The sequence below is a fragment of the Panicum virgatum genome, chromosome 3N (genome assembly GCF_016808335.1).
Source record: "Panicum virgatum strain AP13 chromosome 3N, P.virgatum_v5, whole genome shotgun sequence".
NCBI lineage: Eukaryota > Viridiplantae > Streptophyta > Magnoliopsida > Poales > Poaceae > Panicum > Panicum virgatum.
The window spans coordinates 37,610,034-37,670,981 of NC_053147.1; the positions used below are offsets into that span (position 1 = coordinate 37,610,034).

The 60,948-nt window shown below is 49.4% G+C and overlaps 3 protein-coding genes across 3 annotated transcripts; all 3 read left to right on the top strand.

The window, feature by feature from the left end:
* The first annotated feature begins 35,619 nt into the window (after positions 1-35,619).
* Positions 35,620-39,254, top strand: LOC120665886 (ruBisCO large subunit-binding protein subunit alpha, chloroplastic-like). Its single transcript, XM_039945602.1, has 7 exons — positions 35,620-35,779; positions 36,020-36,173; positions 36,646-36,767; positions 36,868-37,075; positions 37,203-37,348; positions 37,457-37,763; positions 38,490-39,254. Exons 1-7 carry the CDS (start codon positions 35,726-35,728, stop codon positions 38,924-38,926), a joined length of 1,428 nt encoding a protein of 475 aa, XP_039801536.1. The 5' UTR covers positions 35,620-35,725; the 3' UTR covers positions 38,927-39,254.
* A 6,865-nt stretch (positions 39,255-46,119) lies between these two features.
* LOC120665888 (ruBisCO large subunit-binding protein subunit alpha, chloroplastic-like) lies at positions 46,120-49,759 on the top strand. The gene is made up of 7 exons (XM_039945604.1): positions 46,120-46,279; positions 46,520-46,673; positions 47,146-47,267; positions 47,368-47,575; positions 47,703-47,848; positions 47,957-48,263; positions 48,990-49,759. Exons 1-7 carry the CDS (start codon positions 46,226-46,228, stop codon positions 49,424-49,426), a joined length of 1,428 nt encoding a protein of 475 aa, XP_039801538.1. The 5' UTR covers positions 46,120-46,225; the 3' UTR covers positions 49,427-49,759.
* A 6,862-nt stretch (positions 49,760-56,621) lies between these two features.
* Positions 56,622-60,730, top strand: LOC120665887 (ruBisCO large subunit-binding protein subunit alpha, chloroplastic-like). The gene is made up of 8 exons (XM_039945603.1): positions 56,622-56,780; positions 57,021-57,174; positions 57,647-57,768; positions 57,869-58,076; positions 58,204-58,349; positions 58,458-58,764; positions 59,491-59,942; positions 60,220-60,730. Exons 1-8 carry the CDS (start codon positions 56,727-56,729, stop codon positions 60,508-60,510), a joined length of 1,734 nt encoding a protein of 577 aa, XP_039801537.1. The 5' UTR covers positions 56,622-56,726; the 3' UTR covers positions 60,511-60,730.
* The last annotated feature ends 218 nt before the right edge of the window (positions 60,731-60,948 follow it).

Consider the following 60,948-nt stretch of genomic DNA (forward strand, 5'->3'; position numbering starts at 1 on the left):
TTTCGCTCGGAAACTGGGGGGCATGTGTTCATGCCGTTTTTTGGCACGCGTCAAAAAAGATACTGAAGGATGGAGATGACGGTTTAAGGAATGGCGATGGCACACAAAGGAAGGGGATCGGTCATGATTTGGTACCAATCGGATGTCTCAGCGGTTGATGGACAGATCTGATCTGAGGTGGTCTCAGTTTGAAAGGCAGTATTTTAGTTTATTAGAGTAGTTTCTTAAAGATTGTGTTTTGTCGTAATCGGCTAGGACTTTGTTAGCGTGGGGTATAAATATGAGGCCCTGGCCATTGTAGAAGATTGATACACATCCACCAAACAAAACTTTACTCTGGTTGCAGGTTACTTTTCCGTCGGCGACTTCGCCATCTTTTTCTTTTTCGTGAGTTCTTTCGAGCTGATCAAGGACGTCTCACATTCGAGCGACATGATTTGCTGGTAAGTTTTTGTTTACCGAGTAAATCTGAGATTTAGCTTCTGGGCGCATCGCTGTGACTTCGTTCAGATCTATTCAACAGTTATCGAATTTATCTAAACTTTGATCTCGGGCGCATCGCAGTTTTCTCGTTTAGATCTATTCATAATTTACCCGGCTTAGCAATTTGTTTGATCGGCTGTAAGCTCTCTGGTTATCACGATAAACCTTGTAAGGCTGATTAGATCAGTTATAAGCTTAGCTTTGTTCAGATCCATACATTCATGGGTTTGCGCATTGTTATCTGGCACGTGTCGGTTTTAGATCTAGCCGTCTAGTTGCATATCGGTATCGGCAGCTCTTTGCCAATTCCCTGTAGATAGCTTTTAATACACGCTTTTTATACCCGATCTGCTGTCGTTTTCTGTATCGGCAGAGCCTTGTCGATACGTTGCGTGAGAGTTATTCGGAAATCTAGCCGATACACTCTCGTATTTGATGGTTTGTTGTTTTCTTGTCAATTTACAGGTCAAATTGACTGGCACGCCTTGGCTTGAATCAAGTGCAGCCCGAGCTTGGCGTATGGGGCTCTCGGGCTTTGGTGTGTGATCGTTTCGCGTCAACACTCGTCACCGCTCCTTTACTTTGGATTTCGCTAAGACTCTCACCTCACACTCTACCTATTCTACTAAAGATGGACGACATCTTGCTTGGGACTCTCCTCCTCTCCAAATGGTGTGTCTTGAATGAGGAGTGGAGGCTCCCTTTTATAGTGCTTCCAAGACAGTTATTCTGAAGTCGCCTACACTTCACGCAAGTAGGTCGGCATCATAACTTCCAAGTGAAGGCTGGACTCATGGCGTGACAAAGTCTGGCCGGCCGGCCTAGGATTACGCCATCTGTCCACCGGCTTCGAGTGGATGCTCCTGATGCTCTCTGAAGGTTGGTACTTCTGGCGGTTTGCTCAACCGACATTTCTTGGGCCGGGCGGCCTGGTTCTGGTGGCTTCTCGGCCCTTCGTTGCACTGGCATGCTCCTCAATGGTTGGAGATCACTCCTGGATGGGTAATAATCTTGTACTCTGATCATGGCCCAGGATTCCTATGTTTTGCTTAGGGTTCAAGCCTTCCGGTTCCAACTCTTGCATTTTGGGAAGTTACCCATTGGAATGGCCTGGATTTTCCCTCTAGATGACTCTGGTAAAGTTTTATGCCTAAATTTTATAGTAGGTATGCTGGTTGGCCAGACTCGGACCTTCCGATCCAAACTGTGTCTATTTTGGCTCAATTCTGGATATGTTGTTACTGAGATCGAATATGCACCAAAACTTGTGGAACTCATTAGATATAATGGTTATGGCATGATTATGACCTATGTTTCATGAAATTAGGCGGAGCGTTGGTGGAGAAAATCACTGATATCGACCGCCAACACACCCCCACAGCCAGACTTTGCTCGCCCTGAGCAATAAGGTCAAAAAAGAGCGAAGACTGGTTTCATGAACTCAAAGAATGCATAAGATTTATTTCTAAGCTTTTCTCATACCTTGCATTTCGGGTGGCTAACACCTTCACCTTCGAATATTGATCCGCAGAACAACTCGATGGAGAACATGATTCACTTCCTTTTCTCTGTAATTCGAGGTTTTGCAAGATTTTCAAAACAGGAGGCATGCTCTCATCTCTTTCAACTCACTCTTAGTCTCTCATTTTGTGTTTGAACCTCACTAAGGTCTTTAGAGAAAACCTCTCCTTCATTTTAACAGGCTTTTGTGTGGCTCAAGGTAGGGATAAACTTGCATATCTTCCTCATTTATTTTACGAGATCAAAGATCTTGCCTTTGAGTGATCATGCCATCTTTAGAACTTGGTCATGTGCATGTGTGTGTGAGGGATGAATGTTATTCTGAGTGGTGTTTGACCTTGGCTTCTCCATCTTTCCCCTTTGTCCTTTTTTTTGCTCGAGTAAGATTGTAGGCTCACTCACTTTTGTCTCTTTTTCTTTTCAGGGGGATGGAGAGCTTCTGGTGAATCACATCTAATGGACTTTATTGATGAATGTGCACAGTGGATGACCAAAGTACTCAATGATCATGACATTTCTTGAAAGGCAACGATGTTTGATCAGCCTCAAAATGTCAAAAGATAGCTATGTGGGTAACAATTCTATTCATGTATGGCTCTGGATAGGACTTGTACAGTTGAAAGTGAATGAGAGTTGCCACATTTTATCTTTTTAAAGAAAACTCCAAGACTTCGAATTAGAAAGAACATGCCTCTCATTTCATTATATCATGAGGGTCAATAAACAAAAGTTCAAGTGATTCTATTATGTAAGTTCCAAAGGTAACAAGTACTTGCATAAGAAATAAAACTTAGGCAACTTTGGAAGTCATTTGTGAATTCATCTCTTCCAAGAATTTCATTCAATTTTTAATTTTATTTCATTTAGAACTAATTTGAACGAAAACGTAGGAAGGAAAAGAAAGATGGGATCACAAACCTCTGTGATGAGTTGTCATGTCGATGTTTTCATTAGGCACGGGTCTAGGTTAGGCACGTCTCTGTGTTGTTCATGATGTTCATCTACGCACTTGATGAAAATATTATAATGGGGGCATTGGTTGGCACACAAATGTGTACCAACCAACTCAAGCACGATAATGGAGCATTTATTTGATTTTATTTTAGTTTTTTTCAAACATTACTGGGCGCCGCTGAAACAAAACTTGAGAAATAAATTTCACTACTAGAAAAAAACCCCTGTAGATACGCTTTAATTTTAGGATAGCTACGCTTTATTTCGTCCTTAGCGGAGTGTAGATATGTTTAGTGAAACATATTTGGAGTGTCTCCGCATGTTCCATGTTAAGATTTGTAGAGATGATTTTCTAAATGTGTGTACCCATGGACCATGTCAAGATACTAACTTTACAAGTGCTTTATTAAAACGTCTCAATACCAGTTTAAAAACGTATCTAGCTTGTAAGTTTGAAACACTTATTGAAACATATCAACAATCGTGTCTAATAGTGGAACCACACAAAATTTAGGCATGCTTTCAATAGCATAGCAATGCAAGCGTAGCTACCATATGATTTTGTTGTAGTGTTTGCATCCATTATCCTATACTAGGGTATGGCAAGTTTAAGGTCTGGCGATGACCATAGACGGGGGCTCTAGCTCGGATAACTCGTAGACGTCTATTTCTTTGAGTTCTGGTAGTTCAGACTCGAGGAATATTTTCAATGATTGAAGATATTCCCGTCATTGTCCTAGAGGATTCACTAGACAAGGCCCATTCCACTTACTTCTAAGCTTACCACGACCAAACAAAAGAAGGTGGGAATTAAAGAGTAGTACCTTATTTCCCAATTTGAAATGCTTGATCTTGATCCGCTTATCATGTCACCTTTTCATCCGCTCCTTGTAGAGCTTGGAGTTGTGGTAGGCCTTCTTACTCCATTCGTCCAATTCAGCCTATTGGATGTGCCTTTTAGTCCCGGCTAATTGGAGATCCATTTTCCACCTCTTAATAGCCCCGTGGGATCTGAACTCAAGGTCAACTGGTATATGGCAAGCTTTGCCATAGATCAGCTGGTACGGTGTTAGTCCTATTAGCGTCCTGATGGTTGTTCAATATGCCCAGAGTGCCTCAGGTATCTTGCTATTCCATCCTTTCCCCATGGCATTCACTATCTTCTGCAGATTGTTTATGATCTTCTTGTTATTTGTTTCTTCCTGGCCATTGGTCTAGGGATGGTATGGAGTAGCAGCCCGATGGTTTTAATCTCAACTCGCTGAGACACTTCTTGTAGGTCTTGTCTTGTGAAGTGTGAGACTTCACCACCAAACACGACTCTTGAAAATTCAAAGCAAGGAAATGTGATTTCCCGAATCATCTTCTTTGAATTCTTCGAGTTAGCCTCAACACAAGAAGTGCTTCATCCATTTGGACAAATAGTCCATGGCCTCCAAGATGTACTTAAGTTGCTCTGACATAGGGAAAGACTCACGAAGTGAACTCCCCATATGTCGATTTCTTCCAACTGAAGGTTACTCTTCAATGGCGTAGCATCTGGCATCTTGGGCACCGCATAGATTCTTTAGCGTCTCAAAACTCAGTTGGCTAGAATTGTACATTCTGGCAAACCTAAGCATGGATATGGAATACTTGTAGTATCATCCTTGTAGTAAGGAGTAGCAAGCTCAAGAATCTTGCGGGTCTCACATAGCGGGATGTAGCGGTGGAGTAAACCAATAGCACGGACTTCCAATAGATATGGGTTCTCCGAAGGGTGGTATTTGATGAGGTGAATATAGCTTCTTCTTGTCTTCGTCTGGAGATATATATCCAGTCTCCATATAATTCACTTAGTTCTAATACCTTGGACTGGATATAGTGACCTCCAAAAGAGTAACATCTCTCAAGAAGTCAATAAGTTACTCGAGTCCTTGAGAGATGAGCAGCCACACAATTCTCTGCTCCTTCCTTATCTCTGATTTCTAGATTGATTTTTTCCAGGAGCAGAATCCAACGGATGAGTCGTGGCTTAGCTTCCTTCTTGATCAAGGAGTGCTTTAGTGTAGCATGATCCGTGTACACTATCACCTTAGCACCAACCAAGAAGGAGCTGAACATAAGGCAAATACCAATGCCAGAAGTTCCTTCTCTGTTGTTTCATAACTGAGATCCGGTCAATGTCTTACTTGCAAAGGATTTGGCATAATGCTGATTATCCTTGCATTGACCTGGCACTGCTCTGACGGCGTAATCATTTGCATCGCCTGTGGTCTCGAAAGAAAATTTCCAATTGGGAGGGTGTATCATGAGTGAAGAAACGAGTGCCCCATGGCACTCAATGTCCGAGGACAATCTTTTCTCTGACCATAAAGTGACATTTGTTGATGTAAACACGGCACGATGTTCTGAGGGATAGGAGTAAATTCGATTAGTGGAGCTTCTAATCAGACACGATTCGAAGTCCTGCAACCGTTACACCATTGCTCCATTGGTTATCAACCAAGCACAACTTGATTGACCTCACCGAGAAGGCTTTTCCTGCAAGCGAATCGAAGAACACAAGCAAGAAAGTAGAAATATGCAATCTGAAATTACAAATATAGATGAAGCATGGATAAATATGGGGTTCAAGAACTCAATTTCAAAGGTCTAATTGACACAGTGGATGAGATCAAGAACGGGGGCCCTGGATCGCTGTAAAAGAACTTGTCGCCACAGTTACAACGAATCAATCTCAGTTTCACAAGGAAAATTAGAACTAAACAAAACCCAAGTCTAAATGGCAGCAGCTACTGAGTTTATGGGAGAAACCAGGGCGACCTAGGGTTGGGGCGATCAGGGGGGCGCCCACAACATGGTCTTAAGGTCCGACACGATACACGGGGCATTGGCCCAAAAGAGGTGGCGCAGCACCCTAACAGATTCTGGACGTTGAGTTGTTTCATGAATTTCTGTCGACTCCGAATCGCTATGGACCTGAATCTGGTGGAGTTGGAAAGGTTATGAAATTATCTTTCCAACTATATAAAGATCTCCTCAAACAGACTCCATATGTGGCCGTGGCGTCGTTTTTGGTGCAGACTGTTTCTGAAATCCGAGAAGAAAACGAAGTCCAAGTTGTAGACGATTTGGACTTCAACGTGTACGTATCCGATGTAGCGATGTCCTCATCATCCTCCCCTTCTTGAATTGGAGTCATCCTCAACTCCATCCCATTATCAATCTCCTGCAAAAGGTTAGTGACAGCAGGATGCATTGTGCAAGACATAGGAGCATTTGGAAAAGATACATATCAACAAAGCATAGTATAGCAAGGTGCATCATGATTGTCACAAAGCTCAGCAGTAGCAGATGTAGTAGCAATATAAACTCCTTATTTCAATTTAATTCCATGTGTTTTAGCATTAGAAGATTCATTGCTAGTAGGTGTATCTTTAACATTTTCAGCAAGCTCTTTAAAATGTTTCCTAATATCAGCTGGCGATAAAGGAAGCAGAGTAATTTTTTTGTCCTTATGCATGAAAGTATATGTATTAGTTCTACCATGGTGTGCAGCATCAGTATCAAATTCCCATGGTCGTCCTAACAACAGTGAAGATGATTGCATAGGTACAACATCAAAATAAGCATAGTCGCGATAAGAACCAACAGAAAAGTGTATGCGTGCTGATTTAGTTACCTTAGTCTTACCACAATAGTTGAACCATTCCAGGTGGTAGGGGTGAGGGATAGAACGAGTGGTCAAGCCAAGCTTCTTGACCAAATCTAAACTCACCAAGTTGCTGCAACTTCCGCTATCAATTATGGTGAGAACACGGCAATCCCGAACAATGAGAAACATGTGGAACAAATTCTTGTGTTGGAGCTTCTCCTCATCCTCATGTTCTGCTTTAGAACTCAACATATGTTCCACACGAAGACTAGGAAGATCCACCATTGTAGCTATGGAATCAATGGTTTCACCCTCATTTTCCTCCAAATCTGCAACAATATTAGCTGCAAGAACCAAATCATCCTCAACATCACTAGCACTTACATATCCATTACCATCAGGTGCAGCGATGAAACCACGAGCACTTGGACAATCCTTCATGACATGTCCCATTCCCTTGCAGCGGTGGCACACGATGTTTGCAGATCTACTCGAAGAACCCTTTTCCAAAGTAGTATGCTTCTTGTGTTGTTGGGTCTGCACAGTAGACACATTACTTACCTCAGAAGTGGGCTCAGGAGCTGGTGGTGTTGCTGGTGGCTTAGCAACTGGCGTCTTGGGCTTCTCAACATCAGAACGCTGCTGAAACGATCTCCCAGTGTTGGACCTGAAAGAAAGTTGTTCTTGGCGGCATCCCTGTACTTCCCGTTCTGCCTTAAGAGCAAGATGATACAATTGGGAAAAACGAGTCCATTCTTTGTAATCGAGAATATTTTGGATATCGCGGTTTAAACCACCAAAGAATCTAGCACTAGTTTCATCATCATCCTCACGAATACCACAATGTGCTAGACCAATAAGCAATTCCTGATAATATTCCACTACTCCCTTATCACCTTGTTTTAAAGTTTGCAATTTTGAATGTAAATCATGTTGGTAATAAGGAGGAACAAAATGAGGCTTCATGCGTTGTTTTAAAACATGCCAAGTTTGAGGCTCGGCAGCAGCATTACCAGCATTGCAAAGATCATTCCACCAAAACAGAGCAAAGCTAGTAAATTCACTAGTAGCAAGTCTAACTCTATGCTCAGCAGGAACTAAATGAGAATTAAATTTTTGTTCAACAGCAAGTTACCAATCTAAATAAGCCTTAGGATCAGCAGTGCCAGCAAAAGGAATCATGGTAAATTTGGCTTTAGCAAAAGGATCATTATTACCACGATTTTGATTACCTCCCATACCTTGACGATTGCGCTGAAGACGGTCCGCAGCACCAGCATCAGCATCAAGGTCGGCATCCTCATCCTCGTCGTCGTCGTCCCTGTTGACGGTCCTTAAGTCAGAAATAAAACTGTCAATTCCTGCATCTTTTCATAACTTTCAAAAAAAATAAGAGAGAAATAGCTCATGAAAGGAGTACATATATCAACCACAAAAATTCTACACACTTGCATATCTTGATCAAGGTTTATGACTTGTTTCTCCTGAAGGATTCCATCTTTGACTTAGCAACACAAGAGGAATAGGTATGCCTTCAACTTTTTCTACCATGAGCTCCACATAAGCCTTTCTAAAGGTAAGAGAAAGAGAATGCATTAATTTGCCTTGGTAAGGAATTCAAAAGGCAAAAAGAGAGATCCGAGAGTACAAACTGAGGAGCTAAGCTATGTTTTGATTTTGAAAAAACAAATCATAAAACCTAAGTATCTAAAGCTCGGGAGACTAAGGAACCTGAAGTTTAAACCGTTCCAAGTTTCAATTATCAAGATAAGCATGGTAGACACTTAAAAAGTTCACAAGTCTGGGAGAAAACTCGGAATGACTTGTATGTAGGTTTCTTCAAAGGAGTTGCATCCACCTTAGTCTTCGCCTCTTTACTCGAGGACGAGCAAAGGTTAAGTGTGGGGGTGTTGTTGACGGTCCTTAAGTCAGAAATAAAACCGTCAACTCCTGCATCTTTTCATAACTTTCAAACACCAAAAGTAGTTATAGGACTTATTTCTAATCATTTCCATGAGTTTTGGTGATTCTTGGATTGCAGACACCCATACCCGGAATAGAACAAAAACAGACAAAAGACGCAACACAATTGCACAGAATATCCAAATGCGGCATCATACCAACAAAGAGGGCCCACAAACCAGACCAAACGAACCAACCAAGCCCCAGCACCGACCATCTGATATCGGACCCACCAGGCAGTGCACCAGAGAAAGGCGGTGGCCAGAGGTGGCACAGGGGGGGTCGGCCGACCCCACCTGGAAGGCTCTCCTGCTGAGTTTTGGCGGGAAGGCTGATCTTATCCTTTAGAAGGTGGTTGTCAATGTTCCCATATTTGTTGAAGGCGGGAACCGACCTTTGGAGCTATAAAAGGGGCCTCCACACACCCTCTCAAGGAGACACCATTCCATTCACATTCTTCATTCATTCCACAAGGACAAGGAGTAGTAGTAGGACTCCACTTGTATCATTAGAGTAGAGGGAGTGCGCGAGGTGGAGGATCGGGGAAGAGCTGGACGTGTCGGTCTCTCTTCGTCTTGTACTTCGACGGGTACGAATCACTTGAGTAAGTATCCGGACTTCATCTTCTATTAAGTTCTTGGTTCAGTATTCTTAAGTTATTCATTTGTTTACGGGTTCATCGTCCGTTCTCGAAACGGTTGCTTTGGTAGATGGCCCCTGATAAAGACGGGTAACCCTGCGCAACGCTAGAGTAAGTAGTCGAAGGCTTAAGCGTGGTGCTTAGGTCCTAGATTACCTTTGTTTGCCTCGTGCTCCACAGTATTGTGGGTAGACCGCAGGTGGTGACAGCCCTGTCGGTCCACTACGAGCTGCTTCGTGATTAGTGCACTCCCCCCCTATTCGAGTACGGCGTAGAGCCACATGCCGGAGGTCCCTAACAGTACCTGGGTCAGACCGGTGCCCGAAGTAATCAAGTGATGAGCCTCAGTTTACCTTGCCTTGATCCTTAACCTTAGATAAATCACACTACCCGAAGCTCTCCTACTTCTTGTTCTCCTAGGTTAATCTAGCTAGAAGGTCGTTACACCTCTATTCCCTGTGAAATATCGATACCCTGAATACTCTCCGGGTGAAGTGCTACAACGGTATCTTTCGTGCGCTTGCGGATTATTCTGTATTTGTTAGGAAATACCAATAGTCCCCATAAGGTTGGCGTCAGTGTCGCCGTGGAGGGGGACATTGTTCAACATGTTCAACCCGGGTGACCAGGCCGTTGATAGTGCGCATCAGCTCATCAAACTTCTCGCCGATGTAGGTGCGCTGGTCATCAATAAGTCTCTGAAGTTCATTCTTTGACACACACTCATTGAAGTCTGTAGGTGACTCTCCTCCTATCCCTGACATGGTTAGCAGATAGCAAAAGACAACACCAAGGTATTATCCCTATCAACTAAAAGCTACTAGGTGGTGGTGACAGTGGAGTACAAAAATCTCAAACGGCTTACCACCGTCTTGCAAGTGTTCTTTACCAAAGCCAAACAGTACAGTGCAATCTGTTGTCGAGCTGGGTGTAACAGTTGCAAGATGAACTTGTGCTGATCAGAAGAATATGTGTAGCTTGGACAGGCACAATATGGTAGCAAGGCATTAGTAATAAACGCAACAGAGTAGCAAAGTTCAATAAGTAACCAAGGCAAAGGTCACAATTACTGGCTAAGATATGTCCCTAGGCATAGCACAACAATTTGGAATAAAAAATGACAGATAAAGCTCAAAGAACAAGCAAAACAGCACTTGCGCGATTGTTTTTAATCTTTTTGCCGATTTCCCTCCAGGACTAGTAGGGAGCAAGATTTCTTATTTTCTCAACTAATTTTTTATATTTTTCTCTGAACAAGGATCACAAGAGATGGAATTGAAAAAAATTTCACCTTAAATAGAGGTGGGATGTGGCCTACACAAAATCAGGAACATTTCTTAAAAACTGGAAAACAACTTCGGAGCCTCAAAACTCTATGTTTGTGAATTTTTTTGGAATTTCTGAGATTGGCCATAAATGGTGGAATTTTTTTTGTATGTGCAAAATTTCATCACCTTTCTGCTGTAAAAAATTGAGTCAAAACGGAGCACCGAGTGAAAAGTTATGCACGTTTTACCGAAGGTAACTCAAGTTATGGTTTTGAGAGTGCACAACTTGGCAGATCGGGTGACGGCAGCTAGGGCAAAGCTTCCTATTCTACAACACAGAACCACGGCTAGGCAAAGCTTCTCAGCAAGCTAACAACCTAGGGCAAAGCATCCTTGGTCTATGCAGCAAGGGTATCGCTAGATGAAATCAAGAAGGGCTGCGATGCAAGGCGAAAACACAAGGCGGCTTGCAACCTATCTAGGGCTTGCGCGGTGACAGTTCACACAAGGTAGCTAGCGAGGGCAAGTCTAGTAGCATGAGGGATCGACTTGTTGTTTAGGTAAATGTGGATGGGACGGCGGCGGAAACAAAAACAGCGACGGGCGGTTGACTACGACTACGAACACACTAAACCAGCAACAAGACTCGACCACGAACACAAACTCAACTAAGCGAAACTGAAACAAAAATTGCAGAGGCTAAAACAAGTTATAGGACAGCGGAAAGTGTAAAAATTTTTGGGCTTTTTGTGGACTGTAGCTAAAGGAGCAAGATGAATCTAAAGGGGAAACACGAAATTATACCTCACGGTAAACCTGAATCCTGATACCACTTGATGTAGACACGGCCCGATCTTCCGAGTGGTAGGGGTAAATTCGATTGGTGGAGTATGTAACATTGGCTATCCGGCTTCTAATCAGACACAATTCGAAGTCCCGTAACCATTACACCACTGCTCCGTTGGTTATCAACCAAGCACAACTTGATTGACCGTGCCGAGAAGGCTTTTCCTGCAAGCGAATCGAAGAACACAAGGAAGAAAGTAGAAACACGCAATCTAAAATTGCAAATATAGATGAAGAAAGGATAAATATGGGGTTCAAGAACTCAATTCCAAAGGACTAATTGACACGGTGGAGGAGATCAAGAATGGGGGCCCTGGATCACTGTAAAAGAACTTGTCGCCATAGTTACAACGAATCAATCTCAGTTTCACAAGAAAAACTAGAACTAAACAAAACCCAAGTCTAAACGGTGGCGGCTACTGAGTTTATGGGAGAAACCAGGGCGACCTAGGGTTGGAGTGACCAGGGGGGTGCCCACAACATGGGCTTAAGGCCCGACACGATACACGGGCCACTGGCCCAAAAGAGGTGGCGCAGCACCCTGACAAATTCTGGATGTTAAATTGTTTCATGAATTGCTGTTGACTCCGAACAGTTATGGACCTGAATCTGGTGGCGTTGGAAAGGTTATGGAATTATATTTCCAACCATATAAAGATCTCCTCAAACGGACTCCATATGTGGCCGTGGCGTCATTTTTTGGTGCAGACTGTTTTTGGAATCCGAGAAGGAAACGAAGCCCAAGTTGTAGACGATTCGGACTTCAACGTGTACGTATCTGATGCAGCGATGTCCCCATCACTTATCCCAATTAAGGTCAAGGTGTGTTTCTTGGAAACTTTGAGGTCTTTATCTGAATTCTGAAGGTATTCATTAAAGTTCTTGCCAGAGACTGAGAAATCATCCATGAAACCCTTCATGGTGCTCTCAATTTGGTCAGAGAAAGTCGTCATCTTACACCTCTGAAGTAAAGCTGGTGCGTTGCAAAGACCAACGACATTCACCAGAAGGCGAACGTGCCGTAGGGACAGGTGAAGGTAGTCATACTCTGGTTATCCGAATGAATAGGAAACCAGAGTATCCATCAAGGTAATGGAAGAATGAGTGCTTAGCCAACCGTTCAAGCACCTTGTCAAAGAGGGGGTGAGGAAAGTGATCTTTTGTAACACCCGGTTTATAAAAGAACATAAATCGAGCAATCATATACGTGCCAGGATCAAGTCACACGTATATACAACAGAATGAACAGTATATCATAGCACATATCACGTAAAAAGACATAATAAAGCGAGTACGAATGTTATTTATTACAATAATGACAAAAATGTCTGATACAGCGGAAGCGAAGTACAAATTACGAATAAAGCTCTCCGAAGCTGAAGCAGGGCGCCACAGGGACGTCGACTGGGAGACGAAGCACCTAGAAGTCCTCGTAGTCCTAGTAGCGCTGGACGAACTCCCTCGTGTTGACAGGAACTGAGCAGCAGTAGCGTAGCCAAGAGGAAAAAGTAGAGAAGAGGCAAGGGTGAGTACACAACTTGTACTCAACAAGTATAACACAAACTATGAGGCTCTAGGCTGGCTGACTCAACTGCATTAGCTTTTAAGTGTTGGCAAAATTTTATTAAAGCTATTTACTACGAGTTGATGAATTACCATTAACCCAGTTACATAGTAATTAATCAGGATTAATTAAGAAACTACTGGGAACCAAACCGAAACCAAGCCACCAAGGTAACCCCGAGAAGCACCTCCCTCGTCGGAAGGAGATAACTTCACTAATCAAAAGGAGGATCTGGGCCGCTCATAACCGTGAGCACGGCTAGTATACCAGTTTTACACTCTGCAGAGGTTGCACATCTTTACCCACAAGTCGTGAGCTACGCCAGTTGTTCATCACACTTCCTTAGGTGAGATGGCCAGCGACTCACTACGAGGCCTTTACAAAGAATCTCGTTGGTAAGGCGTAACCGCGAGAGTTAGGTCGGCGACGATGGGGCCCACCTCACGGGGGTACAAGCATAGGTACGCAAACCAAGCACAGACCAGCCGGAGGAGCAGGGACCATTGAAGCTTACTACTCTTGCCCCGCAGGTAAGTTACTCCAAACCAAAAAGATCTAATTATTACGCCAAGTCTATCCCATTCTAGCCTTGTGGTAGCACTGTTGTCCCAGGTTGTCGCTCTATGAACCGGTCCTTATGGAGAGTGGCCAACCAAGCACTAAGCACCGTGCTGGCCCCCTAAACCATGTTTCTACAAAAACAACTTTTAACGAGACGTGAGCCACTCATCCACACAGAGGGCCACTCTCAGAATTAAGTTCAAGTAAACCATTAATCAATTTAATTAAAAAGGACCAAAGTGTGTTATAGCGCAGCCACCTAGCACAACTAACCAAAATGCAACCCAAAGGTATATTTAAAGGATATAAACTGGCTAGGAAATCCTTAAAGGCATACAGTATTAAAATGCAGTATGAAAATGTATTTAAAAGTGATGGGTTGTTCATGTTATACTTGCCTTCCTCGTACTGCTCTGGCTGCTGCTCAAACTGCTCCGAAGACGGCTGCTCCGGGTACTGGTACTGGGGCTCCTCAGATGGATCAACGTCTACTCACGAACACATGGCCAAAACAATGCACGAAAATAAGCATACAAACAAACATTAACAAAAACTAAGAAATAGTACATCAATACATAAAAACAGCACACTAAACTACTCTAATACTGTTCTACGCATTACAACGATCGCGTGGATATAAAGAACGCTAAAAACGGAGCTAAAACGCATATTCTAGGCTAAAAACTAGTTCTAGGGGCTTATTTGTAAGAAAACTGAAGTTCCAGGGGGCTTTCTGCTAAAACCAGGGACTGAAACGTAATTAAACATTAGTTCCAGGGTCTAGCGTGCAAAAACGCCAAGGGTGGACGGCGGGTTCAAATCTGGTAAAACTCAGGGGGGTCCGTGAATAAAACAGGGCCAAACTGCAAATAAGTTTTCAATGGAGGTGGACTGCGGGTTAAATACTCAGAACCCGGGGGGGGCTCTTTAGCAAAAGGCACCGGCCGAACCGGTATCCAGGGATCCAGGCCGTTGGATCTCGATCGGGTGGCTCAGAAAGGCTCGGGCTTGGATCTAATCTGGCGCGTTGATTCGGGATCGGGCGGCCACGGGCGGTTGGGGTGCGGGCAGCGGCGGGTTCTCGCCGGAGCTCTGCTCCCGCGGCGGCGCTCTGCTGCAGAGTCGCCGGAGATGGCGGCCTTGGCGTTCCAGGGCTCGAAATCGAGCAGGCTTGGGTCGGGGAGGATCTACGCGTCATGCGTGATCCACCCGTGGCCTTTACTGGGCTCGGGGTGGTCTGTGGCGGAGGGTGCACCGACGACGGCGGGTCAGCGCGGCGGAGGCTCGCCGGCGCGAGTGCTCTAGGCGATGCCAGGGGCTACGGGCTACGGCAAAAGGCGCAAAAAGGCTTGGGATGGCCTGAGGGTGCTTACCGAGGGCCAAAAACGGCCGGAGTTGCAGCCAGGGGCGGTCGGCGATGAGTACCGGCGGCGTGGTCAGGGCGGAGCTCGCGGACAGGGCGGCGTGGGGGTCTTCCGGCTTCGGGATCCTGCGGTTCGGTTCGGGATGCTCCTGCGGGGATGCTAGAGGGGTCAGGATGGCCGGAGGGGCGACGACGGCGAGCAATTGCTCGAAAAATCAAGGAACTCACCGGCGGCGGTCCGGCGTGATTCCGGCACGGTCGTGGCTCGAATCGGGGCAAGCGAGCTCGGAGTGAACCCTGGGATCAGGGCGGATCTCTGGTGGGGCTTGGCAGGAGCGGTGGCGCGGCAGGGCGTTGTGGCCGTGGCAGCGCCGGCGTGTGGTGCGGCGGAGCAAGGCGCGGCGGAGCAGAGCGGCGTGAGGGTGGCGGCTAGGGTTGGAGGGAGCAGGGGGGTCGCGAGGCGCTATTTATAAGGCGGCGGGGCACCTAGGCGTGCGTGCCCGGGAAGGGAGGCGCGGCGGAAATCTCGGCGAGGTTAGCGGCTTGGCCGTTCCGACGGCGCGTCGCGGAAGGGAAACAGCTGACCGCTGGGGCCGGCCTGGCAGCGGCTCGCGGGGGATGCGGGCGAAACACAGGCGCGGGCGGGTGGAGGCTGACGTGTGGGGCCGTGCTGGCAGCGAGGGGAGGAGCGTGCACGCAGTGCTGAGCGCGCGGGGCTGGGCTGCGGCAGTGGGCCATGCGGGGCAGGCCGCGCAGGGAGGGAAAAGAGGAGTGAGCTGGGCCCGCGGGGTTGGGCCGGGGCGCTGGGATGGACCGAGGCTGGGCCCAGGTCGCGGGTCGGGCTGCTGGACCGGGCCAGGCTGGCTGGGCTGAGTGCTGGGGTGGTTTGGGCTGGGTTTGGGTTGAGTTTGGGTCCGGTTGGGTTTGGTTGTGGGTTTGGGTTTTGCCTTTTCTATTTCTAAACTTTTCTCCTACTAACTCAAACAAGGTTTGAATTCAAATACAAATTTGAATTCAACCACACTCAAACAATTAAAGTTATGCACCAGCATGAATGCAACACAAAAATTTAAACCTATGATAAATTTTAATTACTTAAGGAACAAAAATTAGATTAAATGCCAACTAAACACAATAAACCTTAGAAATTTAAATAAAGCCAATTAAATTTATTATTAAATGCTGAAATTAAAATTAGGGTGTTACATCTTTTTGGGTAGTCTTGGTGACTATCGATACACATCCTTGATGACTTCCCTCTAGGGTATGAGCGCTCTATTCTCAGAGGTGATTGCTCCCTGCTTTGGGGCCACTTAAACTAGGCTGACCAAAACATTGTCTTACACGGGATAGATGACTCCCACGTGCAGTAGTTTCAATATCTCTTAGTTCACTACCTTCCTCATCACATTGTTCAGTCATCACTGGTGCCTTTAGGATGACTTATGGTCTGGTTCCATAAATATGCGATGGGTGCACAAGTTGGGGCTGACCCCTTTCAAGTCCTGGAGAGAATACCTGATGATGGACCAGTACTTCTCTAGGACTGCAATGAGCTGTCAAGTCTCACTCTCTGTCAGCTTGTCGCTGATGAAGACTGGCTTGCTACTGTTGTTGTTGGAGGAAGGCGTGCTTCAGCTAGGATGCAGCGATTTCAGCTCAAGAAGAAGATGTTGCAGTTTTTCTTCTTCGTTGAGCCTGACGTGGCCGCCCGGATTTGTTTCATAGGTGAAGTGAATGGCATCTTCTTTAGAGATTGATTATGCTCATTGCCCTCTCCACTGGGTCTTGCTCCGGTCTAGTCTTTTACAATTGTATTGCCTGAACGGACTAAACTGACCGGGATCTTCTCTTTGTCAACCTCGAGCAGTGAAGAATAGCTCGGTATCCATTGGGGTTGACAAGTGGCTCTATTGGCTGACCAATCAAGAGAACTTATCACCTTCAGAGATATTGAAGATGTGGAAATCCAGAAAGATCCTATTACGCCACATCTTCAGGGACATAACATGGGAAATCTCCTTACTCTCCATCATCTGGCCGTCGATCCACTTCAGGTGCTTACGAAAGAAGGACACGAGTTCCATCGGATCGTAGAAGTTCTCTTGCGGTGCAGCGTCCCCAATAGGGCAAAGGAGTTTTCAGGAATTGAATTCCACTCCCTTTAACCATTTCTTTCTAATGATCACAGTAAGACCCTCAATCTGTGATGTAGCAACTAGAATGAATGCCTCGAATCTTGGGCATATGCACTTATGCTCCTTCGACATGTTCAAAACATGGCCGAGGTCATGATGAGCATCAGCATATCATCAATGAGTGGCTCATGATCTGTGGACTTGATTGGTTCAGTAATTTTCTACTATGTGTGGTGGAGGTGAGAGGATGCAGCTGAAAGGATGTGAATTTGTCAATTCTTTTAGGATGATCAGTTGGTTTGGGTGGAAAAAGGGATCTGAATAGCAATGAAGTGTTGCATTAGCATCTTCCGAAATACGGTGAGGTGCCGCGGAATTTGCCATTAGCAAAGTTTTTTCCCATGCTGTTCCAAGTGGCGAAGTACGACCACTTTGGTAATGGGGAAGAAGAATAAGAAAAACTCATCCTTCAACTTGATCCAAACTCCTTTGACTCTTCCTGCCGTCTGGTTGTACCAAATTTTCACTTCACCCGTCAGAAAGAACGGGGAGAGCTTCCACCGTAAGGTGTTTTGGTTCATACTAGGTATGGTAGAATTCCAGCAGGTGAGGATAGAGATTCTTATTCTTTCTCCTAGAGAAGGACGATGCGCGAACCATGGCTGCGAGACTAGGACTGGTCTCGTAACCATCAGATAAGGGGGGTGGTAGGATGGTGGAGGTTCCAAATACTCGCGGGATGGAACTGCTAGATAACTAGGAGTAGAACTCCATGTGGATGTGCGGAAAGGTGTACAGCTGAACGAATTCTAAACTAGTGTTGCTATCGTTCCCCGACAACGGCGCCAGAAAGCTTGTTGGCACTCCTTAGCCTAAACGAATTACTCCGCAAGCGCACAGAGACTGATGTAGCTTTCACCTTAGAGTATTCCAGGGTATTGAATCCACGGGGAACGATAAAACACGACTAGACACACCAGGGGAAGAGAGGTAAGTGGGCAGAGGGTCTAATGTCGGTTAGCCAGCTCATTGCCTAGAAGACTTGCAACTAAACTATCTTGATCTGCTTGGGTGGCCTAAGAGAAGGACTCAGACTGGGGTGTGAAGGGAGTCCAACGTCCGTCGGCAACAACTGCTATAAAAGCACCCGAACATGGTGGACTACAAAGGTCAAATAGGGCTGTCACCACCTGCCGCCTACCACTGCGGTACCGTGAGTGTTGGGTATTTTAACGATGCGAATTAGATCCGCAAGCGCACAGATACCGTCGTAGCTTTCACCCGTGAGTATTCAAGGGTATCGTATCCACAGGGAATGTGTGTGCACTAACTCCTAACTCAGTCGGCCCAAGGACACACCAAGATTAAGTGGCAAGGCTGGAGAGGATTCCTGCGGTAGCACTAAAGATGAGTTAAAGGTCGATCTCTTGGGAAAGACTCTCTTCGGGCACCGGCTTACCCCTGAAATTGTCAGGAGACTCCGGCCAATGGCTCTACGCTATATCCAAACGTGGAGGGGTACTAAGGACCAACAGGGCTGTCACCACCTGCGGCCTACCTCACAGACCGTGGGATATAAGGCAAATGAAGGTAACCCTTAGCCTAGACACCATATCTACACTACTGATTATTACTACTGTAGTATAACTACGTCTGATATCCTGTAGCAAACTACAGTACTCCGTATAAATACAGAGCGACAAACCCGCAAGTAAGAGAATTGATCTCACCCATACAAAAGTACTATGCAATACAAGAATCATAAATACTAACTTACTCATACAAGAGGAAGCCAGCATCCGTAGAGGTACAATGTCGTGGTGCTGCAGACCACAGCCGGGTGGCGGAAGGCACCCGCCCTAGCCCAGAGCGTGTGTACTCGGGGGCTAGCTAGTCCTAGTTCGATCTCCCTCAATAACACGATGAACACAGCGGGATTAGAGTGGTTCGGGCCGCCGGAGCGTAATACCCTACGTCCACTGTGTGTTGTATTGCCTTCCCTCGAGAGAGAGAGTTCGCGAGAGCTTGTGTGTCCGGAGAGCTTGTAGTGCGCAGCGAGCGCCTCCCTTTTATATCTCAAGGGAGGCGCGTACATGGCTGTTGGGTCCCCGACAGGTGGGCCCAACGATGTAGTATAAAATAATGTATTGTTCATACATTATGGCATCGCAGGCAAAGGAGATCTCTCTCCTGGAATCCCTTGCCTGCTCCTGGAGTCCCTCGTTCATCATGTCCAGGCGCTGTCTTGTTGGGATGATACCAGACGTAGCTAGTGGCGTCGCCTGCCACGTAGCTGAACGGGCTGTGTAGCTTGCGGCGTAGGCGGCATGATGGAAAAGTGTCGTGCCGTCGTATCCATTTAATGCGGCGGACGTGCTCTGCGCGGGTGTGGCACAGGCGGCTGCACTGTGTACCTTGGTAATACGCGGTGCACAGTGAGGCCTGACAAAAGCTGTCCCGCGTGCCGCGGCGACAGAGCACACCTCAACCATCCGCATTAAATGCGGTGGGTGGGCGAGCCTCCTAGCGGAAGACTTGCGCACGAGCCCGGGCCCGTGCCTTCGGGACACGTGGCGGCTCCGGACCCCCACGCGGTAAGGGGGGTCCGGATGGAAGCAGGAGGCCCGGACCCGTACGGGGAGTCCGAGGCCTCGGCTGTAAGCTCGGAGCTTCCATTTCTTTGAGACACATGGCGTCTCCGGAGCCATCCCCAGGCGAGGAACGGGTCCGAGGCCGTTGGCCTGGTGATGAAAGAGCCTGACCCGTGGGGCCTGGCTACTCCATCCTTTGCGCGCAGTTACGGATAACTACGCGGGTCCTGCCTTGCCGTAGTAAGAGTGGGTATCCCTGCTACAGGGTACCGACAGTGGCCCCCGGGCCCACCTTGGGGGAGGTACGAACCCGCAGGTGGGGCCACTACTGCGATTTGGCTCTGCATAGCTTGAAGCTTCTTACTGCAGGGGTCTTGACTGGCTTTGACCATCCATCGGGTTGTTTGCTGCCTCATCACATCGCAACAGCTTACTGACTCATGGCCCCCACGCACAGTGGTTCACCTAGTCACACGCGCGACGCTCGGCATTATTGCGGCCGGAGTAAACGGATCATTTACCACCGACGCAGTTCCCGAAAAGCCCGGCCACGCCAGCGCCTAATACGCGCACGTCAGCTCAACTTTCGCCTCGCTTCGCGCGTGGGCGACGGTTCAGATCCCGTCTTTTCGCACCTTTGTAGGTTACTTGCTCTCCCCGACAGGTGGGCCTGGGCCCCCATGTCATGGACTGGGCGGTTAACACCAGGTGCGGGCGTCGCTTGGGTTCCGGCGACGGTTCCGGGGTGCGCCGGTTGAGTCAGGCTTTATAATGGGGCGAACCGCATACCGCAGTTACTTTCCCGCATTTGCCTTCTTCCTTCCAACCTTTGCACCCCTTTCTCCCCCACGCAGGCTGCTCCTCACCTCCACAGAGAGATGGCATCCCTTGTTCATCCCCGCCGCTTCCAAACCGAGGAAGAGTTGAACACGGTGCGCCGCCTGCTTGGGTGGAGTGCACAGGAGACCGACTGGGGGGTCCGAGCAGGCTCGGTTCCCCTTGGCAACCTCCGCGCCGGGGAGTTTGTGCTATTCACCTCGCACATCTCCACCGGCGTGGGACTGCCGATTTCTTCGTTCCTGTTGTTGCTGCTGGAAGACTTCGGCCTCCAACTTCAGCACCTAACGCCCCACTCCCTCCTCCTGACCTCCATCTTTGTGCATTTGTGCGAGATGTTCGTGGGAGTGTGGCCCTGCGTCATCCTCTTCTGCTACTTCTTCATCTTGGTGAGGTCCGGAAGGAGCAAGGACGAAGTGGGGGGGGTACTACTTCCAGATAAGGAGTGACCTGCCGACTCCTTACATTCCCGGCCTTACTGGCGGGAAGTGAGAGGAGTGGCGCAGGGATTGGGTGATCGCCACCACCGAAGCCAACGAGCGTCTCGCCCTGCCGACCAAGGGGCCCGCCACCGACCGTGGATCCTGGAGGGCCAAGCCGTCCCTGCAGCCAGAATTCGACTCCGTGCTGGGCAAGATCAGGTCGCTGGCGGAGTGTGGCCTCACCTCGTGGCACGTGCTCGGAGACTTTCTGAAGCGCCGGATCGCCCCCCTGAACCAGCGCCCGCGCCCCGCTTGGAGCTTCACCGGCCTCAACGACTGCAGCAGGACCCACCGCGGGGAGGGGAGCGACCTGACCCAGGAAGCCTTGGAAGTCCTGGTGCGGGCCGTGATGGGAGACGCCTTCATCCTGGAGGACCTGATCCTCCCTCAGGGTATTGTCCCCCTCTGCGAGGACCCCGCGAGGGTGGCGGTGCTGGCTACCCTGCCAACTCTTGACGACGGGGGGCTGGCCCCATGCCAGACCGGGGGCGATCCGAACTGTGGGCTCCGGATCCATGGCGCATCAGGGGATCAAGCTACAAAGAGCACCACGGGGTCCGGCGCAACCACGAAGGGAAAGCAGGCCATGGCCAGTACCGCCGCTACAGCCGGTTCCAGCCGGATACAGAGCAGCTCCGGTGCATCGTCGGGGGATGCAGGCCGGCGCAGGCTACTCAGGGGCAACGGGACCCTGGTCTCGGAGCCCACCACGAAGCATCAGAGGACCTCTGAGGGCGCGGGCCAGGGTAGCTCCCGGGCCGCCGGCCCTCGCGGGTCCTCCGGGACGACTGCGCCGCCACCATCGCCGCCGAGAGATTCCTCCCGCCGGCAGCAACAGCAGCAGCAGCAGCCGCAGGAGCAGCTGCAGCGGGCGCGAGAGCGGCAATAGCAGCAACAGGTGCAACCCCGGGTTGCGCCCGCGCCGCAGCCACGGGAACAGCAGCAGCATCAGGAGCAAGCCTGGGTTGCGCCTGCATCACAGCTGCGGGAGCAGCAGTAGCAGCAGAGGCCGGGCCTCCGAGGATGCTGGGTACCCGGCACCTCTAGGTTAGTGTTATTCTGCTCTCTTCCCCTATGCCAGGTGCTCTGCTTTTTGCTGAAGGTTTCTCCGCTTGTTGCCAGGGCTCCTCGCCTAAGCAGTTTTTCTACCATCGCCGGCTCGTCGGCTGGTGCCCAGGCGGCTACGGCCTTGGCGGCGACAGCAGCGGCGACGGCGGGTGCGAAATCCTCAGGTACAACGACCTCTGCCAGCCCGGTGATGCGCGATGTGATGCTGACAGGCGCGTCATTACCAGACTCAGCAGCACACAACGCTGCGGCGGTGGGGGCACCTGTAGCGGGCGCAGCAGACGCAGCAGCGGCGGGGGCGCCGGTGCTAGGTGCAGCTGCTCCCGACGCAGTGATGGCGGAGGCGCCGGCGCTGGGGGCATCCGCTCCCGATGTGGCGGCGGTAGAGGCGCCGGTGTGGGGCGCTGCCGCACCCGATGCTGCGGCGGCTGAGATGCCGGCTCTAGGCACTGCCGCCCCCGACACTGCAGTGGCAGAGGCGCCGGTGCTGGGCGCAGCCGCTCCCGACGCGGCCGCGGCGGAGGCGCCGGTGTTGGGCGCAGCCGCACCCAACGCATCGGCGGCGGAGGCGCCGGTGCTGGGCGCAGCCGCTCCCGACGCGGCCACGGCGGAGGTGCCGGTGACAAGTGCTGCAGCGGGAGCCCCCACCTCCAGCTTCGGTCCTATTGTAGAGGAGGAGTTGGAGGTGGTCTTTGGTAGGCGGCTTCTGCAGCTCCAACTCCCGGAGGATGTAGTAACTCCCCTTCCCCATGTGCTATTTCAGGTTCGGCGGTCGATCAAGGAGGCAACCTCCTCCGCTGAGGCGGCCTTCCGGCGGGAGTGGTCTGCTCTGGAGAGCGAGCACCAGCGCCTCTACGACTGGCACACCCGCCTGGAAGCGCACACGAAGGTTGAAGCCTCCCGCGCTGCGGAAGCCCGGTCGAAGCTCAAGGCGGACCAAGAGGCCTACCGGGCCAACCTTAAGAAGGTGTTTGACCGGGAGTTCGCAGTGTCGAACCGAGAGAAAACCCTGGCGCAGCGGGAGAAGGATTTCGCCCTGGAGGTTGTTGGCTTCGCGGCTCAGCGGTCCGACCTCGAGACTTGCCTCGCGGCCCAGCAGACCGAGCTGGAGACTCGCAGCCAGGGTCTCGAGGTCCGGAGGCAGGAGCTCGACGTCTTCTCTGTGACTCTGCAGGGATTGCGCGATTAACTACAGGAGAGAGCAGGCAAGCTGACGGTTTTCGAGGCGGAGATGGAGGAGGACCGGAAGTCCCTCTATAAGCGGGAGGCCCATGCCACCGGCATAGAGAAGGAACTCGGGCGTCAGCGGGACTCCCTCAAGAAGCTGAAAGACTGGTTGGAGAAGAGGAAGGCCGAGCTCGAGGAGAAGTCCCGCGAGCTCGAGGAGAGGTCCCGCAAGCTCGAGGAGAGGTCCCGCGAGGTGGAGGTGGCCAAGGCGGCTCTGGACACCCGGGTGCAAAAGGCGGTACAGGAGGCGGTCCGGAAGCACCAGGAGGACCAGCGCGTGGGGGCCCAGCAGATTGCCGACTGGGCAGCCGAAGCGAGCCTAGCACTGGTGCCATTTGGAATGAGCCCAATCCAGGTGGCGGAGCCACCAGCTTCGATAGCCGACGCCCTCCCAGTGCTGAGTTCTGCTTCGGATAGACTCCGTCGTCTGGAGCCGGTCCTTGCTGGTCAGCTCAAAGCCGAGGGTCGCGAGCTGATCCGAATGGTGGCGGAGCACATCCTGACCTGCCTCCGGAGCCACGACCCGGCCATCTCGCTGACGCCCGTCGTCGATGATCCTGCAGTGGAGACGGAGGCCACCGCTCGGGACAGCGTGCGGGAGGTCGTCGACTTCGTCGCCGCCTACTTCAAGCGGGAGCCTGCAGACCCTTGAGCTGGGGATTGTATCTTTGTATCTTTTGCATTATGTAACAAACATTGTATTAGTTGAAATTTTTGAAATAGAAGAAACATCAACTTAGCTGTTTGTCAGTTGTTGATTTGCGGTATGCAGCACCCCGGTGCCCTGGCCCCCTGGCGGATAGGTTCAGTTGATTGGACCTGTCTGCCACCTGAGCTGAAGAAGATGCTTCGGACCTCCTTGGGCATAGATGCCGCATAGTTTGCCGACTGAGCGAGTGTCTTATGCCTTTCCCTGCGTAGCAGAAAAATCTACAGAGAGAAGAATCAACTTGCTCGCATGCTAGAAATGATACTGCGACTTAGCTGCTTGACGTATGCAGATGTCGTGGCATAAAGCGAATGCCCCGGCCCCTTGGGAGATAGACTCAGTTGTTTTGAGTCTGTCTACCATTGAGACTGGACCTTGATCTGCATGAAACCTTTGAAGCGGATGCCAAGACCCCCTAATAGGTAGGCTCAACGGTTTGAGGCTGGCTACCACCAGTCAGGGCTTAACCTGTGTACCATATCAAAGTTACAGCTTAGTAGCAGGCCCGCGGGACTCATCCTGGACCGATCTCAGGCTGGTACCAGGTCCGGGGCTCTAGATGCACAGGTCCAGGTAGCTCAGTGCTTGTTACAGAGTGGTGGAGTGCGTAGGCTTAGGGTACGGAACCAGGCTAAGGCGCTACACAGGGCTCCGGACCACTCCAGGAACCAGCACGATCTTTCCGGACCCGGCTTCATCGTCCCAGACCCTTCGCAGCAGTTGGTGAGGTCACTTTGTTGTACTCGATCCTTTGAGATATAGGGCTGGACATGCCGTGTAGGACTTAGGAAGCCAACTCTTGAGCTGGAACAAGGTCCGGGCCCCTAATTACCCGGCTCCAGGTACTAGAGCACTCGTTACAGGGTGGTCGAGTGTGTAGGCTTTGGGTACGGAACTAGCTAAGCGGCTACACAGGGCTCCGGACCACCCCAGGAAACAAGCACCCGCTCTCCAGAGTAGGTCCCTAGGGGTCCGGACCCCTCTCTAGCAGCAAGAGGGTCCAGATCTGTACGGCAGTCCAGCAGCTCAATGCAGATCTTAATTGTAGCAACAAAGAGTAGATGTCCCCGCGGGGGTTAGAAAGGTAAAATCTCGAGAATCAGAATGCGAAATTAAATTTTGGCACAGAGACAGATTTGGGAGAAATTATTTCCTTTGCAATCTTGATGTACATGGCCTTGCGCGATGGATGCCAGAGGCCGGGTTTACGAGGTCGGACCTCTACCGCTCTGAGCCGCGCGTTAGCCGACGACGCGATGGATGCCAGAGGTCGGGTTTATGAGGGTGGCCCCCAACCGCTCTGGGCCGCACGCTAACTCTAACTTATTACAAAGGAAAAGTTTATTTCCCTGCTCTGCCTAGGTGTAAAACTTACGCAGATGTTCTATGTTCCATGGGTTGGGCAGCGGCACTCCATCTTCTGTGGCGAGGCGAACACATCCGGGCTGGCATACCTCTGTAACCTTGAAGGGCCCCTCCCAGCTGGGGGAAAGTTTATGGAGCCCTGCTCGGCTCAGGATCCATCTGAGGACGAGGTCGCCAGCCCAGAGCTCCCTACTGTGCACGAACCGCTGATGATAGCGCTTGAGCGCCTGGTTGTAGCGTGCATTTTGGATTGCTGCTCGCCACCTTCGTTCGTCAACGAAGTCCACGTCGTCACGCCGCAGCTGCTCCTGCATGGATTCGTCAAAAGCCTGGACCCGTGGTGAGCCTAGGTTAATTTCTGGGGGAAGGCATGCTTCAGCCCCATAGACCAGGAAGAACGGAGTCTCCCCGGTGGCTCGGCTGGGTGTGGTCCGGTTGCCCCATAGTACACATGGAAGCTCATCAACCCATTTGGCACCATGCTTTTTCAAGCAGTTGTAGGTGCGGGTCTTGAGTCCCCTGAGGATCTTTGCATTCGCTCTCTCGACCTGCCCATTGCTGCGGGGATGTGCCACGGACGCAAAGCATAGCTAGATGCCGATGTCCTCGCAGTACTCTTGGAAGAGTCTGCTTTTGAATTGGTTCCCGTTGTTCGCGATGATGCGGTTTGGGACGCCAAATCTGCACACAATGGACTTGAGGAATGCGACTGCTGATTTCTTTGTGATATTCACCACAGGGGTAACCTCCAGCCACTTTGTGAACTTGTCGATGGCGACGTAGAGGAACCGGTACCCGCCGACGGCCCGGGGGAATGGCCCCAGGATATCCACACCCCACACAGCGAATGGCCATGAGGGCGGAATCAACTGCAGAGCTTGAGCCGGTGTGTGTATTTGCTTTGCATGGAATTGGCATGCTTTGCAGGACCTTACCAGCTCAGCCGCATCCTGGAGTGCTGTTGGCCAGTAGAAGCCATGCCGAAAGGCCTTGCCAACAAGCGTGCGAGATGATGAATGACTTCCACACTCGCCTCCATGGATCTCCGCGAGCAACTCGCGGTCCTCTCCCTGGGAAATGCACCGCATGAGGACACCATTGGTGCCACGGTGGTAGAGATCCCCTTCTACCACCGCGTAGCGTTTAGCCAATCGGACTATGCGCTCAGCGGACACATCGTCATCAAGGAGGATGTTATCTTTAAGGTAGCCCCGGATCTCGGAGATCCATGCATCGGGAGCTTCCTGAGCAGGTGGGAGTGGCTCTATGAGGTCACCAGGATCCTCAACAGAGCACACAACCCAGGTTTGACACCATAGGTGGGATGCCGCCGGGATTGCTAGCTTCGAGGTGCTGCCTTGATCCCCTTTACCCAGTTCAGCAAGCTGGGCAGTAGGTCCCAGCAGCCGTCTTTCGAAGATGCCCTCGGGCACGGATGCCCAGATAGATGCTCTTGCGGAGAGATCATCTGCTGCTGAGTTGAGTTCGCGGGGAACATGTTGCAGTTCCAGGGCGTCGAAGTCCTTCTCGAGCTTCCTCACGTGCATGAGGTATGCCGCGAGCTGGGGATTGTTGCAGCTGCAGTCCCCTCAGACCTACTTGATGATTAGCTGGGAATCCCCCTTCACCAGAAGCTGCCGGACCCCCAATGAGAGGGCTTGCGTCAGGCCAAAGATCAGAGCTTCGTACTCCGCCATGTTGTTGGTGGCCTTGAACTCAAGGTGCACCATGTACTTCAGCTGATCTCCGGTTGGGTCGATGAGGATCACACCAGCTCCGGCCCACTTCTCGCGGGCGGACCCATCGAAGAAGAGTGTCCAGTGGGGCTCGGTGAAGACTGGTGTCCTGATTTCCGGCTCCGAGGGTCCGGCGTTGATGTCCGGACCCCCAGCATTGCTTGGGGAAGGAGTCCACTCTGCTATGAAATCAGCCAGGATCTGGTTCTTGACTGCATGGCGAGGCTGGAAGTCCAGTTGGAACTCAGCCAGCTCTGCCGCCCACTTGGCGATATTGCCTGTGGCGTTGGAGTTGTGCAGGATCGCTCTTAGCGGGTAAGAGGTCACTACGATAGCTCGGTGTGCCTGAAAGTAGTGGCGCAGTTTCCTGGACGCAATAAGTATCGCATAGATAAGCTTATGCGACTCAAGATACCTGGCCTTCGCCTCGTGGAGGACTTCGCTCACGTAGTAAACTGGCCTTCGGACGGTCCGGACCCTAGTTACCGGGTCCGGCTCGACCTTATCCACCACATCAGGTCCATGGGCCCCCAGCGGTTCTGGGTTCCCACTGGGACGAGGCTCCTCTGGACCCGCTTGTGCGGGGTCTGGACCTTCAAGCTGGGGTGAGGCTGATGGGCCCCCGTATCCAGGGTCCGGCTCACCATCCTTGGCCGGGGAGACCCTGGTGTTCCCCTGGCGAGCTTGCTCCGTCCTTTCGGCGACCAGCACCATGCTGACTGCCTCCGCAGACGCAGCAAGATATAGAAACAACGGCTCACCGGGCTCTGGAGCCACCAATACTGGCAGCGAGGTGAGGTGCTGCTTCAGTTCTTGGAAGGCCTGTTCAGCCTCTTCGGTCCAAGAAAATGGACCGGACCTCCTCAATAGCAATAAAGCCCATCTACTGTTACAAAGGCAGTATGCTTCCTATCCTCTCTAGACATCTGAATCTGGTGGAAACCAGAGTATGCATCTAGGAAAGACAAAAGGTCACACTCGGAGGTGGAGTCCACGATCTGATCGATATGCGGAAGAGGATAGGGGTCTCTAGGACATGCCTTGTTGAGGCTGGTGTAGTCGATGCACATCCGAAGCTTCCCGTTGGCCTTTGGGACGACGACCGGGTTGGCCAACCACTCGGGGTGGTGAACCTCCTCGATGAAGCCAGTGTGTAGGAGCTTGCGGACTTCTTCGCGGATGAAGTTCTGGCGCTCCACGGACTGCTTCCGAGGCTTCTGGCGCACCGGCGTGGTGTCAGGGTAGATCCTCAGATTGTGCTCGATCACTTCCCTGGGAATCCCGGGCATCTGCGACGGTTCCCAGGCGAACACGTCGACATTTGCCCGGAGGAAAGCGATGAGCGCGTCTTCCTATTTCTCCTCCAGGTTCCCCGCAATGCGGGTGGTCCTGGCGGAGTCCGGTCCAATCTGCACCGTCTTCACGGGAACATGGTCCGGATCGGACGGTTGGACCTTGGGAGCCTTTGCAGGTGCCCTGGGTTGCGAGGTGGATGGATCCTCCTCGGAACGTGCTGCTTCTAACGCCAGAGCATGCAGTCTTTCAACTGCAGCGACGGCAGCGGTGCGGTCACCCTGCACAGTGAGGACTCCGGCAGGGGAAGGCATCTTCAAGACCAAATACCCGTAATGAGCAATGGCCCTGAAGCGGTAGAGTGCCGGTCGGCCAATGATGGCGTTGAACAGGAGGTTCACCTCCGCAACATCGAACAGAACGCTCTCTGTGCGGAAGTTCTCCTCGGTCCCAACGTGGCCGGCAATGTGATGCTCCCTAGAGGGAACACCGGATGTGGGCCCACTCCGGAGAATGGGCGAGAGGGAGTCAGCTTGGACTCCGGGATCTGCAGCTGCTTGAATGCTGCATAGCTGATGACGTTGAGGCCAGCCCCACCGTCGATCAGCACGTGGTAGAGCCTTACGTTGGATATGACAGGAGCGGTGACTAGGGGTAGTACACCAGCTCCGGCCATATTCTCCGGGCAGTCGGATGGCCCGAAAGAGATGGTGGTGTTCATCCACCTCTGGTGAGGCGCCGCCTTCGGGACCCCCGGCTTCACCGAAAGGACCTCTCGGCGAAGGGTCTTCACGTCCCGCCGGGAGACAAGCTCCCAGCTCCTGCCGTACATTACATACAGCTTCTTGCGGCGGTCGCCGTTGTTGGAATCGGAGTCGTCGTCGTGGTAGACGCCCTTCAGCTCCCGAGCGGGGGACTGGTACCCCAGCTCCTTCTCCCCAGCAGCGGCTCCGCTGTCGGAGGCCTTCTCCTTGCCAGGCCGCTGGTGAGGAGGGGGTGATCCGTCCTTGGAGGACTGCTCATGCCGCCCACTGACCCGCTTTGCGAGCTTCTGGATCTCGCGGCAGTCAGCGGTGCTGCGGCGAGCGGTGGGATGCACTGGGCATGAACCTCCGCTTCCACCTTGCGGGCGAGGGCATTTGCCATGCGCATTCTGGCCCCCAGCCGCTGCTGCCGCTGCTGGCGCCGCTGCTGGCACTGCTGCTGCAACGACTGGTCCGCCAGAATGCGGTTCCCCACGGCTCTGTTTCTTGTTCTTCTTCTTCTTGCCACCGCCCTGAGCGGTAGCACCGGAGCCACCAGCCTTGGTATCTCTGTCTTGGGGGGCTGAGTGCCATGCACGGCCCTCAGCGGCCCTGGCACACTTGTCTGCCAGGGAGAAAAGCGTAGAAACACTTTCCAACTCGTGCGTCACCAGCTTCTCGAGCATCTTCTCGTCACGCACCCCCTGGCGGAAATTAGTGATAATAGATGCATCAGAGATACGAGGAATGGTACCCCGTACCTTGGTGAAGCGCGAGATGAAGGCCCAGAGTGTCTCTCCGGGTTTTTGCCTCACGGCGTGAAGGTGTGCCTCCACACCATGCTGCTGGTATGCGCTGGCGAAGTTCGCTGTGAACCTCGCACAGAGCTCCTCCCAGGACTGGATCATCCTAGGTGTGAGGTTCATGAGCCAGGTCCGGGCTGGCCCAGACAAGGCTACATGAAAGTAGCTTGCCATGACGGCGCCGTTACCACCAGCCGCTGTCATGGCGGTAACGTACACCTGCAGGAATTCCGATGGGTTAGTGGTACCGTCGTACTTCTCCGGCAGGTGCGGGCGGAACTTGAACGGCCATGCCACGGCGCGGAGGTGCTCCGCCAGTGCAGCACAGCCCACCCCAGCCACCGGTGCGCCTGGCTGTATCCGGGCGTTCACCGGGGGCTTGGGCGCCACCACGTCCAAGTCGGCGTTGAGGTTGCGGCCCTCAATGTTAAGACGGCGCTATCGCGCCCTCTCGACGGAGATGCGGGCATCCTCTCCCGCGCGCCGGCGGTCAAGCTCCGCCCGCAGGTCTTCTGTTCGTGCACCCCTCACGGTGGGGGAGAGCACGGACGCCGACGCACCGCCCTAACGCTGGCGGTAAGGTACCACCGCGTTGCCGGGCGGAGGTCGTTGCCCAGTCTTTGCAGAACTAGGGGAGGCCTGAGCCAGGTGGAGGAGACGATCAATGTCGTCCCTCCACTACCTCAGGGCGTCTGGCGAGGCTGCCTCAGCCGGGGGGTTGCGAAGCAACTCCCTAGCCGCTGCCAGCGCTCCGCCGCTCGCAGCTTGTGAGGGGGCCCTTGATGGGCGCCCTGACTCTTGCCGGCGAGCAGCGCGCGCCGCTGCCGACGGTGGCTGCTCCAGAGGCACAGTTGCCCCTAGAGCAGGAACGCGAGAGGCGTGTGGCGTGGAGGACGCCACACCCTCTGTCATCTCCACATCGTCCACACGAACCATCGACACGAGGAAGAGATGAACTGCGACCAGCTAAAGCTTCCCCTACCTGGCGCGCCAGATGTCGTGGTGCTGCAGACCACAGCCGGGTGGCGGAAGGCACCCGCCCTAGCCCAGAGGGTGTGTACTCGGGGGCTAGCTAGTCCTAGTTCGATCTCCCTCAAGAACACGATGAACACAGCGGGATTAGAGTGGTTCGGGCCGCCGGAGCGTAATACCCTACGTCCACTGTGTGTTGTATTGCCTTCCCGAGAGAGAGAGAGAGAGAGAGAGAGAGAGAGTTCACGAGAGCTTGTGTGTCCGGAGAGCTTATAGTGCGCAGTGAGCGCCTCACTTTTATATCTCAAGGGAGGCGCGTACATGGCTGTTGGGTCCCCGACAGGTGGGCCCAACGATGTAGTATAAAATAACGTACTGTTCATACATTATGGCGTCACAGGCAAAGGAGATCTCTCTCCTGGAATCCCTTGCCTGCTCCTGGAGTCCCTCGTTCATCATGTCCAGGCGCTGTCTTGTCGGGACGATGCCAGATATAGCTAGTGGCGTCGCCTGCCACATAGCTGAACGGGTTGTGTAGTTTGCGGCGTAGGCGGCATGATGGAAAAGTGTCATGCCGTCGTATCCATTTAATGCGGCGGACGGGCTCTGCGCGGGTGTGGCACAGGCGGCTACACTATGTACCTTGGTAATACGCGGTGCACAGTGAGGCCTGACAAAAGCTGTCCCGCGTGCCGCGGCGACAGAGCACGCCTCAACCATCCGCATTAAATGCGGTGGGTGGGCGAGCCTCCTAGCGGAAGACTCGCACACGAGCCCGGGCCCGTGCCTCCGGGACACGTGGCGGCTCCGGACCCCCACGCGGTAAGGGGGGTCCGGATGGACGCATGAGGCCCCAGACCTGTACGGGGGGTCCGAGGCCTCGGCTGTAAGCTCGGAGCTTCCCTTCCTTAGAGGCACATGGCGTCTCCGGACCCATCCCCAGGCGAGGAACGGGTCCGGGGCCGTTGGCCTGGTGATGAAAGAGCCTGACCCGTGGGGCCTGGCTACTCCGTCCTTTGCGCGCAGTTACGGATAACTACGCGGGTCCTGCCTTGCCGCAGTAAGAGTGGGTATCCCTGCTACAGGGTACCGACATACAAGTTGGAGAAGAGCACCGGCAGGCCGGCGCCCCTCCGAACTACTCCTCACCCTCTTGCTACTCTAAGCACTAGCCTAGGCAGTGCCTCGCCTTTGCAATGGAGCACAAGTTCTACATGATGGTGGTGTGTTCAATGGGGGGATCTCCTCCTTCTTATGTAGCCTCTCCAAATGTGGATCCGCGGTTAGACTCGCGAGGTGATACTATGCATGCCCGGGATAGATGTAGGGGAGCCGTGGGAGACTGCTGGAGAAAACTGGGCCCGAATGAGCCCAATAAGGGGTCGGGCGATCCAGGGGTCGGCTGAGCCCAAATGGCACTCCCCTGGGCCTGTCTTCCTCTAGACAGCTGATAGGTGGGCCCTGGTCTTGATCCTTGGGTGCATCTTGCTTGGTACGCCCATTTCGACTAGTTTGTGGGCCCTTCTTCTAAGTGAAACACAGGTGCAAGATATTCCATGCATTTCTTCTGTTGTTCACTTGTGTTTTCATCGTTTTACAGATGTGGGTGCCTGCAAATGATAATTCACCAAAACTCATGGAATTTGATTAGTCATAAGCCCTATAACTAAATTAGGTGATTATTGAACATGAAAAGCTGCAGGAGTTGACAGCTGAATTTAGGACTTAATAGCCATCAACAACACCCCCACACTTAGCCTTTTCTCATCCTCGAGTGAAGGAGAAAGGACTAAGTTGGATGCCACTCCTTGGATGTAACCTGCATACAAGTTATTCCAAGCTTCCTCTAGTCCTGTGAACTTAGAAGTGGCTACCATGCTTTCTTGGGTAATTGAAGAATGGAACAATTCAGACTTCAGGTTCCTAGCGCTTTCCTGCTTCGAAACTTGGGTTTTATATTTTGAAACAAAAGAATAGTCTTGCTCCTCAAATTGTTCTCTCGAATCACTCGTTTTGTTTCAGATCCTCACCAAGGCATAGTTGTTGCCTTCTTTTCTCCTATCATCTACTCAGGCTTATGAGGAGCTCAGGGGAGGAGTAGGGAGGCAATCTTGCTTTGCTTCTGTTGCTAAGTCAAAAACAAGATCCAAGCAGAAACTAGTCAGGTTGGGGCGCTATGGGTGCCCATACAAAAAAGTTGATCTAAAGTAATAATTGGAAACTGTTATTTCTTCATAGCAGCATCGTATTGATATATTGAATCAAATCTAGAACTTACAATAAATAGGTATAGTAGTTTAGAGTCTGAGAGCGCTCTAATTCCAAACTTTTTTACAGAAGTACATATAATTTTTTTAAAAAAAATCACTAGTTTGTAAGTGTGAGTAGGTATAGTTTATGGATTGGCTTATATTAGTTATTAATTTTAGTAGGAAAAAAAGATTAGCAATGAATGAATAATTCAGTTATGTTTTGTGAGTTTGCAATTTGAAAATGAAGTATAAAAATAGTAGAGCTACCACATGTGAACATAGTATACAAAATCTAGTTATTGTTTTTATTTACATAGAATAATTCAATATATTTGTATTTTAAAATAATAGAAGATGCACAATATTTTTTAATAGGATGAAGGGACCCACTCAATAGAACTATAGTCCCACCAACCAACATGTGTAGATCTCGCTTGAATAGTACATGAGACCCACATAAATAGCACATGAGTCCCCCATGAATAGCACATGGGTTCCTCACGTGGACCCCACGCGAACAGTTTGTGGGTCCCACGTGGACCACAGCTTGAATAGTATGTGGGTTCTACATGAATAGTTTGTGGGTCCCACATGGGACCACGACTTACACAGTTGCTCCAAATCTTGGATTTTTAGTATATGTAGTATATATACAGTACTACTGAGTAAGAAATAAATCAACTAACCATTAAATAATGTGGGTTGATGACATTTATGAATTGTTTTGAACTTTGTGGCCCTATCCATGTCATATTTAATGACTAGCTGCTAGGGACTATACACCAATATGACGGGTTTACCAAAAATATTGTGGTTATCTTTATCCTTCAACCGCTATCACTTTTTTCCCTATTCAGTTATTAAGGTAACCGATTTTTTCTAAGACAAAAAAGAATGTTTTCTTTCGCATTTGTACATGCACAAAACTGGTGCTGAACATGAACAAAACAGGTTGAATGTTCTAGAAGCCCCTCAAGGCCTCAACCCATCAGCCTCCAAACCCCATCTCTCTCAGTCTCGCACCTACTCCAGGGGTTTTTTTACATATTTACAACTATTAGGAGAGGCACTCGCTCGTTTAGCACTCTTAAAATGACTCCTACATATTTAGCACTATTGTAGCTGCAGCTCCTACATTTTTACCACTTTGGCTGACATGGCACGCCACAGAGGCATGATACGTTGGCGCACAGTCAGCAGGGTCACGCGAAATGTCCTTCCTACCCCTGACCAGTTCTTTCCCCTCTCCGACAGCTGGGTCCCACAGATCCTCTCACTGTCAGATGGGGTCCATTTGTCAGTTTCATCTTCTACCTTCGATTCATGCCCCCTTCCCTACCCCGCGCACCATCCCAACGGCTGCGGGAAGCTGCGGCCGAGGGCTCGCCGGTGACCGAACCGCCACAGCAGCCGCCAGCGAGGATGTAGAGAAGAAGTCCGCCGTCGGTGCTGCTCCCCGCGCGCGCCCTCCACCGGGGGAGAGGCAGGCCGACCTCAACGGGGAGAGAGAGGGAGGAAGGGAAGGGGGCACGGCGAACCGGCGAGGATGCGGCGGTACCCTTGTGACCGGCGAGGAGGGAGGAGCGCGGCGTAGCCTAGATCTAGGGGCGGAGGGAGGAGGCTGAGCTCGACTCGCGCGGATCCGGCTGCCGCCGTGCTCGCCGGCCACCTTGGCCCCGCCGCGCGTGCCGGCCGCCTCCGCCCCCGCCGCGCGCTCGCCAGCCGCGGAGATCCGCGCGTGGCCGAGCCGGTGGCACGCGCCGCCGGTGCGCGCGCCCGCCGCTGCCCGGATCCGCCCGCGAGGAGGCGCGTCGAGGTGGCCCCGTGCGGAGGAGCTCGAGGAGGCGAAGGGGGTGCGGGAGGAGGGGAAGTGGTGCAGGAGGGGGGAGGGGTGTCGGCGGCGGGGAAGATGACCAGAGGGAGCAGGGGCCGCGCCGCTCCGCCGCCCGCGTGCGCCGCTCTGCCGGTCCGCTGCCGGCGCAGGAGCAGGAGCATGACCAGGAGCGCTGCATCGTGCCCGTTCGCTGCGCCGCGCCCGTTCGCCGCGCCCACCTGCCGAGCTCGCCGAGCTCTGCCCTCCACCAAGCTCGCCGCGTCGTGCCCGTTTGCCGCGCCCGCCCGCCGAGCTCGCCGCGCCACGCTCCGCCCGCCGCGACGCGCTGGTCCGCCTCACCGCGCGCTCCGCTGCCCGCCCCGCCTCGCCGCCACGCCTCCGCGGCCCGCCTCCCAGTGCACCTCCGCTTCGCCGGCGCGTGTCGCCGGGGCTCGGCGACCTCCGCCGCGGGCGCGCGCGAGCGAGCAGGGGAGCGCCTCCACCCCGCAGCGCCACGTGACTGTGAGATGATCTGTGGGACCCAGCTGTCGGAGAGGGAAAAGAGAGGAACTGGTCAGGGTAGGAAGGACATTTCGCATGACCCTGCTGACTGTGCGCCAACGTGTCATGCTTCTGTGGCGTGCCACGTCAGCCAAAGTGGTAAAAATGTAGGAGCTGCAGCTACAACAGTGTTAAATATGTAAGAGTCATTTTAAAAGTGTTAAACGAACGAGTACATCTCCTAATAGTGGTAAATATGTAAAAAACCCTACTCCATCGTATAAAACCGCCACCTCATCTCTAAACCCTGCCTCGCCTCGCCACTCTGCCTCCCAATCCTCCGCCTCGTCCCCCCATCTTATCCTCTCGGCTCGCCCTCAGCTCCTCCGTCTCCCAATGGCCTCCGCCAACGCCATCTCCGCCGCCTCCCTCCTCCGGCCCCTCTCTCAGGTCAGCTCCTCCTCTCCCCCCTTGCGCACAGCTTTCTTGCTTTCCCGGTGTGGCGGTCAATTGTTTCTTGGTTCCTCAATTGCGGTTTCTCCGGCGGCAAGGCCATCTGCGTTGCGGTTCCTCGCCCAATTTGGGGGGTTTTCATGTTTGTTGAACTGTGGACTTTGGTTTCCTGATGAAATTTGTGCTCTCAAGTCTCTCCAATTATGTAATGTAACAATTCTTCTTGGCTGCAAGCAGGGCTGGGCGAGGAGGGCCAGGAACGGCCGGTCGCAGCGGTTCGTTGTCCGTGCCGACGCCAAGGACATCGCCTTCGACCAGAAGTCCAGAGCGGCGCTCCAGGCCGGCGTCGAGAAGCTCGCTAATGCCGTCGGTGTCACCCTCGGGCCCCGAGGTAGCGAACGCCCGCTGCTACAGCTCGCGCCTTCTGTTAGATTCCCTGTATCTTTTCATCTCCACAATTAAGACCTGCATTTTTCATGTTGTATCACGTACTTCATCTTCAAAATTACGCTTGCTGATAGATACTCAATTTTAGTTCATCTCTAGAATTGCAACTTGCATTTACTTCATTATCGAATGCTACAACACTGACTTTTTCGTATAATGCTAGTGCCTTTATTGAATGCTCCATATGTTCATTATCTTTAGTGAATGCTCACAGAATTTTAGTTAATTGCTAATTCTATTCCTTACAAGATAATTATGGTCCTCAGTGCCCTGTTTGGTGTCTCTCTGTTTGTTGCTTTGGATAACGAGCATAGCCTTCTGTAATCATAACACTTTCTTGTGTAATTCAGTGTTAAAAGGAAAATATACAGTACTGTTTAGCTGATGCAATCTGCAACCTTTGGAATGTTTCACAGGAAGGAATGTAGTTCTGGATGAGTATGGCAGCCCCAAAGTTGTAAATGATGGAGTAACTATTGCCCGGGCTATTGAGCTGTATGATCCAATGGAAAATGCTGGTGCAGCACTAATCCGTGAGGTGATTTCATTTTTCTTTCTTTCTTGTACTTAACACGTGGTATCATTGTGTTGTTTGAGAATTCTGAAATCCCATGCTCTCCACTTCTTTGTCATTAAAGGTTGCTAGCAAGACCAATGATTCTGCTGGTGATGGAACTACAACTGCTTCTGTCCTTGCTCGTGAAATTATCAAGCTAGGCCTTCTGAGTGTAACGTCTGGTGCAAACCCTGTGTCACTTAAGAAGGGAATTGACAAAACTGTGCAGGGTCTAATTCAGGAGCTTGAGAATAAGGCCAGACCAGTCAAGGGTGGTGGTGATATCAAAGGTGATTATTGTATTTTAATGTTAGAATGTGTATCATTTATTTTCTTTCACTTCTCATCACCGATAAATAACGAATTGTGTATGTGAAACATAGTTCATGCCTCATTTGGAGCTTTTTGGTTTTACAGCTGTTGCGTCTATCTCTGCTGGCAATGATGAATTCATCGGATCCATGATTGCCGAAGCAATTGACAAAGTGGGCCCTGATGGTGTCCTTTCAATTGAATCTTCATCATCTTTTGAGACTACTGTTGATGTTGAAGAAGGAATGGAGGTTCGTTATAACCCATGACTACTGTTGATGTTGATGTTTGACATAATGTCAAAATGCTATTATGTGTATGTACTATCACAGGTTCTCAAGATTTTTTAAATATTTCAGATTGACCGTGGATATATTTCTCCGCAATTTGTTACCAATCTCGAGAAATCTATTGTGGAGTTTGAGAATGCTAAGGTTCTTATTACTGATCAGAAGATCACAAGCATAAAGGAAATCCTTCCAATTTTGGAGAAGACCACACAGCTGAGAGCCCCACTGTTCATTATCGCTGAGGACATTACTGGTGAAGCTTTGGCAACTCTTGTTGTTAACAAGCTTCGAGGAATCCTTAACGTTGCTGCAATTAAGGCCCCAAGCTTTGGTGAGCGGCGGAAGGCTGTCCTTCAGGACATTGCCATTGTCACAGGTTTGTCTTGCAACCAATGGCAACACTATTTTATCTTAAGTCTTTCGTCACATTGGTACACATTTTCTGTGTTCACTACTGTGGTTGCATTGCATTGTTTTTTACTGATTGAACAAAATTGGGTGAGAGTGCTAGGTGATCACTGTTTGAGAGTGCTAAGTGATCACACCATCAGAGGGCTTCTGTCAGGTGGCATTTCATAGATTCATGGATCAAGAATGCTTAGTGATCACAACATCAGAGAGCTTCAGTCAGTTGGCATTTCATATATTCATACATCATATTTTCATCTGTAATGCTAAACTTTATACAATCATTGGATGCGGAAACATGATGTCACTTAATGGTGTTTGACGTGTGTCTATGATGGAGTTCAAAAGTTGAGCTGCATCTTTTTGTGTCAGAGTTATTTATAATCGTTGGCATACTTGCAAGTTTGTTGAAGTTCATCCCTTTAGGTCCATTAGTCAAGTCGATACCCTGAACCCTACATATTGAATATTTCAACTAGTAGTGTCAGCCTGCCAGAGAAACTATGGTTCTTTGTGTAGACCTGCATCAACTATGATGTTCCTGCTTACTGAACATTATAAGTGCTTCTTGCAAGTGAATGCTGCGATAATTAAGTGTGATTTACTCAAAGATATACACATAAATCTAAGCATCATATATCCTTGGTTATTTATTTCTCAATTTCATTTTGCTATTATGTAATTTCACTTTCAGGTGCAGAGTTCCTAGCAAAAGATCTTGGTTTGTTGGTTGAAAATGCTACAGAGGAACAACTTGGGACAGCAAGGAAAGTCACGATACATCAGACCACAACCACCCTGATAGCAGATGCAGCCAGTAAAGATGAGATCCATTCTACCACATCTTATAATCAATGGAACACCAGATCAACCAGTGAATTAACAAATTCATCATACATTTTAGCCAAAGCTACTTCATATCTACAGAACAAACAACGAACACACTCACCCTCGAGCACAGTCGCACAGGTGACCCCGATGCAGAATCTTCAATGTCGTTCACCGCCGTCGGAGCTTGGGTATGGGCTGGACGACGAGAGGCAGGGGCAAATGGAGGCTGGATGGAAGGGGTTGAGAGGGATACAGGGCCGGCGAGGTGGCGGGCTCGTCGTGGTTGCGGCCGGGTTCTAGCCCGCCAGTAGCGGAGCTAGGGTTCGAGAGGGGGAAATGGAGGCGGGAGAGAGGCAAAGCCCCACTATAAATAGTAGAGGGGGGCTCCAAATGAAGACATCCATCAAGTGCTCAACTTCAAGCCTCCTCTTGTGTTTAGAGTTGTGTTAGCTTAGGGAGTGAGTAGAGGTACTCAGGAGGGGTGCCGGTCTTCGGCGCTCTTCTCCATTTTGTACCTCTATGAGAGTGAGGGAGTAGTTCGGGAGAAGTGCCGGGGTGTCGGCACTCTCAGCTTGTACCTCTACGGATGCTGCTACATTCTTCGGGTTTTATTAAGTATTCGTGGTTCCTATCTCTAGTATTTTACTTGGTATAGTAGATGCTAGTAGTGCTTATAGTTGAGTGAGATCAGTTCTCTTACTCGTGGGTTCGTCACTCTGTATTCATATAGAGTGCTGTAGTTTGCTACGGGACGTCATACGTAGATAGACTGCAGTAGTAATCAGTAGCGTAGGCGTGGTGTCTAGGCTAGGGGTTATCCTTCATTTGCCTTGTATCCCACGGTTTGTTAGAGGTAGGCCATAGGTGGTGACAGCCCTATTGGTCCTTCGTAATCCTCCACGTTCGGATATAGCGTAGAGCTATTGGCCGGAGTCGACTGACAGGCCAGTTGTAAGCCGGTGCCCGAAGCGAGTATTATGCCCGAGAGATCGACCTTTAACTCGGCAGTAGCACTATCTTAGGAATTATCTCTACCCTTCTACCTATCTTGGTGTGTCCTTGGACTGACTAGAATAGAAGAGAGTGCACACACGTTCCCTGTGGATTCGATAACCCTTGGAATACTCTGAGGTGAAAGCTACAACGATATCCGTGCGCTTGCAAATTTATTCGTGATGATAAAATACCCAACAATGGTCATCTTAGATTACTATGGTTCACTTCTTAGGTGATAACAACAGTTGTGGAAGAGGTGTTGCCCTTCTAGGTGTAAGTTTCTTCCTTCCTGGTTCTTGAGCCCTAACTTAAGCATGCCTTGAACCCTTTCTTCAATGCATCCAAGAAAACATAAATCTCTGAAATACTGGTTCAGCTTCCTCAAGATCAAATTTTACAATCATAGTGCTTCCTGGGTTACTCTTCAGTAACTCTAACTGGTAGTCAAAAACTCTACTATACTCTCCCTTAGAAGAGTTATACATTATATCAATTACTATGGCCTTAGGTCTCTTTATCTTTGACATGCTGATATATGCAAAGATATCCTCCTGAATTGTAGACTTCATGTGCAGTAGATTCCTCTGAGGGTTTGCTCTAATCATGTTGTCATACGTGTTAGCTATCCTCGTTGCTATGACTAATTTATTGTCTCTTCTATCTTGATCATCAGTTAAACTTCTTATCTGCCGGCCTTCAACTCTTGCATTTGTTGATAGGAGACAAACCCAAGGACATGTTGGCCAATCAAACTTAGCCCTTACTATGTACCCTTCATCCTTCACAAAGTTTATTACCTTCCTTGCTGCCAAAATCGTTCTTACCAGGTAATTTCATGCCCAAGCAAATAACAGACCTAGACCCTTTTGGCTTGTACCTAGGAAACTCATCATTGTGCCTGACAATATCTCCATCTTCCTCGTTGAAAGACTTCTCTTCAACATAGTGCTACCAGCATAAGGAGTCTCATTGCCATCGTCTATTGCTAGCTTGTCACCATGAGGTACAAGTAACTTTCCAGTGCATTCAATGTCATCCAGATGTGGAATTTGACCCTCCTTGCACTTTCTCTTGTACTCTTTGAATTTTTTTCATAATTCCCTGAGCTTCCTCATCATCCTCAGAACTACTATCATCACCAGGTAAAAAGTCACTATCATCTGAACAACCATCATCAGAATCAACCAATTGGACCATAGTACTTGAACTATCAGCACCCTTCCTTTGCCCTGACAAAACTAACTTCTTGCTACATGTAGCCTTCCCTTCATATGAACTTGCAACATTTGTGCACCCATAAAACTTCCTAACTGAAGCTAAATCTCTTTCATAATCCTTCGTAGAAGATTCAATGGTGCTCACCTTCTTGCATCCAATAAATTCCACTCCATCATCACAATCTTCTTTGCCTAATACCTTCCAAATCTCCTTGGCTTGATCATAATCAACATCGCCAACTGCTTCATTAGTCCCTTTGACGGCATGCTCCACAACGATATGAGCTACCCCACCATCTGTGATATTGTCCGACATATACAGGTATGCCTTATCATCTATCAGTACCCTAAGCCCATTGCTTAACTCTTTCCCTAGAAACAGCCAATGCAGCAATGATCACTCCTCAACTCTGCAATGGTCCTTCAATTGTTCTACAACCTCAGGCAAAGACACTAATCTCGGTCAATATAGGACATTGCTTCTGAACCATCCACATATTGTAGCTTCTTTCCAACCGCAATGAACTCCCCTGGATATGAAACCTGACACCAAGCTTCGAAAGCCCATCCATTCTACAACATCCTATAATCAATGGAACACCAGATCAACCAGTGAATTAACAAATTCATCATACATTTTAGCCTAAGCTACTTCATATCTACAGAACAAACAACGAACACACTCACCCTCGAGCACAGCCGCACAGGTGACCCCGATGCAGAATCTTCAATGTCATTCACCGCCGTCGGAGCTTGGGTACGGGCTGGACGACGAGAGGCAGGGGCAAATGGAGGCTGGATGGAAGGGGTTGATAGGGATACAGGGCAGGCGAGGCGGCGGGCTCGTCGTGGTTGCGGCCAGGTTCTAGCCCGCCAGTAGCGGAGCTAGGGTTCGAGAGGGGGAAATGGAGGCGGGAGAGAGGCAAAGCGGGTGCGGGATGGTTTTGGCGATGGGTACGGCCGACGTGGAGGTGGGGTGATGTGGAGGCAGGGTGATGTGGATGGGTCAGCCGGTGAAAACTATGGAAAATGGGGGTCTGGTGGGTCCTTTACCTAGTTTCAGTTGTTCGGGACCTTATTTGCCTTGTTTTGTAGTTGAGGTGTGGGGGTTCTGGACTCTTCGACAACTTGAAGGGGTTAAGATGGACTTCTTCCTTTCGATTTCATGCCCGCTCGTTCAGTTGTATCCTTTTGATTCCGCTTCATCATCAAGTGCGGCAGCTGGGGCCCAACCTAACCCCGTGCTGTTCCCTCACCCAGGATGGTTGTTCTCGCTATCACCAAAATTTAGGGCACATTTACAAGCAAATTTTTATGTACCAAATGTATATAATAAAAATTGTTGGCAACATATATTTAGCAAAAATTCTAGTACATAATTTTCTTTGATGAAAATGAAACAAAATTATGTTACATAACATTTTCAAAAACATAACATCAAGAAAATAAAATTTGAAGAAAAAGTTAAGAACAAAATAGTTGCAAGCAAAAAATTTGAATATGAAAAGATGGAGAAAAAGGAAGAAAATTTGGGGAAAGGGGGGAATTTTGCAACAAAATTTTGCAAGAAAAAATGAACAAAATTCCAAAAAACAAATCGTTTGAGTAAACCTTCGGAATGAAAAAAAGGAGAACAAAACTTCATGAAAAAATGGAGTGCTAATATTATGGTCCTAACTAAATAAAAAAAGAATGACGTCGCAGCCCGCCACTGATCCGGCCGAGCTCACCGGGGGGCCGCCACAATGAGGAGCTCGCTGGAGTCCGCTGCCGTGCTCTCCTGCTGTGATTCGGTCCGGCGGTGTTCACCTGGGGCCTGCTGGCAGCGTCGCCGCACCAGCCGCCGTTCGCCTTTGGGCAAAGCTCCCCTAATTAATGGTCTGTGACGCCGCCCTACCCCCACAAGCTGCACCGCGATCGGCCCCGCACCCCGTGCTCCATTGTTGCCTCCGTTCCCCAGCACTGTTGTGGATTTGTCCGGTGAAAAAAAAAGGAGAAAATGGAAGGGGAAAGGAAGAAGTAAGATGGAGAAGTAGGGTCCATCCAAGTGCGTTCCAACAACGCATCGACCACTGGGAGTGCCGCACGCAGTCGACTGCAAAACCAACTTCATGCATGTTAAACATGATTAGCATTCAACCAACATCACACGGAACATTAAAGTTTAATGTAGCATCATGTGCATATGTTTGCACGAATTTATTTAATTTTTGTGCCTTCTTTATTTGCATGGTTGCGAAGAAAGTTCAACATTTTGTTGTGTAACTGTGCAACAGTGTAGAACCGGAATGGTCCACTAGAGTGGGGTGAATGGGAAAGTATGTGGGTCCCATATAAATATTGTATGGGTCCCACATGAATAGTTTTGTGGGTTCCACGTGGGCCAAAGCTTGATAGTATGTGGGTCCCACATGAACAGTTGTGGGTCCCACGTGTGGGTAATTAATTATGCTTTGCTTACGGGGAAGTGAATTAATTTCTTGATAATTCCTCAGCTGCTCTAAAGAGGCTAAGCTTTGTTAGATTCCTTGTTGAATTCTCCGTCGCTATAGAACTATAGCCAGCCCACGAGACATTTAAAAAACTAGTCAGGTTGGGGCGCTATGGGTGCCCATACAAAAAAGTTGATCTAAAGTAATAATTGGAAACTGTTATTTCTTCATAGCAGCATCGTATTGATATATTGAATCAAATCTAGAACTTACAATAAATAGGTATAGTAGTTTAGAGTCTGAGAGCGCTCTAATTCCAAACTTTTTTACAGAAGTACATATAATTTTTTTAAAAAAAATCACTAGTTTGTAAGTGTGAGTAGGTATAGTTTATGGATTGGCTTATATTAGTTATTAATTTTAGTAGGAAAAAAAGATTAGCAATGAATGAATAATTCAGTTATGTTTTGTGAGTTTGCAATTTGAAAATGAAGTATAAAAATAGTAGAGCTACCACATGTGAACATAGTATACAAAATCTAGTTATTGTTTTTATTTACATAGAATAATTCAATATATTTGTATTTTAAAATAATAGAAGATGCACAATATTTTTTAATAGGATGAAGGGACCCACTCAATAGAACTATAGTCCCACCAACCAACATGTGTAGATCTCGCTTGAATAGTACATGAGACCCACATAAATAGCACATGAGTCCCCCATGAATAGCACATGGGTTCCTCACGTGGACCCCACGCGAACAGTTTGTGGGTCCCACGTGGACCACAGCTTGAATAGTATGTGGGTTCTACATGAATAGTTTGTGGGTCCCACATGGGACCACGACTTACACAGTTGCTCCAAATCTTGGATTTTTAGTATATGTAGTATATATACAGTACTACTGAGTAAGAAATAAATCAACTAACCATTAAATGTGGGTTGATGACATTTATGAATTGTTTTGAACTTTGTGGCCCTATCCATGTCATATTTAATGACTAGCTGCTAGGGACTATACACCAATATGACGGGTTTACCAAAAATATTGTGGTTATCTTTATCCTTCAACCGCTATCACTTTTTTCCCTATTCAGTTATTAAGGTAACCGATTTTTTCTAAGACAAAAAAGAATGTTTTCTTTCGCATTTGTACATGCACAAAACTGGTGCTGAACATGAACAAAACAGGTTGAATGTTCTAGAAGCCCCTCAAGGCCTCAACCCATCAGCCTCCAAACCCCATCTCTCTCAGTCTCGCACCTACTCCAGGGGTTTTTTTACATATTTACAACTATTAGGAGAGGCACTCGCTCGTTTAGCACTCTTAAAATGACTCCTACATATTTAGCACTATTGTAGCTGCAGCTCCTACATTTTTACCACTTTGGCTGACATGGCACGCCACAGAGGCATGATACGTTGGCGCACAGTCAGCAGGGTCACGCGAAATGTCCTTCCTACCCCTGACCAGTTCTTTCCCCTCTCCGACAGCTGGGTCCCACAGATCCTCTCACTGTCAGATGGGGTCCATTTGTCAGTTTCATCTTCTACCTTCGATTCATGCCCCCTTCCCTACCCCGCGCACCATCCCAACGGCTGCGGGAAGCTGCGGCCGAGGGCTCGCCGGTGACCGAACCGCCACAGCAGCCGCCAGCGAGGATGTAGAGAAGAAGTCCGCCGTCGGTGCTGCTCCCCGCGCGCGCCCTCCACCGGGGGAGAGGCAGGCCGACCTCAACGGGGAGAGAGAGGGAGGAAGGGAAGGGGGCACGGCGAACCGGCGAGGATGCGGCGGTACCCTTGTGACCGGCGAGGAGGGAGGAGCGCGGCGTAGCCTAGATCTAGGGGCGGAGGGAGGAGGCTGAGCTCGACTCGCGCGGATCCGGCTGCCGCCGTGCTCGCCGGCCACCTTGGCCCCGCCGCGCGTGCCGGCCGCCTCCGCCCCCGCCGCGCGCTCGCCAGCCGCGGAGATCCGCGCGTGGCCGAGCCGGTGGCACGCGCCGCCGGTGCGCGCGCCCGCCGCTGCCCGGATCCGCCCGCGAGGAGGCGCGTCGAGGTGGCCCCGTGCGGAGGAGCTCGAGGAGGCGAAGGGGGTGCGGGAGGAGGGGAAGTGGTGCAGGAGGGGGGAGGGGTGTCGGCGGCGGGGAAGATGACCAGAGGGAGCAGGGGCCGCGCCGCTCCGCCGCCCGCGTGCGCCGCTCTGCCGGTCCGCTGCCGGCGCAGGAGCAGGAGCATGACCAGGAGCGCTGCATCGTGCCCGTTCGCTGCGCCGCGCCCGTTCGCCGCGCCCACCTGCCGAGCTCGCCGAGCTCTGCCCTCCACCAAGCTCGCCGCGTCGTGCCCGTTTGCCGCGCCCGCCCGCCGAGCTCGCCGCGCCACGCTCCGCCCGCCGCGACGCGCTGGTCCGCCTCACCGCGCGCTCCGCTGCCCGCCCCGCCTCGCCGCCACGCCTCCGCGGCCCGCCTCCCAGTGCACCTCCGCTTCGCCGGCGCGTGTCGCCGGGGCTCGGCGACCTCCGCCGCGGGCGCGCGCGAGCGAGCAGGGGAGCGCCTCCACCCCGCAGCGCCACGTGACTGTGAGATGATCTGTGGGACCCAGCTGTCGGAGAGGGAAAAGAGAGGAACTGGTCAGGGTAGGAAGGACATTTCGCATGACCCTGCTGACTGTGCGCCAACGTGTCATGCTTCTGTGGCGTGCCACGTCAGCCAAAGTGGTAAAAATGTAGGAGCTGCAGCTACAACAGTGTTAAATATGTAAGAGTCATTTTAAAAGTGTTAAACGAACGAGTACATCTCCTAATAGTGGTAAATATGTAAAAAACCCTACTCCATCGTATAAAACCGCCACCTCATCTCTAAACCCTGCCTCGCCTCGCCACTCTGCCTCCCAATCCTCCGCCTCGTCCCCCCATCTTATCCTCTCGGCTCGCCCTCAGCTCCTCCGTCTCCCAATGGCCTCCGCCAACGCCATCTCCGCCGCCTCCCTCCTCCGGCCCCTCTCTCAGGTCAGCTCCTCCTCTCCCCCCTTGCGCACAGCTTTCTTGCTTTCCCGGTGTGGCGGTCAATTGTTTCTTGGTTCCTCAATTGCGGTTTCTCCGGCGGCAAGGCCATCTGCGTTGCGGTTCCTCGCCCAATTTGGGGGGTTTTCATGTTTGTTGAACTGTGGACTTTGGTTTCCTGATGAAATTTGTGCTCTCAAGTCTCTCCAATTATGTAATGTAACAATTCTTCTTGGCTGCAAGCAGGGCTGGGCGAGGAGGGCCAGGAACGGCCGGTCGCAGCGGTTCGTTGTCCGTGCCGACGCCAAGGACATCGCCTTCGACCAGAAGTCCAGAGCGGCGCTCCAGGCCGGCGTCGAGAAGCTCGCTAATGCCGTCGGTGTCACCCTCGGGCCCCGAGGTAGCGAACGCCCGCTGCTACAGCTCGCGCCTTCTGTTAGATTCCCTGTATCTTTTCATCTCCACAATTAAGACCTGCATTTTTCATGTTGTATCACGTACTTCATCTTCAAAATTACGCTTGCTGATAGATACTCAATTTTAGTTCATCTCTAGAATTGCAACTTGCATTTACTTCATTATCGAATGCTACAACACTGACTTTTTCGTATAATGCTAGTGCCTTTATTGAATGCTCCATATGTTCATTATCTTTAGTGAATGCTCACAGAATTTTAGTTAATTGCTAATTCTATTCCTTACAAGATAATTATGGTCCTCAGTGCCCTGTTTGGTGTCTCTCTGTTTGTTGCTTTGGATAACGAGCATAGCCTTCTGTAATCATAACACTTTCTTGTGTAATTCAGTGTTAAAAGGAAAATATACAGTACTGTTTAGCTGATGCAATCTGCAACCTTTGGAATGTTTCACAGGAAGGAATGTAGTTCTGGATGAGTATGGCAGCCCCAAAGTTGTAAATGATGGAGTAACTATTGCCCGGGCTATTGAGCTGTATGATCCAATGGAAAATGCTGGTGCAGCACTAATCCGTGAGGTGATTTCATTTTTCTTTCTTTCTTGTACTTAACACGTGGTATCATTGTGTTGTTTGAGAATTCTGAAATCCCATGCTCTCCACTTCTTTGTCATTAAAGGTTGCTAGCAAGACCAATGATTCTGCTGGTGATGGAACTACAACTGCTTCTGTCCTTGCTCGTGAAATTATCAAGCTAGGCCTTCTGAGTGTAACGTCTGGTGCAAACCCTGTGTCACTTAAGAAGGGAATTGACAAAACTGTGCAGGGTCTAATTCAGGAGCTTGAGAATAAGGCCAGACCAGTCAAGGGTGGTGGTGATATCAAAGGTGATTATTGTATTTTAATGTTAGAATGTGTATCATTTATTTTCTTTCACTTCTCATCACCGATAAATAACGAATTGTGTATGTGAAACATAGTTCATGCCTCATTTGGAGCTTTTTGGTTTTACAGCTGTTGCGTCTATCTCTGCTGGCAATGATGAATTCATCGGATCCATGATTGCCGAAGCAATTGACAAAGTGGGCCCTGATGGTGTCCTTTCAATTGAATCTTCATCATCTTTTGAGACTACTGTTGATGTTGAAGAAGGAATGGAGGTTCGTTATAACCCATGACTACTGTTGATGTTGATGTTTGACATAATGTCAAAATGCTATTATGTGTATGTACTATCACAGGTTCTCAAGATTTTTTAAATATTTCAGATTGACCGTGGATATATTTCTCCGCAATTTGTTACCAATCTCGAGAAATCTATTGTGGAGTTTGAGAATGCTAAGGTTCTTATTACTGATCAGAAGATCACAAGCATAAAGGAAATCCTTCCAATTTTGGAGAAGACCACACAGCTGAGAGCCCCACTGTTCATTATCGCTGAGGACATTACTGGTGAAGCTTTGGCAACTCTTGTTGTTAACAAGCTTCGAGGAATCCTTAACGTTGCTGCAATTAAGGCCCCAAGCTTTGGTGAGCGGCGGAAGGCTGTCCTTCAGGACATTGCCATTGTCACAGGTTTGTCTTGCAACCAATGGCAACACTATTTTATCTTAAGTCTTTCGTCACATTGGTACACATTTTCTGTGTTCACTACTGTGGTTGCATTGCATTGTTTTTTACTGATTGAACAAAATTGGGTGAGAGTGCTAGGTGATCACTGTTTGAGAGTGCTAAGTGATCACACCATCAGAGGGCTTCTGTCAGGTGGCATTTCATAGATTCATGGATCAAGAATGCTTAGTGATCACAACATCAGAGAGCTTCAGTCAGTTGGCATTTCATATATTCATACATCATATTTTCATCTGTAATGCTAAACTTTATACAATCATTGGATGCGGAAACATGATGTCACTTAATGGTGTTTGACGTGTGTCTATGATGGAGTTCAAAAGTTGAGCTGCATCTTTTTGTGTCAGAGTTATTTATAATCGTTGGCATACTTGCAAGTTTGTTGAAGTTCATCCCTTTAGGTCCATTAGTCAAGTCGATACCCTGAACCCTACATATTGAATATTTCAACTAGTAGTGTCAGCCTGCCAGAGAAACTATGGTTCTTTGTGTAGACCTGCATCAACTATGATGTTCCTGCTTACTGAACATTATAAGTGCTTCTTGCAAGTGAATGCTGCGATAATTAAGTGTGATTTACTCAAAGATATACACATAAATCTAAGCATCATATATCCTTGGTTATTTATTTCTCAATTTCATTTTGCTATTATGTAATTTCACTTTCAGGTGCAGAGTTCCTAGCAAAAGATCTTGGTTTGTTGGTTGAAAATGCTACAGAGGAACAACTTGGGACAGCAAGGAAAGTCACGATACATCAGACCACAACCACCCTGATAGCAGATGCAGCCAGTAAAGATGAGATCCATTCTACCACATCTTATAATCAATGGAACACCAGATCAACCAGTGAATTAACAAATTCATCATACATTTTAGCCAAAGCTACTTCATATCTACAGAACAAACAACGAACACACTCACCCTCGAGCACAGTCGCACAGGTGACCCCGATGCAGAATCTTCAATGTCGTTCACCGCCGTCGGAGCTTGGGTATGGGCTGGACGACGAGAGGCAGGGGCAAATGGAGGCTGGATGGAAGGGGTTGAGAGGGATACAGGGCCGGCGAGGTGGCGGGCTCGTCGTGGTTGCGGCCGGGTTCTAGCCCGCCAGTAGCGGAGCTAGGGTTCGAGAGGGGGAAATGGAGGCGGGAGAGAGGCAAAGCCCCACTATAAATAGTAGAGGGGGGCTCCAAATGAAGACATCCATCAAGTGCTCAACTTCAAGCCTCCTCTTGTGTTTAGAGTTGTGTTAGCTTAGGGAGTGAGTAGAGGTACTCAGGAGGGGTGCCGGTCTTCGGCGCTCTTCTCCATTTTGTACCTCTATGAGAGTGAGGGAGTAGTTCGGGAGAAGTGCCGGGGGTGTCGGCACTCTCAGCTTGTACCTCTACGGATGCTGCTACATTCTTCGGGTTTTATTAAGTATTCGTGGTTCCTATCTCTAGTATTTTACTTGGTATAGTAGATGCTAGTAGTGCTTATAGTTGAGTGAGATCAGTTCTCTTACTCGTGGGTTCGTCACTCTGTATTCATATAGAGTGCTGTAGTTTGCTACGGGACGTCATACGTAGATAGACTGCAGTAGTAATCAGTAGCGTAGGCGTGGTGTCTAGGCTAGGGGTTATCCTTCATTTGCCTTGTATCCCACGGTTTGTTAGAGGTAGGCCATAGGTGGTGACAGCCCTATTGGTCCTTCGTAATCCTCCACGTTCGGATATAGCGTAGAGCTATTGGCCGGAGTCGACTGACAGGCCAGTTGTAAGCCGGTGCCCGAAGCGAGTATTATGCCCGAGAGATCGACCTTTAACTCGGCAGTAGCACTATCTTAGGAATTATCTCTACCCTTCTACCTATCTTGGTGTGTCCTTGGACTGACTAGAATAGAAGAGAGTGCACACACGTTCCCTGTGGATTCGATAACCCTTGGAATACTCTGAGGTGAAAGCTACAACGATATCCGTGCGCTTGCAAATTTATTCGTGATGATAAAATACCCAACAATGGTCATCTTAGATTACTATGGTTCACTTCTTAGGTGATAACAACAGTTGTGGAAGAGGTGTTGCCCTTCTAGGTGTAAGTTTCTTCCTTCCTGGTTCTTGAGCCCTAACTTAAGCATGCCTTGAACCCTTTCTTCAATGCATCCAAGAAAACATAAATCTCTGAAATACTGGTTCAGCTTCCTCAAGATCAAATTTTACAATCATAGTGCTTCCTGGGTTACTCTTCAGTAACTCTAACTGGTAGTCAAAAACTCTACTATACTCTCCCTTAGAAGAGTTATACATTATATCAATTACTATGGCCTTAGGTCTCTTTATCTTTGACATGCTGATATATGCAAAGATATCCTCCTGAATTGTAGACTTCATGTGCAGTAGATTCCTCTGAGGGTTTGCTCTAATCATGTTGTCATACGTGTTAGCTATCCTCGTTGCTATGACTAATTTATTGTCTCTTCTATCTTGATCATCAGTTAAACTTCTTATCTGCCGGCCTTCAACTCTTGCATTTGTTGATAGGAGACAAACCCAAGGACATGTTGGCCAATCAAACTTAGCCCTTACTATGTACCCTTCATCCTTCACAAAGTTTATTACCTTCCTTGCTGCCAAAATCGTTCTTACCAGGTAATTTCATGCCCAAGCAAATAACAGACCTAGACCCTTTTGGCTTGTACCTAGGAAACTCATCATTGTGCCTGACAATATCTCCATCTTCCTCGTTGAAAGACTTCTCTTCAACATAGTGCTACCAGCATAAGGAGTCTCATTGCCATCGTCTATTGCTAGCTTGTCACCATGAGGTACAAGTAACTTTCCAGTGCATTCAATGTCATCCAGATGTGGAATTTGACCCTCCTTGCACTTTCTCTTGTACTCTTTGAATTTTTTTCATAATTCCCTGAGCTTCCTCATCATCCTCAGAACTACTATCATCACCAGGTAAAAAGTCACTATCATCTGAACAACCATCATCAGAATCAACCAATTGGACCATAGTACTTGAACTATCAGCACCCTTCCTTTGCCCTGACAAAACTAACTTCTTGCTACATGTAGCCTTCCCTTCATATGAACTTGCAACATTTGTGCACCCATAAAACTTCCTAACTGAAGCTAAATCTCTTTCATAATCCTTCGTAGAAGATTCAATGGTGCTCACCTTCTTGCATCCAATAAATTCCACTCCATCATCACAATCTTCTTTGCCTAATACCTTCCAAATCTCCTTGGCTTGATCATAATCAACATCGCCAACTGCTTCATTAGTCCCTTTGACGGCATGCTCCACAACGATATGAGCTACCCCACCATCTGTGATATTGTCCGACATATACAGGTATGCCTTATCATCTATCAGTACCCTAAGCCCATTGCTTAACTCTTTCCCTAGAAACAGCCAATGCAGCAATGATCACTCCTCAACTCTGCAATGGTCCTTCAATTGTTCTACAACCTCAGGCAAAGACACTAATCTCGGTCAATATAGGACATTGCTTCTGAACCATCCACATATTGTAGCTTCTTTCCAACCGCAATGAACTCCCCTGGATATGAAACCTGACACCAAGCTTCGAAAGCCCATCCATTCTACAACATCCTATAATCAATGGAACACCAGATCAACCAGTGAATTAACAAATTCATCATACATTTTAGCCTAAGCTACTTCATATCTACAGAACAAACAACGAACACACTCACCCTCGAGCACAGCCGCACAGGTGACCCCGATGCAGAATCTTCAATGTCATTCACCGCCGTCGGAGCTTGGGTACGGGCTGGACGACGAGAGGCAGGGGCAAATGGAGGCTGGATGGAAGGGGTTGATAGGGATACAGGGCAGGCGAGGCGGCGGGCTCGTCGTGGTTGCGGCCAGGTTCTAGCCCGCCAGTAGCGGAGCTAGGGTTCGAGAGGGGGAAATGGAGGCGGGAGAGAGGCAAAGCGGGTGCGGGATGGTTTTGGCGATGGGTACGGCCGACGTGGAGGTGGGGTGATGTGGAGGCAGGGTGATGTGGATGGGTCAGCCGGTGAAAACTATGGAAAATGGGGGTCTGGTGGGTCCTTTACCTAGTTTCAGTTGTTCGGGACCTTATTTGCCTTGTTTTGTAGTTGAGGTGTGGGGGTTCTGGACTCTTCGACAACTTGAAGGGGTTAAGATGGACTTCTTCCTTTCGATTTCATGCCCGCTCGTTCAGTTGTATCCTTTTGATTCCGCTTCATCATCAAGTGCGGCAGCTGGGGCCCAACCTAACCCCGTGCTGTTCCCTCACCCAGGATGGTTGTTCTCGCTATCACCAAAATTTAGGGCACATTTACAAGCAAATTTTTATGTACCAAATGTATATAATAAAAATTGTTGGCAACATATATTTAGCAAAAATTCTAGTACATAATTTTCTTTGATGAAAATGAAACAAAATTATGTTACATAACATTTTCAAAAACATAACATCAAGAAAATAAAATTTGAAGAAAAAGTTAAGAACAAAATAGTTGCAAGCAAAAAATTTGAATATGAAAAGATGGAGAAAAAGGAAGAAAATTTGGGGAAAGGGGGGAATTTTGCAACAAAATTTTGCAAGAAAAAATGAACAAAATTCCAAAAAACAAATCGTTTGAGTAAACCTTCGGAATGAAAAAAAGGAGAACAAAACTTCATGAAAAAATGGAGTGCTAATATTATGGTCCTAACTAAATAAAAAAAGAATGACGTCGCAGCCCGCCACTGATCCGGCCGAGCTCACCGGGGGGCCGCCACAATGAGGAGCTCGCTGGAGTCCGCTGCCGTGCTCTCCTGCTGTGATTCGGTCCGGCGGTGTTCACCTGGGGCCTGCTGGCAGCGTCGCCGCACCAGCCGCCGTTCGCCTTTGGGCAAAGCTCCCCTAATTAATGGTCTGTGACGCCGCCCTACCCCCACAAGCTGCACCGCGATCGGCCCCGCACCCCGTGCTCCATTGTTGCCTCCGTTCCCCAGCACTGTTGTGGATTTGTCCGGTGAAAAAAAAAGGAGAAAATGGAAGGGGAAAGGAAGAAGTAAGATGGAGAAGTAGGGTCCATCCAAGTGCGTTCCAACAACGCATCGACCACTGGGAGTGCCGCACGCAGTCGACTGCAAAACCAACTTCATGCATGTTAAACATGATTAGCATTCAACCAACATCACACGGAACATTAAAGTTTAATGTAGCATCATGTGCATATGTTTGCACGAATTTATTTAATTTTTGTGCCTTCTTTATTTGCATGGTTGCGAAGAAAGTTCAACATTTTGTTGTGTAACTGTGCAACAGTGTAGAACCGGAATGGTCCACTAGAGTGGGGTGAATGGGAAAGTATGTGGGTCCCATATAAATATTGTATGGGTCCCACATGAATAGTTTTGTGGGTTCCACGTGGGCCAAAGCTTGATAGTATGTGGGTCCCACATGAACAGTTGTGGGTCCCACGTGTGGGTAATTAATTATGCTTTGCTTACGGGGAAGTGAATTAATTTCTTGATAATTCCTCAGCTGCTCTAAAGAGGCTAAGCTTTGTTAGATTCCTTGTTGAATTCTCCGTCGCTATAGAACTATAGCCAGCCCACGAGACATTTAAAAAACTAGTCAGGTTGGGGCGCTATGGGTGCCCATACAAAAAAGTTGATCTAAAGTAATAATTGGAAACTGTTATTTCTTCATAGCAGCATCGTATTGATATATTGAATCAAATCTAGAACTTACAATAAATAGGTATAGTAGTTTAGAGTCTGAGAGCGCTCTAATTCCAAACTTTTTTACAGAAGTACATATAATTTTTTAAAAAAAAATCACTAGTTTGTAAGTGTGAGTAGGTATAGTTTATGGATTGGCTTATATTAGTTATTAATTTTAGTAGGAAAAAAAGATTAGCAATGAATGAATAATTCAGTTATGTTTTGTGAGTTTGCAATTTGAAAATGAAGTATAAAAATAGTAGAGCTACCACATGTGAACATAGTATACAAAATCTAGTTATTGTTTTTATTTACATAGAATAATTCAATATATTTGTATTTTAAAATAATAGAAGATGCACAATATTTTTTAATAGGATGAAGGGACCCACTCAATAGAACTATAGTCCCACCAACCAACATGTGTAGATCTCGCTTGAATAGTACATGAGACCCACATAAATAGCACATGAGTCCCCCATGAATAGCACATGGGTTCCTCACGTGGACCCCACGCGAACAGTTTGTGGGTCCCACGTGGACCACAGCTTGAATAGTATGTGGGTTCTACATGAATAGTTTGTGGGTCCCACATGGGACCACGACTTACACAGTTGCTCCAAATCTTGGATTTTTAGTATATGTAGTATATATACAGTACTACTGAGTAAGAAATAAATCAACTAACCATTAAATGTGGGTTGATGACATTTATGAATTGTTTTGAACTTTGTGGCCCTATCCATGTCATATTTAATGACTAGCTGCTAGGGACTATACACCAATATGACGGGTTTACCAAAAATATTGTGGTTATCTTTATCCTTCAACCGCTATCACTTTTTTCCCTATTCAGTTATTAAGGTAACCGATTTTTTCTAAGACAAAAAAGAATGTTTTCTTTCGCATTTGTACATGCACAAAACTGGTGCTGAACATGAACAAAACAGGTTGAATGTTCTAGAAGCCCCTCAAGGCCTCAACCCATCAGCCTCCAAACCCCATCTCTCTCAGTCTCGCACCTACTCCAGGGGTTTTTTTACATATTTACAACTATTAGGAGAGGCACTCGCTCGTTTAGCACTCTTAAAATGACTCCTACATATTTAGCACTATTGTAGCTGCAGCTCCTACATTTTTACCACTTTGGCTGACATGGCACGCCACAGAGACATGATACGTTGGCGCACAGTCAGCAGGGTCACGCGAAATGTCCTTCCTACCCCTGACCAGTTCTTTCCCCTCTCCGACAGCTGGGTCCCACAGATCCTCTCACTGTCAGATGGGGTCCATTTGTCAGTTTCATCTTCTACCTTCGATTCATGCCCCCTTCCCTACCCCGCGCACCATCCCAACGGCTGCGGGAAGCTGCGGCCGAGGGCTCGCCGGTGACCGAACCGCCACAGCAGCCGCCAGCGAGGATGTAGAGAAGAAGTCCGCCGTCGGTGCTGCTCCCCGCGCGCGCCCTCCACCGGGGGAGAGGCAGGCCGACCTCAACGGGGAGAGAGAGGGAGGAAGGGAAGGGGGCACGGCGAACCGGCGAGGATGCGGCGGTACCCTTGTGACCGGCGAGGAGGGAGGAGCGCGGCGTAGCCTAGATCTAGGGGCGGAGGGAGGAGGCTGAGCTCGACTCGCGCGGATCCGGCTGCCGCCGTGCTCGCCGGCCACCTTGGCCCCGCCGCGCGTGCCGGCCGCCTCCGCCCCCGCCGCGCGCTCGCCAGCCGCGGAGATCCGCGCGTGGCCGAGCCGGTGGCACGCGCCGCCGGTGCGCGCGCCCGCCGCTGCCCGGATCCGCCCGCGAGGAGGCGCGTCGAGGTGGCCCCGTGCGGAGGAGCTCGAGGAGGCGAAGGGGGTGCGGGAGGAGGGGAAGTGGTGCAGGAGGGGGGAGGGGTGTCGGCGGCGGGGAAGATGACCAGAGGGAGCAGGGGCCGCGCCGCTCCGCCGCCCGCGTGCGCCGCTCTGCCGGTCCGCTGCCGGCGCAGGAGCAGGAGCATGACCAGGAGCGCTACATCGTGCCCGTTCGCTGCGCCGCGCCCGTTCGCCGCGCCCACCTGCCGAGCTCGCCGAGCTCTGCCCTCCACCAAGCTCGCCGCGTCGTGCCCGTTTGCCGCGCCCGCCCGCCGAGCTCGCCGCGCCACGCTCCGCCCGCCGCGACGCGCCGGTCCGCCTCACCGCGCGCTCCGCTGCCCGCCCCGCCTCGCCGCCACGCCTCCGCGGCCCGCCTCCCAGTGCACCTCCGCTTCGCCGGCGCGTGTCGCCGGCGCTCGGCGACCTCCGCCGCGGGCGCGCGCGAGCGAGCAGGGGAGCGCCTCCACCCCGCAGCGCCACGTGACTGTGAGATGATCTGTGGGACCCAGCTGTCGGAGAGGGAAAAGAGAGGAACTGGTCAGGGTAGGAAGGACATTTCGCATGACCCTGCTGACTGTGCGCCAACGTGTCATGCTTCTGTGGCGTGCCACGTCAGCCAAAGTGGTAAAAATGTAGGAGCTGCAGCTACAACAGTGTTAAATATGTAAGAGTCATTTTAAAAGTGTTAAACGAACGAGTACATCTCCTAATAGTGGTAAATATGTAAAAAACCCTACTCCATCGTATAAAACCGCCACCTCATCTCTAAACCCTGCCTCGCCTCGCCACTCTGCCTCCCAATCCTCCGCCTCGTCCCCCCATCTTATCCTCTCGGCTCGCCCTCAGCTCCTCCGTCTCCCAATGGCCTCCGCCAACGCCATCTCCGCCGCCTCCCTCCTCCGGCCCCTCTCTCAGGTCAGCTCCTCCTCTCCCCCCTTGCGCACAGCTTTCTTGCTTTCCCGGTGTGGCGGTCAATTGTTTCTTGGTTCCTCAATTGCGGTTTCTCCGGCGGCAAGGCCATCTGCGTTGCGGTTCCTCGCCCAATTTGGGGGGTTTTCATGTTTGTTGAACTGTGGACTTTGGTTTCCTGATGAAATTTGTGCTCTCAAGTCTCTCCAATTATGTAATGTAACAATTCTTCTTGGCTGCAAGCAGGGCTGGGCGAGGAGGGCCAGGAACGGCCGGTCGCAGCGGTTCGTTGTCCGTGCCGACGCCAAGGACATCGCCTTCGACCAGAAGTCCAGAGCGGCGCTCCAGGCCGGCGTCGAGAAGCTCGCTAATGCCGTCGGTGTCACCCTCGGGCCCCGAGGTAGCGAACGCCCGCTGCTACAGCTCGCGCCTTCTGTTAGATTCCCTGTATCTTTTCATCTCCACAATTAAGACCTGCATTTTTCATGTTGTATCACGTACTTCATCTTCAAAATTACGCTTGCTGATAGATACTCAATTTTAGTTCATCTCTAGAATTGCAACTTGCATTTACTTCATTATCGAATGCTACAACACTGACTTTTTCGTATAATGCTAGTGCCTTTATTGAATGCTCCATATGTTCATTATCTTTAGTGAATGCTCACAGAATTTTAGTTAATTGCTAATTCTATTCCTTACAAGATAATTATGGTCCTCAGTGCCCTGTTTGGTGTCTCTCTGTTTGTTGCTTTGGATAACGAGCATAGCCTTCTGTAATCATAACACTTTCTTGTGTAATTCAGTGTTAAAAGGAAAATATACAGTACTGTTTAGCTGATGCAATCTGCAACCTTTGGAATGTTTCACAGGAAGGAATGTAGTTCTGGATGAGTATGGCAGCCCCAAAGTTGTAAATGATGGAGTAACTATTGCCCGGGCTATTGAGCTGTATGATCCAATGGAAAATGCTGGTGCAGCACTAATCCGTGAGGTGATTTCATTTTTCTTTCTTTCTTGTACTTAACACGTGGTATCATTGTGTTGTTTGAGAATTCTGAAATCCCATGCTCTCCACTTCTTTGTCATTAAAGGTTGCTAGCAAGACCAATGATTCTGCTGGTGATGGAACTACAACTGCTTCTGTCCTTGCTCGTGAAATTATCAAGCTAGGCCTTCTGAGTGTAACGTCTGGTGCAAACCCTGTGTCACTTAAGAAGGGAATTGACAAAACTGTGCAGGGTCTAATTCAGGAGCTTGAGAATAAGGCCAGACCAGTCAAGGGTGGTGGTGATATCAAAGGTGATTATTGTATTTTAATGTTAGAATGTGTATCATTTATTTTCTTTCACTTCTCATCACCGATAAATAACGAATTGTGTATGTGAAACATAGTTCATGCCTCATTTGGAGCTTTTTGGTTTTACAGCTGTTGCGTCTATCTCTGCTGGCAATGATGAATTCATCGGATCCATGATTGCCGAAGCAATTGACAAAGTGGGCCCTGATGGTGTCCTTTCAATTGAATCTTCATCATCTTTTGAGACTACTGTTGATGTTGAAGAAGGAATGGAGGTTCGTTATAACCCATGACTACTGTTGATGTTGATGTTTGACATAATGTCAAAATGCTATTATGTGTATGTACTATCACAGGTTCTCAAGATTTTTTAAATATTTCAGATTGACCGTGGATATATTTCTCCGCAATTTGTTACCAATCTCGAGAAATCTATTGTGGAGTTTGAGAATGCTAAGGTTCTTATTACTGATCAGAAGATCACAAGCATAAAGGAAATCCTTCCAATTTTGGAGAAGACCACACAGCTGAGAGCCCCACTGTTCATTATCGCTGAGGACATTACTGGTGAAGCTTTGGCAACTCTTGTTGTTAACAAGCTTCGAGGAATCCTTAACGTTGCTGCAATTAAGGCCCCAAGCTTTGGTGAGCGGCGGAAGGCTGTCCTTCAGGACATTGCCATTGTCACAGGTTTGTCTTGCAACCAATGGCAACACTATTTTATCTTAAGTCTTTCGTCACATTGGTACACATTTTCTGTGTTCACTACTGTGGTTGCATTGCATTGTTTTTTACTGATTGAACAAAATTGGGTGAGAGTGCTAGGTGATCACTGTTTGAGAGTGCTAAGTGATCACACCATCAGAGGGCTTCTGTCAGGTGGCATTTCATAGATTCATGGATCAAGAATGCTTAGTGATCACAACATCAGAGAGCTTCAGTCAGTTGGCATTTCATATATTCATACATCATATTTTCATCTGTAATGCTAAACTTTATACAATCATTGGATGCGGAAACATGATGTCACTTAATGGTGTTTGACGTGTGTCTATGATGGAGTTCAAAAGTTGAGCTGCATCTTTTTGTGTCAGAGTTATTTATAATCGTTGGCATACTTGCAAGTTTGTTGAAGTTCATCCCTTTAGGTCCATTAGTCAAGTCGATACCCTGAACCCTACATATTGAATATTTCAACTAGTAGTGTCAGCCTGCCAGAGAAACTATGGTTCTTTGTGTAGACCTGCATCAACTATGATGTTCCTGCTTACTGAACATTATAAGTGCTTCTTGCAAGTGAATGCTGCGATAATTAAGTGTGATTTACTCAAAGATATACACATAAATCTAAGCATCATATATCCTTGGTTATTTATTTCTCAATTTCATTTTGCTATTATGTAATTTCACTTTCAGGTGCAGAGTTCCTAGCAAAAGATCTTGGTTTGTTGGTTGAAAATGCTACAGAGGAACAACTTGGGACAGCAAGGAAAGTCACGATACATCAGACCACAACCACCCTGATAGCAGATGCAGCCAGTAAAGATGAGATCCAAGCGAGGGTTGCACAGCTAAAGAAGGAGCTTGCTGAAACTGATTCGGTTTATGATACTGAGAAATTGGCTGAGAGAATTGCGAAACTTGCTGGTGGTGTTGCTGTTATCAAGGTTGGCGCTGCAACCGAAACTGAGCTTGAGGACCGCCAGCTACGAATTGAGGATGCAAAGAATGCTACTTTTGCCGCTATCGAGGAGGGCATTGTTCCTGGAGGTGGTACGGCCTATGTGCACCTATCCAACATTGTCCCCTCGATTAAGGAAAAAATTGAGGATCCTGATGAGCGCCTTGGTGCTGACATTATTCAAAAGGTAATAAATTGATCTGTGCCTATAGAATTAGATAGCATAAGCTGTATTTACTATCACCAGACGTCCAATCACATATTACCTTTATCTATGCTGATAAAACGTGACTAGGACCAATCATATAGGATGTGTGTTATGTTTATCTATGAGTAAAAATAGAGATAGTAGTGTTTGTTGCTGACATTGGCATTTGCATGATTCAGGCCAGTTCTTTCACATCTATACTGTTTCCGTTAGAGCAACAATTCATCTTTTTACAATATCTTGTCAACTTCTGCAGGCATTGGTGGCACCTGCTTCACTGATCGCACACAATGCTGGAGTGGAGGGTGAAGTGGTTGTTGAGAAGGTCAAGGAGAGCGAGTGGGAAGTGGGTTACAATGCAATGACGGACAAGTACGAGAACCTGATTGAGTCCGGTGTGATCGACCCTGCCAAGGTGACTAGGTGTGCGCTCCAGAATGCGGCCTCAGTGGCAGGGATGGTCCTAACCACACAGGCCATTGTTGTTGAGAAGCCGAAGCCAAAGCCTCAAGTTGCTGAGCCCTCGGAGGGCACCCTTACTGTGTAAATTTTAACGTTCTTGAGGCTGGTGTTTAGATGGTTGAGATCTGTTGAAAAGGGTAGAAACTTTGGTGTGAGAATTTTGGTTCAGGTCCACTAAAAGGTGTAGAGTAGGATTGCCATTTTGCAGGTGAAGGGTGATTTTACTTGGGTCTGATCCTGTGCGAATTGAAGAAATTTGCATCATCATTTTTGAAATAAATTGGTGGCGATGTTCAATTGTAGTCCGGGGAGTTATGCAGTTTTCCTTGGCTTATTATGGGTTCGACATTTTGTTGATTTCAGGTTTCCTTTTATCAGTGCATCGGTGACACCACCATGATAACGTGCCCCTGCTTTCTTGAGCCGTACCAGGGCCAATGCTCTTTGCTTGTTTTCCTATTTCGAAGCACGAAGGCGAAGCTATATAGGGGTGGATGCACTGTTCCGCTTGATTTGGGTGATA

What these genes read in the sequence shown, in the direction of transcription:
- LOC120665888 (XM_039945604.1), top strand. Translation starts at nt 46,226, where the DNA reads ATGGCCTCCGCCAACGCCATCTCCGCCGCCTCCCTCCTCCGGCCCCTC. An exon ending in GGGTGGTGGTGATATCAAAG is followed by an intron (nt 47,576 to 47,702) that starts GTGATTATTGTA and finishes TTGGTTTTACAG; the next exon opens with CTGTTGCGTCTATCTCTGCT. An exon ending in ATGTTGAAGAAGGAATGGAG is followed by an intron (nt 47,849 to 47,956) that starts GTTCGTTATAAC and finishes TAAATATTTCAG; the next exon opens with ATTGACCGTGGATATATTTC.
- LOC120665887 (XM_039945603.1), top strand. Translation starts at nt 56,727, where the DNA reads ATGGCCTCCGCCAACGCCATCTCCGCCGCCTCCCTCCTCCGGCCCCTC. An exon ending in TCCTCCGGCCCCTCTCTCAG is followed by an intron (nt 56,781 to 57,020) that starts GTCAGCTCCTCC and finishes GGCTGCAAGCAG; the next exon opens with GGCTGGGCGAGGAGGGCCAG. An exon ending in GGACATTGCCATTGTCACAG is followed by an intron (nt 58,765 to 59,490) that starts GTTTGTCTTGCA and finishes TTTCACTTTCAG; the next exon opens with GTGCAGAGTTCCTAGCAAAA.
- LOC120665886 (XM_039945602.1), top strand. Translation starts at nt 35,726, where the DNA reads ATGGCCTCCGCCAACGCCATCTCCGCCGCCTCCCTCCTCCGGCCCCTC. An exon ending in GTGCAGCACTAATCCGTGAG is followed by an intron (nt 36,768 to 36,867) that starts GTGATTTCATTT and finishes TTGTCATTAAAG; the next exon opens with GTTGCTAGCAAGACCAATGA. An exon ending in GGGTGGTGGTGATATCAAAG is followed by an intron (nt 37,076 to 37,202) that starts GTGATTATTGTA and finishes TTGGTTTTACAG; the next exon opens with CTGTTGCGTCTATCTCTGCT.